This window comes from Hibiscus syriacus, unplaced genomic scaffold, assembly GCF_006381635.1.
Source record: "Hibiscus syriacus cultivar Baekdansim isolate YM2019G1 unplaced genomic scaffold, ASM638163v2 tig00111779_pilon, whole genome shotgun sequence".
NCBI classification, from domain to species: Eukaryota; Viridiplantae; Streptophyta; class Magnoliopsida; order Malvales; family Malvaceae; genus Hibiscus; species Hibiscus syriacus.
Window position 1 is genome coordinate 234,791 of NW_024063176.1, and position 72,089 is coordinate 306,879.

At 34.6% G+C, this 72,089-nt stretch overlaps 2 protein-coding genes across 5 annotated transcripts; both read left to right on the top strand.

Annotated features, from left to right (window-relative positions):
* The first annotated feature begins 4,559 nt into the window (after positions 1 to 4,559).
* On the top strand, positions 4,560 to 11,351 carry LOC120170320 (leucine carboxyl methyltransferase 1 homolog). 2 transcript variants are annotated; one of them, XM_039178283.1, is made up of 13 exons: positions 4,560 to 4,693; positions 5,366 to 5,454; positions 5,538 to 5,680; positions 5,930 to 5,977; positions 6,050 to 6,131; positions 6,596 to 6,698; positions 6,795 to 6,915; positions 7,054 to 7,101; positions 7,750 to 7,833; positions 8,283 to 8,347; positions 9,080 to 9,131; positions 9,659 to 9,697; positions 11,079 to 11,351. In XM_039178283.1, the coding sequence occupies exons 1-13, from the start codon at positions 4,614 to 4,616 to the stop codon at positions 11,157 to 11,159; spliced, it is 1,035 nt and encodes a 344-aa protein (XP_039034214.1). In that variant the 5' UTR covers positions 4,560 to 4,613; the 3' UTR covers positions 11,160 to 11,351. The 2 variants fall into 2 exon arrangements, with proteins under 2 accessions (XP_039034214.1, XP_039034215.1); XM_039178284.1 differs by lacking the exons at positions 8,283 to 8,347; positions 9,080 to 9,131; positions 9,659 to 9,697; positions 11,079 to 11,351 and adding an exon at positions 7,913 to 8,182.
* Positions 11,352 to 32,556: 21,205 nt separating this feature from the next.
* Positions 32,557 to 50,324, top strand: LOC120170451 (glycine--tRNA ligase, chloroplastic/mitochondrial 2-like). Of its 3 annotated transcripts, XM_039178389.1 has the most exons (36): positions 32,557 to 32,885; positions 32,983 to 33,033; positions 33,298 to 33,365; positions 33,743 to 33,824; positions 33,913 to 33,976; positions 34,380 to 34,435; positions 34,603 to 34,680; positions 34,852 to 34,926; positions 35,012 to 35,082; positions 35,306 to 35,422; positions 35,512 to 35,613; positions 35,866 to 35,992; positions 37,466 to 37,549; positions 37,772 to 37,858; positions 38,307 to 38,408; positions 38,606 to 38,669; positions 39,509 to 39,564; positions 39,734 to 39,805; positions 39,987 to 40,069; positions 40,167 to 40,215; positions 40,581 to 40,643; positions 44,766 to 44,855; positions 44,941 to 45,027; positions 45,496 to 45,567; positions 45,647 to 45,705; positions 45,965 to 46,058; positions 46,437 to 46,655; positions 46,783 to 46,877; positions 47,787 to 47,877; positions 47,961 to 48,065; positions 48,236 to 48,274; positions 48,624 to 48,713; positions 49,303 to 49,404; positions 49,590 to 49,671; positions 49,811 to 49,896; positions 50,225 to 50,324. In XM_039178389.1, exons 1-36 carry the CDS (start codon positions 32,628 to 32,630, stop codon positions 50,321 to 50,323), a joined length of 3,219 nt encoding a protein of 1,072 aa, XP_039034320.1. In that variant the 5' UTR covers positions 32,557 to 32,627; the 3' UTR covers position 50,324. The 3 variants fall into 3 exon arrangements, with proteins under 3 accessions (XP_039034320.1, XP_039034322.1, XP_039034321.1); XM_039178391.1 differs by lacking the exons at positions 32,557 to 32,885; positions 32,983 to 33,033; positions 33,298 to 33,365; positions 33,743 to 33,824; positions 34,380 to 34,435 and having other exon boundaries at positions 33,907 to 33,976; XM_039178390.1 differs by lacking the exons at positions 32,557 to 32,885; positions 32,983 to 33,033; positions 33,298 to 33,365; positions 33,743 to 33,824; positions 33,913 to 33,976 and having other exon boundaries at positions 34,407 to 34,473.
* Positions 50,325 to 72,089: the final 21,765 nt, after the last annotated feature.

Sequence of the window (72,089 nt, forward strand, 5' to 3'; positions counted from 1 at the left end):
TAGAAGCTGACTCGAAAATGTCACTGACGTTTCAATTTTGTCAATTTAAGTACTGACATTTATGTTTTACTTCAATTAAGCCACCCCGCCGTTAATCCGTTAACGGGACGCTGACATGGCATGGATGGGCCGTGACGGTGATGACGTGGATGCCTTACCAAAACGACGTCGTTTCAACACAACTATTTTGATGCTCAATAAAAACAAAACGACGCCATTTTGCTTAAAACATTATTAAAATAATATGCAACTAAAGAGATTTGAACTCCAAACCCATGGAACATAATACTTAACCATTGAGCTACCTTATAATTCTTTGTTATATTTTCTATAAAAGTTTTAAAATTTTAAAATTCCAATTAACGATGCTTGAAAAAAACTGATGACATTGCATCATATAACATGTTGTGACTGAGATCTAGAACTTGTAAGAACCTAATCTTATCGATGTTGTCTGGGATATTATTCCTCATCGAGAGCTCGATGAGAGATACTGGCAACGTTGATGGGACTTGTCCAGATACGTTGTTATCGCTAGCGTCGAGAAAGCAAAGCTTTCTGAGTGAACTCAGATCAGGAAACTCACCGGAAATGTAGTTTCGTTGGATTTCAAGTCGTTTCAAGCGTGTTAGATTGTTAAAGCTTGAAGGAATTGGTCCATGGAGATGGTTGTTGTAATATCCCAAATCAGGGTCAGTGACTAAATTACAAATTTTAAAAACTATGTGCTCGATTTTGAAATAAGTTAAAAGTTCATGGATTTAATTGAAGAAAGTTGATGTTGGATTTAATGGTAAAGTTTGGAAATAACAAGGGTATTATGGTCTTTTCTAAGAGAAGATTTTTATTCTCTTTTTAAGGGATATAAAACGTGGGAAAGGAGATAATTTCTCCAGAGTATTCTTCAGTCTTCTTCTTCCTCCTCTCCACCGTGAAGCCTTGTATAAGGTAAGTGGGTCTTCAGTTGGTTAATTCTTTCGTTTTAAAGCTTGTTTTGATTCTTGGGATGTTAAGAAAGATTAAGGAAAGCTTTAGGTGGCTTAAAACTCAAAGATTAGCAAGTTATGAGAAATTAAGAAAAATGAGTTTTTAAGTGAATTTTTGAAATAGAAGGAGTTAATAGATTTTGAAGTTTAATTTGACTTGTCAAGGGTTAAATTAAGAGATATGAAGTGATAGAATGGGTTTTAGAACATGTTGGAAATTTAGTGTGATTCTTGAATGCCATGTAAATGATAGAATTTTGAGTTTAAAGAAGTGATTATGGAGTAGAAATAAGTTTAAGTATGTGTATGAAAGTTAGGAATATTAAAGGGAGTGAAGTATGAAGTGTTGAGTTGAAAATGAAGTGATTTTCGAGCTAAAAATATGATTTCTGGGCTAGGGGAATCGGTACCCATTCAAGGGGAATCGATACCCCTTCAAACGAACAAAAATTTCCAGAATATCATGAGGGAATCGATACCCCTATAGTAGGGAACCGATTTCCCCTAAAGGAAAATTGTGAATATTGGTTTAATAAGTTCGTTTAAGTTGCTAGTATCAAATTAAAAGGTGTAGATATCTAATAATTGTCTTAAAATGTATAATTATGTAGATTCAGAGCCTAATTAAGTTCTGGAATCATTGACAAGTAAGATCGATCAAGGAGAAAGATAAGAGATTGGAATTGACTAGTGAGGCCAGGTGAGTGCATACAAGTTAGTTTATAATGTTTAACAGAAATAAGACTTGCGACAAGTCTATTTCCTATATTAGAAGGCCTGGATGTATGATCATAGGCATATGTTTGATTTGGGTATATGTGATATATATATTATAGTATGTATTAAATGATTTGTGTGAATGCATACAGTGTGATAAGTTATAGGAATTAATATGAATGATCTATATGATTACATGAGAATGTGAAATAGGCTATATGATAGGTGACCATACATGTTACATAGTAAATGTGATCAATTATAAGAATCAATATAATAGATTTATATGACTACAGGAGAAGGGTGATGAGTTAAATAAGATTAGACTATAGAGTAATATGAGAATAATATATTAGTGAAGGGAATTGAGTATAAACGATTATGCCAAACTATAAGATAAGTGTTATAGAAAAGAAGTATACTTAAAGAGAATTATGGTATAGGATTTAAGTAAAATTTAACTAAATAAATAGATTAAACTGGTATAAATGGAAAATGAGATAATTTAGGTAGCATTTACCTATGAGATAACATAAGATTATATGAATAAGTAGCATAAATGACATAAGGAAAACTTATGTGTTATATGATTTAAGCATTGAAATGAACAAAAGATATATTCAGGTGAAGTTATTCGATGATATGAGTATATGCCATTATTATACGGTTTAGATGAAATACTATACATGAATAAATGTGATTGTGTGAGAAATAATAGAAACTATATGAGAACATGTATATGTGAAAGTAATCTATGTGATTATATGTTATATGAATACAATAACCTGAGATATGTAACATGTGAATTATATGGAAATGATCTACGTGTAAGTGAACTATGTGACTATGTGATTATATGAAAATGTGATAATGAGCTATGTTCAAAAACTATGAGACTATGTGCCCAGGTAATATGAATATGTGAACATGTGAAATGACATAAATGATAATTCCCATGTTATGTGTCATGAGAGCTAGGGGTATAGTTGGCATGCCAAGAGTCGAGGGTCTACGCGGTCCTTCGGGACATATATATATTCTTTGGAACATGTGTGAAGTCTTGTGAGACACATATTTGATCCCTAGTATATGTATATGATTCTTAAGGAATGATATGTGGTCCTTATGGACATTATTATATGGCACTTCGGTGTATTTCTACGCGGCACTACGGTGCAATTCTACATGGCACTTCGGTGCATTTATACGAGCTGTGGTGACAGCATTAGTGCACAACCTCTATAGACTCACATATCTATAGTTCTCACATGTGTTCATGGGCTAATAAAAATAATAAGATAAATAAACTTGGTATGATTATATGTTTATTTTGTTGTGAACTGATATATGTGATATGATGTGATAATTAAGGATATTATGGATAAGAGTATAAAATTATAAGGACTAATGTACAAATTGATAATAATAGAAATGATTGTACATAAATATGTATGTTTTGATATAATGATATGTGTTTCTCGTGACATGGTACAAGTGCATATATATGTTGATATATATGTAAATGAGCTATATGATTTGATAGCATAAAACAATCATGCATGATTAGTGGGTATGAATTTCATTATATGTGTGTGTGTTTTTTATGCCTCACTAAGTCATTGACTTAGCGTGTGATTGTTTCACACGTAGGTTACAGAAGCGAGAAGAGAAGAGAAGAAGAGTAAGACAGGTCAGCACCTCCCTTACAAAATTTCAGATCAGAAAAATAGAGGATTTAAATGTTTTTGGTTATTTTGAGTATAGTTGGCATGTACTAATTGGTTGAATTAGTTATGCTCTGATTGATTTTGGGTATTGTGGTAAATTTATGTAACTAAACCGCTTTTACTTTAATGAAAGATTTAAATTTTCTTTGAATTTTGTCAAGAGTCAAAGTTTGAAAAGTCAATGTGACACCTCAGACTCGTATCCGGGTCGGGTACCGGTTGGGGGTGTTATAGTTGTTGTCATGGTAGAGTTCTTGAAGGTGAGGGAGTGAGCCAAGAACGACGGGTATTTCACCGGTGACTGAGTTCCCGGAGAGACCTAGTCAACCCATGCGAGTTAAATTGGAGAACGAGTCAGGAACTCGAAGCAAACCAGAGATGAGTGTATCGCACCTGAGGCCGCAAGTGAAGTGGTAAGTGAAGATGTTATTGCATGGATCAATGGAGAAATCCCAAGAGCTCGAACAAGATCTGGAGCAATGGAAGGAGGGTCCACACCATTTTTCAGATCTTTGAGAACTTGTACATCTGTTGGGTGTGTTCTTGAATTTACTAAAAACAACTTCGAGAATATGATGATGAAAACAAGAGAATATAGATGGAGATAAAGGGTACTAGATATTGATTCCAGGGGTTAAGCAACAATTTTATTTGGGATTCAAGCATCATTAACTGGAGTTTTAAAAATTTAAAACTTTTATAGAAAACATTACAAAAAATATAAGGTAGTTTAATGGTTAAACATTAAGTTTAATTTCAAGGAGTTTGGGATTCAAATCCCTTTAGTTGTATATTATTTAATAATTTTTTCAAGCAAAACGACGTCGTTTTGTCTATATTGAGCATCAAAATAGTTGAGTTGAAACGACGTCGTTTTGGTAAGGCATCCACGTCAACACTATCATGACCCGTCCATGCCATGTCAGTGTTCCGTTAACGGATTAACGACGAGTGGCTTAATTGGAATAAAACATAAACTTCAATGTTGAAATTGACAAAATTAAAACGTAGTGACATTTTCGAGCCAACGCCTAAATGTTAGTGATATTTGGAGTAGTTTACCCTAAAATTTAATGGTTTATGATGTGGTTTACATGTAATTTAACTTCTCTCGTGAGTCGTGAGAAGAAGAAAAAAGTTCGAAACCCCCCCCCCCTCTCTCTCTCTCTCTCTCTCGTTTTCCATGGCGACGCCAGCGGCTGATTCACGTAGCAACAGGGCAGCGGTTCAAGCCACTAACGACGACGCTTCAGCCAGTAAGCTGTGAGTTCTCTTCCTTGTTTCTCCCCCCCCATATTTTTATCCATTGTATTCTTCGTCTTTTCTTTTTTGTCTTTGATAAAATCGAAGGAAAAGAAAAAATAGGTTTGGAGAAATTGAATTTTATTCGAATAGTTATAACGTTTTATCATCGATATTTGATACAGCATCTCGATGCTAAAGAGATTAATCTAATAAATAGTTAAGTTGGAAATATTTTTGTTCTGAACATTGCTTAATTTCGAAAATTATTCTGTCAGGATATATATATTCATACGAGGTGAGATCTGTCATACTTGTGTAAAAAATTAAATTAGTTTTGCATGTATGATTTATATTTGGTTTATTGACCATTTTATTTTATATTCTAAATAAAAAATGTCTAATTACTTGTTCAACACAGAATTTTACAATGAAAAATAGTATCATTGATTGATATGATAGAGATATTGGATTGAAATTTTACTTGCACGACGAGTACAATTGTATTGGTAAATCCAACTATTGGTTTGTTAGATAGAATATTAACTGTAGCTTAAAATAAATTTATATTACTGTAAGTTGTCTGCTTTTTTATACATATCAATCTAAGAAGAAGCATATTTAATTCATTCAAACTGAGGAGCATCATATGGCATTTTATTTCTCACTTTCCTCCAAACTGTGTATTTAAAGGTCATGTGTTAAAAAGGGATACATGAAAGATGACTATATCCATTTGTTTGTTAGAAGACCTGTGAGGAGATCTCCTATAATTAACCGAGGTAAGATTTGATTCATTTGAATTTATTAGCGGGTTTTTGAATGAATTTAATCTAAGGATTTTTTCCTTGGCTGTGTGTTTTAGGTTATTTTGCACGTTGGGCTGCTTTTAGGAAGCTTCTATATCAGTTTCTTGACTGTGAAGGATCTAATAGTGAAAAGTGTAACATAAAGAAGCAGATACTATCACTTGGTGCTGGATTTGATACCACATATTTTCAGTTGCAGGTGCCTGAGTTTTCTTGTTAGTTGGGATAAACTCATAACAGAAAAATAAGATTTAAGAATGTGTAACTTTATTGTTCGATTTGTGTTGAGCACTTGAAACTTAAGTTTTTCCATGTTTTTATTCGCTGCTATTAGTTATTTGCTTTGTTTCTTTTTTCAGTAATTATCTAGAGAAGATGCATGTTCCCTTGTATAATCATCTAGAGAAAATGCAAGTTTAATTGGGCTTTTGTTTTCTTTCATTCACAGGATGAGGGAAAAGCACCGTATCTATATGTGGAACTGGATTTTAAGGAGGTGCAGTTTTGAATTTAAGATTGCAATTGATTTGTACAATACTGTACTTTAAACAGTGTTTTATTTCTTTAGGTTACCAGTAAAAAGGCTTCCATTATCGAATCCAGCAGCCAATTGAGGGACAAAATTGGTGCAACAGCATCAATCTCGCGAGGTAAGTTGCCCTGGCCACCAGGTTATTAGATGTCGAATTGTTGCTGTTATTGCTTTTGTTTATCAAATTGCCATTTCCTTTTCTGGTTTATGTGGATGCATAGTGCTACTATCAAGAGTGTGCTTTTTACATTGAACATAACTTATACTATTAAAGATGACATGCAAAACACGAAGCTGGAAATTATCCCTTTCAAGTGTTCTGTGGATAACTCATATTTGGTGTTCGTATTCTTTTGTCAAATTTTTTTCCTTCTTTCTCTTTGAAGTCATATGTCTATTACATCTAGAAGATGTTTTGAGGCTTTGGTGGCAGATTTTGTTTATTGTAGTCCATCATCCGTCAACAAATATTTGGTTGAAGGAATCACAGAGCTAGCTTCTTGTGCTTTACAGCATCTTGCTTCTAATGCATTTAAGCACATGCTTCTTCTGTGGAGTGATCCAGAACTCATATCTTTGCAGAGAATGGAGAAGTGCTCAGTGATCACTACAAGCTACTTCCAGTTGATTTGCGAGACATTCCAAAGTTGGATGATGTCTTATATTTGTCAAATATGGATCCCAGGTATTTCATGAATCCGTCCTATTCTTTGGCACTTGTTAGCTGTACTCATCCATTTGGAAGCCTAGGACCTTAAGGGTCGTCTGATATTGGTATCAGTCTGCCAACCTTTATAATTGCAGAATGCGTTTTAATATACCTGAATCCAGATTCAAGCTGTTCTATTGTTGGTTGGGCATCAAAGATATTTTCAACATCTATATTTTTCCTATATGAGCAGGTTCTGTACTTCTCTGAAATCTCAACATTTTTAATTCCTTGTTGGTTGTGGTTTCTTGCTTGTGTTCCTTGAAGCTGTGTTTGTCTGCCATGGTTGATGAGAGATTGATGAATTTCCATTTGTTGTCTTTGTCAACAGATTCATCCAGATGATGCTTTTGGGAAGCAAATGATAAGAAATTTGGAGGTGAAAACATCTTAGGTTCTGAATTTCATTTATTTACGAGTTTGCTTGTTTCTGTGAACGAATTAACAGTTTCTCATTCAGCTATTTGTGTGAAGTTTTTTTGAACCCAGAGCCTCTTCATTTTTGTTTGACATTTTGTTGATGTTTGGTGGAAAGATTCAGTTAGATAGGAATGTGGGCGTCAGGTTCCCTTTACAGAATGCTGTTTTGCCCCACTTTCTGGTTGAAATGCAAGAAACTTTTAACTTAAGGAATTAAGACATATAACTGCAGTCAATTATACCTTTTATTTTAAAACATTGTTCATCTTACTGAAGTGTCATTTAAAGAATAAATGTTATTCCTTTTCAAAATTACTGAAGCAACACTCATGATACTAGAATCCATGCCTTATTGAGCATGTTATTCCTTTTCAAAATTGGTTTATTCTACAGTAGCAAATGCTTGTCACAACAGGGGTTTCAATGAAGCGAGTTAGTCATTCTTCAAGCCTCAATAAATGAGGGTATACAAATGGATTGTTTTTTCATTGCTTAAGTTCCGTTAATGCCAGAAGTGCGAGGCTTGGATGCCTTGATATTGAGTTGTGGAAACTTACACTATTTTTTAGTGAAAATCAATTAACTCCTAGTCCAATTTTTGTTTCAGAGTCGAGGCTGTGCACTTCTGGGTCTCTATGCTACACCAACTCTGCAAACAAAGGAAAAATTATTTATTGATCAGGGATGGCAGGTATATGGGTATATTTTGATTTTTTTAATGCAACTATATATATATACATACCCTTTTTTATGTTTCCTTAATTTTACAGTACATTTGCTGGGTGCCTTTAGAGTACCATTTCTGTGATGGTAAATATTGTACTACCTCTATGCCAAGAAGAAGAAAATGTAACGCCTGAGGTAAAGACCTACTTCGGGCTATATGAGAAGGATCTTGTGACTGTCCTTCAACTTCTTGGCTTTCTTTCTAGTAACTGCCATAATGTTGGACTTTTAATTTGTAGAAAAGAAGGGCATCATCTAACTAAAGTAATATTTGTCTGTTCTTTGTTCCTTTTCTTCTTCTTTTTTCTCTTAGCTGAATCTTTCTGCCCCTTTTTTTTATCCTTTTGAATTTTAAAATTTCATTGTTCTTTTATGTTTTGTTTAATAACTCCGCTGTATTTCCTGATATTTCAGAAAGCTGTTGCCTGGGACATGCTGAAAGTTTACAGAAAATTTGTTGATGCAAATGAAAGACGAAGGTAGATACTCTGGTTTAGCATTAGAAATAATTATGTCTCATATATTTCCTCGGAGATTTAGCTGATTTGGCAGCCCAGATGTGGCTCCTTTCCTGAACTTGATGGAATTTACTCATTTTTTATCTTTGAACTAGATTCCATTTCGATGACTCTTTTTATCATCCTGTGTCAGCTAGATTTGACATGTACTAGTATCATGAACTTGAAAATAAAAAATTAAACCGACATGTATGTTTATTTATTGCTTTCTGATTACATAAATCATCCGTGAATTTGTTTATTGTGCATGTTCCCGTGATTTTGTTGACCATTTCTATCCAGTATATATTTAACTGCCAATGCCATGCCCTGGGTAGTTTGATATTTGATTTTTGAATTAGGTTAGTTCAATCTTTAATTTTCTGTTCAGGGTGAATATATTCCTTCTAACATAATTTAACTGCTTTTATAAGTATAAATTTTATATTCGAATCACATAATGAATTCCTCTGTGTTTGTGTGCTTTGCATTACTGCTCTGTAAATGTTGCTTTACTGTAAGGAAGAATGTTTGTTTCCTTTCTTTTAACGGCCTTCTTTAATGTTTTAAAGAAGATATAAAGAGAAATTCCTTCCAACTTTGTCCACATCATTAGCTCTTTTTATTCTACCTTGCATTGGAAAGTCTGACATTTTTTAACATGTCTGAAATATTCTTTGAGAGGATTCTTATATGTGATGTTCTGGTGTTCAGAATCGAACGGCTGGAATTGTTTGATGAATTCGAAGAATGGCATATGATGCAGGTAAGTTAATTTTTGGTTCAAGCAGAATGTAGCAATACCTGGAAAAAAAGATGAATTTGGTGAATTTTTGGTTTTGAAAATATGATCGGTCAAGGAACTCTAAATATATGGAAAAGAAAAAAATAAATATACTCGCATCCTACACTCATCATCGACTATGAGTAGCCTAGTTTTAATGTGTCGGCCTGACATTTGACAATTGAAGCAGGGATGGACGTTGGATTTTGTGCTAGGGGGCGAACCTCTAAAATTTTAAGAGGGGACGAATTTATAAAATTCCGGGGGCGAATACAGACTTTCAATAGAAGATAATAGAGAAAATCTAAAATATATAGTAATTTTAAATTTTCAGGGGCAACTACTCCCATCCGCCCTCTTGATCCATCCCTGAACTGAAGGTCTTTAGTTCTAGCAACAATGGCCAGCGGCGCAAATAGAATATCTGTTGTCTTATTATATATGGCTGATTATTTCTACAGATTTTATTAAGGTGTTCACTGATTTTGTTTTAAACTGCTGATTTTCAGGAGCACTATTGCGTTGCTTATGGAATCAATGATACCATGGTATGTTCACGTAATTTTCATTGGTTTCACTAGAATACTTCTGGAAATTCTAAATTGCAACTTGTTAATATAAGGTTAAAAACCAGCAGAACTCGGTTGCAATAAAAAAAATTATCAAGAGCCTAACTTTTTAGGCTGTTAGAGTAACATTTTCGGTTGCAATTGAAAATGTTACCTTCTTCATAATTTTTATGCCCAAACCCCTCGTAATGTAGCTTTTCAGTTGCAATAAAAAATATTATAAATTTGCATAACATTTTAAGTTGAACAAGATAACATTTTAAGTTAAAACCGTCTTAAATTAATATTAAATTAAGCTGTTGCACAGTAGAACTACCCATTTTACAGCATGAATAGGCCTTAATCTTAGCTTTGCATTCTGCAAAGCTAAAGGTGTAAATAAGACCTTTGTCTTTGTAAGTTATTCGGGTTTAGCTTGGGAAAAAACTTTAAATTCTATTCGATCATTGTTGAGTCGAGTTCAAACAACTCGAGTCATCAAGCTGGTCGAGTTTGAGTGTTTTGATGCTTGATTTGACTATTTATGGGCCTAATTGATTTTTTTTAATTCCAACTAAAATACAAATAATCAAATTAGAAGTTGAATCGAGTATAAAAATCAAGTGGTTTGTTTTTGTTTCAAGTTGTGTTTTGACTCTGAATCTCGATCAAATGTAAGTGCTCGATTTAACATTATTACCCCTCCAATTTTAGCTATTCCAGAAAAAAAAGTAGTAGTTCCTGCGGTGGTTTTTACAAGGGTAAATTACCTATTTGGTCACTCAGTTTATGTTTTGGTCACTCAACTATTATTTTTTTAAATCAAACCTAACGTTACGTTTTAATTCTGTTTTGGTCACCTGCAATTAAAAAATAAATGGCGATGACCGTCAATTTTTTTAACTGACTGATCAAAACAGAACCAATATATAACTGTAGATACGATTTTGGAAAAAAAATAATTGCTGGGTGACCAAAACATAAATTAAGTAATTGGTGGGTGACCAAATAAGTAGTTTACTCTTACAATAATTGTTCGTGGAATCATTTAGAAAGCTTGGGTAATATCATATAACCACAATGGTAGAATAGAATCTTGTTGTTCAATCTGGCTTTCATTTTCTTTATGAGAGTGAAAAAGATGCTGATTAGATTGTAATCGAGCTGGTCAAGTTCAATCCATAAGAATATCTAGCTCGGTTCGAAATTGTATATTTAAAGTTATATTAAAGCTCGATCAACTTTTTCTTTTAGAACTTAACTTGAGATAAAAATCGAATTTTTAGAGCTTGTTTAATTTGATTTGCTTTTCTACTCGACTTTAAACTTGATTATTTTTGCTGGGGTTCGAGTTTGAATTGAGTTTTTTTTATTGGTTCAGGGGTTGTATGGAAAATTCGGGTTCAAAGATGAGGAGGAACATGCGTCCGAAACCTCTTTGTCTGCGTCTCAATCTCCATGAACCGGAGAAGTGGAGAAGCACGCATGACAGATATGTGCCTGTTTAGCAAAGGGGAACAGGAGAAGAAAAAACAACTATTTAAACATTAGAACGAATTCCTAAAATGTTTTTGCTTATTTATTGACTTGCGTTGCAAGCTTTGACGAATGCACCGTGACTCTGTGTTGTGTATTTTGTGTGAGTTAACGAAAATGAGATGTATATTGTTCACTATTCTGATTAAGGACGAGTAAAATTTTATTCGAGTTAAAAATGAGCTTATTGCATCATCTGTCCTCCAAGTATGTTTTTCATTTAAATTGGTCACTAAACTTTTAAATATTTCAATTTCATTCTTAAACTATGGCTATCATTTTAAATTAGTCTTTAAACTTTTGAATATTTCAATTTTATCCCTAAACTATGGCATTCATTCTAAATTGGTCTCCAAATATTTTTTAACATTCCAATTTCATTCTAAACTATACGTATATAATAATCACATCCATTGTTAATAAAATCATTAAGTCAAGTTATATTATTATATATATGAAAAAGAAAAAGAAAATTTAGGTTAAATTATAGTTGAAACTATTTACATATTCGGATGAATTTGGGGATGAAACTAGAATATTCAAATGTTTAAGGATTAATTTAGAATGAGAGTCATAGTTTAAGGATAAAATTAGAATACTTAAAAGTTTAAGGAACAAATTAAAATATAATTTAAGGACATATGATGCTATTAACTCAAAATAGTTGAATTGTATAAGTTAATTCAAATTATTAGTTTATATTTTTAACTTCGAGTTGAGTTTAATTTTTTTTTCATAATTTAATCTCTTAATTTTATATTTTAATTTAGTTCTTTAATCATGATTCTTCGCAAATATTTTTTCATCATTTTTTTATTCTTTTATACTCCTCTCAATATTTCTTATCCAAAGCCTTGTCTTAAAATATTATAAATAAATTATATAATTTTAGACTTTTGATTTATTTAATAGAATTATAATTTTTAACATGTCAAAAAAAATATTAAGAAGCTTGTGTGTATGTATATATATTGTATATGATTAAAATGAATTGTTTGAATTGGAACTATTCAATTTCAAAAAGTTTAAATAATTATAATTAAATTAAACAAAATTTTAAATCAATATATTCGATTTAATTTGATTAAAATATTTACATCAATTTTGAGTAATAAAATAATACTCAGTTGATTCCTTTATCCAATTCAATTTGACTCGGTTGACTATTCAATCTTAATTTTAGTAGTTATTTTACCAAATGAAGATCGAGGATTTCTATGATTCAAAAGCAAATATAATAATGTTATAATAATTATTTAAGTAGTTTGAGACGACTATAAATTAATAACTATTTAAAATCTTTTTTAATCATTGATAATATAAGCACATCCTACAGATGCATCTGCTCAAACTGTAACACCCCTAATTCGTATCCGACCCGGATCTGAATCCGAGATGTTAGATTAACTTTTCATAAACATTTACTTTATAAATCATAGTTGAATTTAGACATAAAATTTAGTGTAATATTTAATCAAAAGTAAATAAACAGAACTTAGCTTATATTAAAATTAAAACTCAATAATTTACATAACTAGAGTGTATGTTTACAAAAACGATCAGAGCATATATAATTCAAACATTTAATTACATGCCAACGATATTTACTATAACAAAATAACCTACTGTTTAAATTGCTTCCGATATGATCTCTGATGAATATATGTTGTCCTGACCGCCTATCCTTGCTTTTCTGTTTTCTTTGATCCTACGTGTGAAACACTCACACGCTAAGTCATTGACTTAGTGAGACATATAATGAATAATACTTTCATGATGTACAATAAGTATTATATCTCACATCAATCAAGACATGAATGATCATACATTTAACCAATACCATATCATATTATGAACTGTTAATTCGTTTTATATCTTTTATTTGCCCATGGTATATTAATAAGAACTAAAGATATGTGAGTGCATTGAGTGTAACACCCCCAACCCGTACCCGACCCGGATACGAATCCGAGCTGTCACATTGACATATCGAATCATTTACTTGTATAAAATAGTGAGTAATTTAAAAACTCTTATAACATATAAATGTCTAATTTACATAAAATACATTTTTATTATTGCAAAAACCGATCAGAGTGTGCATAATTCACTTTTCTTTATTTACATATAAGTTATTCAATATGTTTACAAAATTATTCAGAGCTTATACAATATATATTCTTTTGAATACATGCCAACTAAAACTTATATATATAAAATACATATTATTCACCTCTCTTCTGATCTGACCTTTGGTAAGGAGAACTGACCTGTCTTGCTCCACATTACTCTGTACTCTTCTGGAAACCTACGTGTAAATCACTTACACGCTAAGTCTATGACTTAGTGAGGCAATAAACATATAATGTAAACATTTACTAGTAATCATGCATAAACAATTACTATTATCATTTCATACAACTCATATACTTTATATGTAACAAATACATACATACATATATGTCATTATCATTCATATCTCTTATCTCCTGTTCCTATGATCTTTTATGTCCATATTATATATCTGATAGACTTGTTATTATATCATCATGTCAATCAATTATACTCATTCACATATACTTTAACATGTACTCGCGTATGCAATATAACACATATATATATATCATGTCATGTAAAGCATATATCCTATTATAAAACACATACACACAATCAACTATATCATCATCTTCATTCTTATCACTATCATTGATTCCTTTTATCATATGATCTTATAATTACCATTTGTACAATCATATATCACACATAACATTTCACCAAGAAACAAACATATCATCATATCAAGTTTATTAATATTATTTCTTTATTAGCCCATGGTACACATGTGAGAACTAAAGATACGCGAGTACATAGAGGTTATGCACTATGGTGTCACCACAACTCGTATAATTCCCTCAAGGGGCATTGAATAAATTTAGGGGCTAAATTTAAGAAAATATAAATTGGTGAATTTAATTGGTATTTTTGGAAGAAATCGGGGATTAAATTATAAGATTTCAAAGTTGGCAAACCGTTTTAAGAAGTGTAGGAAATTCAGTGGACGAACCCATGATTTAGCCATTTTTATTTTGGAGAGAATTATAAATCTCTCCCCCGTATGTTTTCTGGAAATTTTTCCAGATTTTCCTCTTCATCAACCCCTCTTTGAACTCCGATCTACACGTCGTCCGACCTCCGATCGACGAGCCAAAACCACCATCCTGTTCGTTGTCAATCGAGGAACAAAACCCCTCAAACCTTTCGTCGTGAATCATCGTCGTTCGTCGTGAATTTCAGTCGGAAGTATCGTCGGTAATAACTCGGTTTTAGTTGATTTTTCATCGATTCACGACGATCGGGTCATCCATTTACGACACCTCCCGCACCATCGTGTTCCTTGTGCCGTTCCGAGTCCACCAGGGTCCTCCCTTTTCTTCGGCGGCAGCGACGTGTGTGGAGGTGAAGCGGTCAAAGTTTCTGATTCGTTGAAATCGAGCTCTCCGCCGTTCAAAAATTTGAACCGAGCTTTGAAAGTATCTTGAAATCGCTCAAAATAATTTTTAAGAATTTTTCCGTGATTTTTAGGCAGCCGGAAGGGGCTCCACGCGCCCCCACACGCCGCCACTGCGCGTGGGGATGATCCAAATGACCGGTTTTTGTGCATAGTTGACCGGTCATAACCTGACCCGACCCGTTTACCCGACCCGACCTGTTGACCCGACCCGTTGACCGTTGACCGGCGTTGATCACTGTTGACCAAAACTTTGACCGGCTTTGACCGGGCATTAAACGACCTTTGACTTCAACCGAGTATACCTATCCTGACATTTTTCGACGTTCCAAATTCGATTCCGCTGTTCGTTTTTCGAAATTCAAACCCAAAGGCCTCGAAATTGCCGGTCAAACCCGTTGACTTTGATTTTGACCGAAAATTCCAAATTTCTGAAAAGTCATATTTTATGCTTTCAACGTCCTGAATCTGAATCCGAAGTCTGTTTTGCCAAATTCGAACCCGATAAGCCGTCTTTCACTGATTTATCACTCGATTCGATCCGTTTATCGCAATTAAGCTCCGTTTCTGATATAATTTATGTTGATATGTATCTGAGGAATTATTGGAAGTTGAATTGAAGATCAAAGGCATTCGAATGGAAATTTTATGGTCGATAAGTATTGCAAAAAAATCGAGGTAATACTTTACTACCTCTTTATGCATTATGGAACATGTTTATATTGATAAATGCATGAACAAGATAATGTTGGTCACTTTGGTGGAGTTGAATAATTTATACACTGGATATGATGTGATAGAAATTCTGTAACTAATTACGGATCGAATGACTAATATAAGAGATTGAGGAATTGTTAGATTAAATTATAAGTTTGTGATTAGTGATAAAGAAATCAGCCCTGTATCTGCAACTTATAATTTATTTCATCAAAGGTTAAATGTTAAAGGTACTTGGATGAGAAATTATGAGAATACTCCGGTAGGGTAAAATTACAAAAATACCCTTATGTTATGAAAAGACAAGATTTGAATATGGAAGTTAGATAAGATGGTTTTACAGACATATTGATCTGATAAAAATATTGATGTGCATAAAAAATGTTAGTTTTATTTGGAAATTATGGATAACCGGTTTTAATCCTAGGAGAGTTTATGAAGGATACTAGAAGTCTGTTAAGAGAACCGTTTCAAGATCAGAGAGTGTTCAAGAAAGCAATTAATCATACGATCTCTAAATTATATTATTTTCGTTAAGAGTTAATATCGAAATTATCTGGTTAAGAAATTACGAAAATACCCTTAAGAGGTAGAATAGTCTGAGTTGACTCTGAATGAGAAAATACTTAGAGGATTTGTACTTAACTCGATTAAGTACGGATTTAATTGTTAAGATCCTGACTTAGTGCAGGAAAATTCCTAATATTCCGTTTGTAAAATCCGAGAAGGTACTTGACCCGGAAATATCCGAGTTTTGAGTAAATACCTGAAGAACAATTTGTCGGGGGTGTTCTGTTGTCAGAATTGTTCGAAAGGACTGAAATAAAAGATAAGATTGAATTTAATAGTAAGATCGGACGGAAGGAAAGGTTTGAAATACGTTGAATCTGTAAAATGACCAAAATACCCCTGTAATGGAAATGACCCAAGAATACCATCAAGCTCAAGAATGATTGGATATCTTCGAGCTCTGAAATAAATAGAATAAAAATGAATACCAAAATTACCAAAATACCCTTATATCCTATTCTAAGTAAATGTCTTGGATTAATTAAGGAATCCAAATAAGCATAGGTGTTGGACTACCTTTAAAAGTTATGGAATACAGCTTAAGTGAGCCGATCAACCTTAATGATATGTCAGTACCTGAACGTCATAAATATTACTTGAATGTGTGTTTGGCTCTATGATAATTTTGGAAGTATTCAGCTCAGCTCAACTCTAGATCGCGTTAAGCACTAAGAATTGGATATTTGTTCGACAAATCAACCACGAAGACCGAGCTAAACAGAAGTACAATATGTATCTGAAATTTAGAGACGTCCAAATTAATCTGGAAAACTCTGAAGTAATTGGAATGGATTTGACTACTAAGTGAAATAAGTAACCTCAATGACTAAGATTTTAATAAGTGATTTGGATGAGTCTGGAAACGTTAATGAACATACACGATGTACTATTCTTCTGGATCATGAACTACAAATCAAACACGTCAGTATTTCATGATATAGTGGAAGCGTAAAAATGAAATAAAGACATTGGAAGATCTATTCAGTGATGATTCTGAAGATGATCTATGGATAAGAATTTTTTGTATTAAAGTGTAAATACCCTAGAAGGACACGAAATGACCAGTCGATAAGTATTAGTTCTGGGAACTATTCATCTAAGAGTTGTTCGATAATGCGATCAATCGGCATAGATTATTAAGGTTCTGAATCTTCGTTGTTAAGTTGTTCGATTATCCACTCAATTAATATGGATGTAAAAGATCCTGAATACCCTTCTGATTACGTACAACTTCTGAAAACTGTCCGAATAAGATATGATCCTGATAATTCACATTCTGAATAACTGATGATTCCGATAGTTATTGAAATATTCCTATATTGATCCTAAATATCGACATTCTATCGGTAAACTGAAGATCCGTGTTTCTCTGCCATATAAGATTATCGAGTCCCTCTAAATAATATCCATAAACTCTGGTGTGTTCCCTACTCACATGAATATTTTATCTGATTTTTGATTTGAATTCTGATATGATACTTAACATGGATTCCGATCTGATATCTGACATGGATTCTGATCTGATACTTGACTTGGATTCTGATATGTTACTTGACCTGATTTCTGATATGATACTTGACCTGATTTAAGTTTTGATTTTTGATATATCCGTTTACGAACGGAAAATGTTTTAATTGGGGGGTATTGTTGAAGGAAGAAGTTTCGCAAGTTCCTCGACTTTGTGCTCAGGGCCTTATATGATGTGTTGGGTTGGGTGTATGGTTTTGGGGAACCTACACATTATGATGTGTTGGGATGGGGGTATATATATATATATATATATATATATATATATATATGTTTTAAAAAGATCTGAAAAGTTACATGGTTTTTGGGAACACACTAGATAACCTATTATGATCTCCTGAACTCAGTCATCCGAAATATTTGTCTGAACTGAAAGCTCATTGTCCGTTACCACCTAAAATATCAATAGGATCTCTGCTCAGCATAAAAATCTATAATTGTTCAGAAACAATAAGGAAATATATATTTATCTGTATCTGCACGTTCATCAGAATCATCTGGTAGTTCTGTATTACTGAGCTTTCCAAAGCTCACTCTATTACTCAACTTTTCAGGTTAAAAGAATTGTACCAGTGCATCTATCGACTTCAGTAAGGGAGTTCATCCGGCGTTGATGCAGAGTATGGTATATGTGATTAGGGGGCATGTAATTGCATTTTGATTTATATACGAGTTTGGAAATCTGTTTTATTTTTAAATAGTAAAAACTGATTTTATAAGTTTACATGTTCTGATAAAATGTTTTAAATTTTCCGCTATAATTACAGTGGGTCGCTCCGGTGGCCCTAATGTGACTTCCCGGATCGGATCGGTTTACCCGCATCGGTCTGGTGGGTTACATTTAGTGGTATCAGAGCTATGGTTTGAGTCAAAAATTTTCAAGATAGATCGGCCGGTCGAATGTCAAAATATGTTTGATCAGTACATGCCCCTAGACTACAATCGTACTTCTCTGAGCCGGAACTCTAGGGATGAGTCCCTATCTATAGCGAGTAAACCAAAATTTCTATCTGTTAAGGTTATACTTGTACAAAAAAGAATACCAGTAACATCTGTCTAAACGCTATGAAGTACCTCACGAGCCATATGAGAGTTATTCATCTGAGAAATTTTGACCCGACTTCGGAAATGAAATTGGGATATGCTACTGCTTTATGAGCCGATTCTCGTGACAAAGACTGAATTGATTATTCAAGAAAATTTTTGTTCGGATTCTTTTATTGAAATAAGGAAAAGTTCTGATAAGAATGTATGCTCAGCAGATTAAGGATTAGTAGAGAACACGTACTTTTGTAAAAGCTACTTGAAGATATGGAAGAGTTGATGGAAGTTTTATTTCTGCAATAATGTGACATGAATAAATTTCGAGGACGAAATTCTTTTAAGGATGGGAGAATTGTAACACCCTAATTTAGGGGCTAAATTTAAGAAAATATAAATTGGTGAATTTAATTGGTATTTTTGGAAGAAATCGGGGATTAAATTATAAGATTTTAAAGTTGGCAGACCGTTTTAAGAAGTGTAGGAAATTCAGTGGCTGAACCCTTGATTTAGCCTTATTTATTTTGGAGAGAATTACAAATCTCTCCCCCGTATATTTTCTGGAATTTTTTTCCAGATTTTCCTCTTCATCAACCCCTCTTTGAACTCCAATCTACTCGCCGTCCGACCTCCGATCGACGACCCGAAACCACCATCCTGTTCGTTGTCAATCGAGGAACAAAACCCCTCAAACCTTTCGTCGTGAATCAACGTCGTTCGTCGTGAATTTCAGTCGGAAGTATCGTCGGTAATAACTCGATTTTAGTTAGTTTTTCATCGATTCACGACGATCGGGTCATCCGTTTACGACACCTCCCGCACTATCGTGTTCCTTGTGCCGTTTCGAGTCCACTGGTGTCCTCCCTTTTCTCCGGCGGCGGCGGCGTGTGTGGAGGTGAAGCGGTCAAAGTTTTCGATTCGTTGAAATCGAGCTCTCCGCAGTTCAAAAATTTGAACCGAGCTTTGTAAGTATCTTGAAATCACTCAAAATAATTTTTAAGAATTTTTCCGTGATTTTTAGGCAGCCGGAAGGGGCCCCACGCGCCCCCACGCACCGCCACTGCGCGTGGGATGGTCCAAATGACCGGTTTGACCGGTTTTGGTGCATAGTTGACCGGTTTGACCGGTCATAACCCGACCCGACCCGATCCGTTTACCCGACCCGTTGACCCGTTGACCGTTGACCGGCGTTGACCACTGTTGACCAAAACTTTGACCGACTTTGACCGTGCATTAAACGACCTTTGACTTCGACCGAGTAAACCTATCCTGACATTTTTCGACGTTCCGAATCCGATTCCGCTGTTCGTTTTTCGAAATTCGAACCTGAAGGCCTCGAAATTACCGGTCAAACCCGTTGACTTTGATTTTGACCGAAAATTCCAAATTTCCGAAAAGTCATATTTTATGCTTTCGACATCCTAAATCCGAATCCGAAGTCCGTTTCGCCAAATTCGAACCCGGTAAGCCGTCTTTCACTGATTTATCACCCGATTCGATCCGTTTATCGCAATTAAGCTCCGTTTCTGATATAATTTATGTTGATATGTATCTGAGGAATTATTGGAAGTTGAATTGAAGATCAAAGGCATTCCAATGGAATTTTTATGGTCGATCAGTATTGCACAGAAATTGAGGTAATACTTTACTACCTCTTTATGCTTTATGGAACATTTTTATATTGATAAATGCATGAACAAGATAATGTTGGTCACTTTGGTGGAGTTGAATAATTTATACACTCGATATGATGTGATAGAAATTCTATAACAAATTACGGATCGAATGACTAATATAAGAGATTGAGGAATTGTTAGATTAAATTACAAGTTTGTGATTAGTGATAAAGAAATCAGCCCTATATCTGTAACTTATAATTTATTTCATCAAAGGTTAAATGTTAAAGGTACTTGGATGAGAAATTATGAGAATACTCCGGTAGGGTAAAATTACGAAAATACCCTTATATTATGAAAATACAAGATTTGAATATGGAAGTTAGATAAGAGGATTTTACAGACATATTGATCTGATAAAAATATTGATGTGCATAAGAAATGTTAGTTTTATTTGGAAATTATGGATAACCGGTTTTAATCCTAGGAGAGTTTATAAAGGATACTAGAAGTCTGTTAAGAGAACCGTTTCAAGATCAGAGAGTGTTCAAGAAAGCAATTAATCATAGGATCTCTAAATTATATTATTTTCGTTAAGAGTTAATATCGAAATTATCTGGTTAAGAAATTATGAAAATACCCTTAAGAGGTAGAATAGTCTGAGTTGACTCTGAATGTGAAAATACTTAGAGGATTCGTACTTAACTCGATTAAGTACGGTTTTAATTGTTAAGATCCTGACTTAGTGCAGGAAAATTCCTGATATTCCGTTTGTAAAATCTGAGAAGGCACTTGACCCGAAAATATCCGAGTTTTGAGTAAATACCTGAAAAACAATTTGTCGGGGGTGTTCTGTTGTCAGAATTGTTCGAAATGATTGAAATAAATGATAAGATTGAATTTAATAGTAAGATCGAATGGAAGGAAAGGTTTGAAATACACTGAATCTATAAAATGACCAAAATACCCCTGTAATGGAAATGACCCAAGAATACCATCAAGCTCAAGAATGATTGGATATCTTCGAGCTCTGAAATAAATGGAATAAAAATGAATACCAAAATACCCTTATGTCCTATTCTAAGTAAATGTCTTGGATTAATTAAGGAATCCAAATAAGCATAGGTGTTGGACTACCTTTAAAAGTTATGGAATACAGCTTAAGTGAGCCGATCAACCTTAATGATATGTCAGTACCTGAACGGCATAAATATTACTTGAATGCGTGTTTGTCTTCTCAAGTTTGGCTCGATGATAATTTTGGAAGTATTCAGCTCAGCTCAACTCTAGATCGCGTTAAGCACTAAGAATTGGATATTTGTTCGACAAATCAACCACGAAGACTGAGCTGAACAGAAGTACAATATGTATCTGAAATTTAGAGACGTCCAAATTAATCTAGAAAACTCTGAAGTAATTGGAATGGATTTGACTACTAAGTGAAATAAGTAACCTGATTGACTAAGATTTTAATAAGTGATTTGGATGAGTCTGGAAACGTTAATGAACATACACGATGTACTATTCTTCTGGATCATGAACTACAAATCAAACACGTCAGTATTTCATGATATAGTGGAAGCGTAAAAATGAAATAAAGACATTGGAAGATCTATTCAGTGATGATTCCGAAGATGATCTATGGATAAGAATTTTTTGTATTAAAGTGTAAATACCCTAGAAGGACACGAAATGACCAGTCAATAAGTATTTGTTCTGGGAACTATTCATCTAAGAGTTGTTTGATAATGCGATCAATCGACATAGATTATTAAGGTTCTGAATCTTCGTTGTTAAGTTGTTCGATTATCCACTCAATTAATATGGATGTAAAAGATCCTGAATACCCTTCTGATTACGTACAACTTCTAAAAATTGTCCGAATAAGATATGATCCTGATAATTCACATTCTGAATAACTGATGATTCTGATAGTTATTGAAATATTCCTATAGTGATCCTAAATACCGACATTCTATCGGTAAACTGAAGATCCGTATTTCTCTGCCTTATAAGATTATCGAGTCCCTCTAAATAATGTCCATAAGCTCTGGTGTGTTCCATACTCACATGAATATTTTATCTGATTTTTGATTTGAATTCTGATATGATTCTTGACATGGATTCTGATATGATATCTGATATGGATTCTGATCTGATACTTGACTTGGATTCTGATCTGTTACTTGACCTGATTTCTGATATGATACTTGACCTGATTTATGTTTTGATTTTTGATATATCCGTTTACGGACGGAAAATGTTTTAATTGGGGGGTATTCTTGAAGGAAGAAGTTTCGCAGGTTCCTCGGCTTTGTGCTCAGGGCCTTATATGATGTGTTGGGTTAGGTGTATGGTTTTGGGGAACCTACACATTATGATGTGTTGGGATAGGGGTATATATATATATGTTTTAAAAATATCTGTAAAGTTACATGGTTTTTGGGAACACACTAGATAACCTATTCTGATCTCCTGAACTCAGTCATCCTAAATATTTGTCTGAACTGAAAGCTCATTGTCCGTTACCACCTGAAATATCAGTAGGATCTCTACTCAGCATAAAAATCTGTAAATGTTCGGAAACAATAAGGAAATATATATTTATCTGTATCTGCACATTCATCAGCATCATCTGGTAGTTCTGTATTACTAAGCTTTCCAAAGCTCATTCTATTACTTACCTTTCAGGTTAAAAGAATTGTACCAATGCATCTATCGACTTCAGTAAGGGAGTTCATCCGGCATTGATGCAGAGTATGGTACATGTGATTAGGGGGCATGCAATTTTATTTTGATTTATATACGAGTTTGGAAATCTGTTTTATTTTTAAATAGTGAAAACTGATTTTATAAGTTTACATGTTCTGATAAAAAGTTAAATTTTTCGCTATAATTACAGTGGGTACCTCCTGTGGCCCTAATGTGACTTCCCGGATCGGATCGAGTTACCCGTATCGGTCTGGGGGGTTACAGAATATTTGTCCCGAAGGACCACTATGTCCCGAAGGACCACTATTTGTTCCGAAGAACCACTATGTCCCGAAGGACCTCTGATAATCCCTCGACTCTTGGCATGCCAACTATACCCCTAGCTCTCATATCACATAACATTGGCATTATTATTTATGTTATCACACTTTCACATATTCACATATACATGTCACTTTCATATGATTCATATTGATATGTCATTTAGCTTGTAACACTTCTCATGTTCATATAACATGAATATCACTGTCATCTCTTGTTCACATATGTTTCTTACAAATTACATATTTACATATTCATATAAGCATGTAAGACATTTCTATATAATTCTTATAGCTCATATCACTTCTCCACACATCCATTGATCAAGTCATGTAAACACATATAACTTATACATGCATTGTAAATCAAATAATCACATAACATGTAATTTAATATGAATAAAGCATATTCACGTCATATCAAACATAATCATGCTTCTACCCATACAATCATATATTTCAAATATCGGAAACAGACTTGTCACAAGTCTAATTTCCATATACATTACATATTTTAATAATATACACTCACCGTAGCCTTGTTTGCTTTAACTCGATTTTAATCCTTTGATTGTTCCGGAACAAGATTACGTTCTATATCTACATAATAATACATTGATATAATCAATATACTAATTAATATATTTTAAACTATCACTTCTTAGGCTAAGAGAAAAGCTAATTTCATCTTTTAATGAAGGCATGCATCGATGCACTCTACAGTGTATCGATGCATTCCTTAACGGGTGCATCGATGCACTACTTGTGCATCGGTACACAAATCCCATTCGATGTTTGTATTTTAAACGGGTGCATCGATGCACTCCTTATGCATCGATGCACTATTGGCATTCGATGTTCAATTATTTGAGAGTGCATCGATGCACATTGAATGTGCATCGATGCACAAAGCCCATAAATGATACTTTGAGCACGAAAATCCCTTCATAATCCTCTCAACTCTTCATATTTCACTCCTTTTTATAATCTTAACTCTTATACACCTATTTAAACTAATTTATACTCATTTATTTCATCTTAAGCCTCCCAATCCTATTATCCAAATATAATTCAAGAATCATACTCAATTTCCAACATGTTCTAAATTCGATTCTAGCAATTCTTATATCTTAACTAGATTGATGGCAAGTCAAATTTGACTTCCATTTCTAATAATGAACTCTAATCCAATATTTCATTCAAGAACTCAAAATCTTTAATCTCTCATATATCTTTCATCTTGTTGTTTAAGAACAAATTAAGCTTTCCTTAAGCTTAATTATCATCTAGTGATTATAACCCAACCTTTAAATCAACAAATAATCAAGAAATTAGAAACTTACCTTTTGAGCTTGGAGATACGGGAGGAAGAAGAAGAAGAGAGTTTCCAGATAACTCTTTCTTTCCCCCACGTGATTCATTCTTATAAAATGGGAAAATATCTTTCTTGTGAAATGACTAATTTGCCCTTTAATTTCTTTAATAATTACTAAAAACTTTCAAGAAATATTCCCAAATAAATCATTGAACTTTTCAACTTTTCCACTTTAATCCACAAATTCTAAAATTTTTACAATTTTGTCACTAACCCTTAGTTTAGGATGTTACAAATCTCCCCTCCTTTTTAAGAAAATTCGTCCTCGAATTTTCACTGTACATCTTGATAAAACATATCTTCTATGTTCTCATGTTGCTTCCCTTACTATCACTTATCATATAAACAATAACATTAATTCTTATTACTCAACATCCGGAATCAATCAAATTCCTTATCAATCTTCAATTGCCTTGCAATAGTAACCAAACTTTTTGTTCCCCCATCATTGACTACCCCATAAACTTCTTTAATACATATAAATCATTCTTTATTTCTCGGACTAAATCTGCTTAACCAAAAAAATGAAATCCTTAATTTCCATTATAATTGATTAAACATACACTTTACTGAATCAACTAATCTTTCCCATCATCTGACATACCATTCTTACTTTTAATTATACTCATAACCCATACCTCAATATAATCTTTATAATAATTGATCCTTTAAACTTTAACTTCATCTCAACTTTTCTATTTAACTATTCTTCCAACAATCAAAATTTTCTTTAAACATGGATCATATCTTTTCTATTTACTCAATACCTCTTGTATATCCCTTGTCGTATCTGATTCTGTAAACTCTATCATTTCCTTTCCTTATTCCATTACTTTCTATAAATCAAACTATCCTTACAACATCGGTCATATCTTTTCTTGTATACTTCCTCACTCTTTTCATATTACCATACTCTTCTCTATCAATCCTTAACTTCCCTTAAACACAAGAATCTTTATCTCATTCTCTACATCACATTCATATTATCAAATATAAAAACGTATCCAGATCCACTTCATCTTGGATTATCTTATCCTGACAATATCTTAAAATCTTATAACTCTAGTACATTTTCATCTCATCTTCGTAACTTTAATAATCCACTTTATTTATACAGAATATAATTCTATACCATCTCTTTTACTTGTATTTTCTTTAATCAAAGCTTCCTTTAAAACATATAAATTGATCATTGATGTATCCATTCATAAACTTCTCTTATTACTCCTTAGTTTTACTCAAACATAAGAATCCTTTAACTTTAATACATTCACTTACACACTACTTTATTATTTGACTTATTCCTTTCAATTAAAACATAAACCTTCATCAAACTATCCGTATATATATATTCTTTACAATCAAAATAATTTATTCACTCTTTCCTTCACTTATCAAACCTTCATTCTCACTCGTCCTTAATACGATTCCTTTGGTTCGAATTCAACCAATCCATTTACCTTTGTCTTATAAATGATCACTGATATATATATATTCTTAAACCCTTCCGTGGTCTTTTAAAATTCTCCAATTAACATCAATCTCTTCCACTTTATCTTGCCCATGCTGTAAAGAAATTATTCTATTTCAGGACGATAAAGTTCCTTTAATACTATAATTTCCAATCCATCTGAACTGATTGACTTAATTCTCTAGCCGAGAATACAACTAATTCCTATCTGGTTTACAATTGAAAACCATAATCTCTATCTTTGTTTGATGGTGCTTAACTTTATTAAGCACTAATTTTCTTAATTCTCTAAGATTTTTGTTCTCCATTCCTTTCATTTTGAGCTCTCTCTAGAGCTTTAACGTAAATAACCATTTCTTGAAATGAGAACAATTTCAAAACCAGTAACACTCTTTTAATTTAAGCATAAGCCTTAAACAACCAATTACCTGCATCCTTCTTATCCTTTTTAATCAGAATCAACTCAACTATAAATCTTCCTAACTTATTAAACTTATACTCATACACATTAAACAAACGATAACCACATCACTTGATATTTTAACATTCTTATGGTGACATTTGTCTACCATACTTCTAGTTTACCCACGAAGTAACAAAACTACTCAATTTAACTTCTTCACTTTGAAGAAATAAACACATTCTAACATTATCTTCATATCATTTAAACAAAGGTCTGTAATAACATAACCTTTCTCAAATTCACCCTTGAACTCGGGTGCTCTTAACTCTTTTCGATACATTCATTCTATTAATTATAGAAGTATAAAATTGAAATCATACTAAAATATCATTCCACATCATATAATATTCTCTAATCTTATATAGACACTCCCTGAGGTTTTCGCTCTTCTCCTTGAGGTTTTCGCTCTTCTCCCTGCCTGGCCAGGGCAAATGAATGTTATTACCTTCAGTCTATTGCCTTGTGTTTCTCTTTGGAAAATTTCATATATTCATGTGCTCATATCATTTCTTCTATCGCATATCACGTGTACATATGATCATCCAATTCATATCATATAACATATGTCAATTGCATATGTTCACATATCATCTATCATATCATATAAATATATATATCTAATAAATCATTCTCAAGTATTCACTTATCTTATATAACATAATTTTTTTTAAATCTATTAACAAGACAACACACTCCTTACCCTATCAGATCAGAAAATTTTCCACTTTATATTGGCATGTATACTTTTTAAAACATTTTAACTTCGTTTTTAGCCTAGAATCGGCTAAACCGTAGCTCTGATACCATTAAATATAACACCACAACCAGTACCCGACCCAGATACGAATCCGAGGTGTAACATTGACATATCGAATCATTTACTTGAATACAATTATGAGTAATTTAAAAACTTTTATAACATATAAATGTCTAATTTACATAAAATACATTTTTCATTATTGCAAAAACCGATCAGAGTGTGCATAATTCACTTTTTTTATTTACATATAAGTTATTCAATATGTTTACAAAATTATTCAGAGCTTATACAATATATTATTTTGAATACATGCCAACTAGAACTTATATATATAAAATACATATTATTCACCTCTCTTCTGATCTGACATTTGGTAAGGAGAACTGACCTGTCTTGCTCCACATTACTCTGTACTCTTCTGGAAACCTACGTGTAAATCATTTACACGCTAAGTCTATTACTTAGTGAGGCAATAAACATATAATGTAAACATTTACTAGTAATCATGCATAAACAATTACTATTATCATTTCATACAACTCATATACTTTTATATGTAACAAATACATACATACATATATATCATTATCATTATCATTCATATCTCTTATCTCCTGTTCCTATTATCTTTTATGTCCATATTATATATCTGATAGACTTGTTATTATATCATCATGACAATCAATTATACTCATTCACATATACTTTAACATGTACTCGCGTATGCAATATAACACACATATATATCCTGTCATGTAAAGCATATATCCTATTATAAAACACATACACACAAGCAACTCTATCATCATCTTCATTCTTATCACTATCATTGATTTCTTTTATCATATGATCTTATAATTACCATTTGTACAATTATATATCACACATAACATTTCACCAAGAAGCAAACATATCATCAAATCAAGTTTATTAATATTATATCTTTATTAGCCCATGATACACATGTGAGAACTAAAGATATGCGAGTACATAGAGGTTGTGCACTATGATGTCACCACAACTCGTATAATTCCCTCGATGGGCACTGAATATTTGTACCGAATGACCACTATGTCTCGAAGGACCACTATTTGTTCCGAAGAACCACTATGTCCCGAAGGACCACTGATAATCCCTCGACTCTTGACATGTCAACTATACCCCTAGCTCTCATATCACATAACATGAGCATTATTATTTATGTTATCACACTTTCACATATTCACATGTACATGTCACTTTCATATGATTCATATTCATATGTCATTTAGCTTGTAACACTTCTCATGTTCATATAACATGAATATCACTGTCATCGCTTATTCACATATGTTTCTCACAAATTACATATTTACATATTCATATAAGCATGTAAGACATTTCCTTATAATTCTTATATCTCATATCACTTTTCCATACATCCATTGATCAAGTCATGTAAACACTATAACTTATACATGCATTGTAAATCAAATAATCACATAACACGTAATTTAATATGAATAAAGCATATTCACGTCATATCAAACATAATCATGCTTCTACCCATACAATCATATATTTCAAATATCGGAAACAGACTTGTCACAAGTCTAATTTCCATATACATTACATATTTTAATAATATGCACTCACCTTAACCTTGTTTGCTTTAACTCGATTTTAATCATTTGATTATTCCGGAACAGGATTACGTTCTATATCTACATAATAATACATTGATATAGATCAATATACTAATTAATATATTTTAAACTATCACTTCTTAGGCTAAGAGAAAAGCTAATTTCATCTTTTAATGAAGGCATGCATCGATGCACTCTACAGTGTATCGATGCATTCCTTAACGGGTGTATCGATGCACTACCTGTGCATCGGTACACAAATCATATTCGATGTTTGTATTTTAAACGGGTGCATCGATGCACTATTGGCATTCGATGTTCAATTATTTGAGAGTGCATCGGTACACATTGAATGTGCATCGATGCACAAAGCCCATAAATGATACTTTGAGCACGAAAATCCCTTCATAATCCTCTCAACTCTTTATATTTCACCCCTTTTTATAATCTTAACTCTTATACACCTATTTAAACTAATTTATACTCATTTATTTCATCTTAAACCTCCCAATCCTATTATCCAAATAGAATTCAAGAATCATACTCAATTTCCAACATGTTCTAAATTCGATTTTAGCACTTCTTATATCTTAACTAGATTGATGACAAGTCAAATTTGACTTCCACTTCTAATAATGAACTCTAATCCAAGATTTCATTCAAGAACTCAAAATCTTTAATCTCTCATATATCTTTCATCTTGTTGTTTAAGAACAAATTAAGTTTTCCTTAAGCTTAATTATCATCTAGTGATTATAACCCAACCTTTAAATAAACAAATAATCAAGAAATCAGAAACTTACCTTTTGAGCTTGGAGATACGGGAGGAAGAAGAAGAAGAGAGTTTCTAGATAACTCTTTCTTTCCCCCACATGATTCATTCTTATAAAAGGAGAAAAATATCTTTCTTGTAAAATGACCAATTTGCCCTTTAATTTCTTTAATAATTACTAAAAACTTTCAGGAAATATTCCCAAATAAATCATTGAACTATTCAACTTTTCCACTTTAATCCATAAATTCTGAAATTTTTACAATTTTGTCACTAACCCTTAGTTTAGGATGTTACATTGAGGTTGTGCACAAATGTTGTCACCATTGCTCATATAAAATGCACCGAAGTGCCACATAGAATGTCTCGAAGGACCACAGAGATGTCCCGAAGGACCGCGTAGAATTGTCCCGAAAGACCGCGTAGAACCCTCGACTCTTGGCATGCCAATTATACCCTCAGCTCTCATATCATATACTATGGGCTTTACCATTTATATCATATATTATAACTTATTTCACATAGTCAAGTAATCACGTAGGTCATAACTCATAGCTTATATTACATGTTCATATAATCACATAGATCATATCACATAACTTGTATCTTGTTCTCTTATATTCACATTGATCATATAATACATATGATAACATATAACACATAGATAAGTTATACTAATGCATATCACATATAATCTATGCATGCAATCATGTACTTATAAAAGTCATGAAATCAAGACATTGGAAATAAACTCATCGCAAGTCTAATTTCCATTAACCTTTTTTACATATGAATATGCATTCACCTTGGCCTTACTAGTAAAAGTAATTCTCTTATCTCTGTCGTGATAAGTTTCAATTCGTCGACTTGTCTGGACTTTGCTTTCACTCGGTATCTACACGAATATATGATCCATATAAATAGCGGAAGTCATATTGTTAAAATAAATACTTAATATCATATGCTAACCAAAACACTAAATCCCAAATTTTAACTGGAATAGTATCGGTACTTAAGTTACAATATCGATACTTCTCTACTTATAGTATTGATACTATTATTCAGTATCGATACATATTCTCGGTTCTGGAATTTCACTCTAAAAATGATACCGATACTTGCACATTAGTATCGATACCCCTTAGTACCGGTACTACTACGTTAGTATCGATACTCCTTGAATAATTTCTCAACTTTAGTTTATGGTATCGATACCGTTTATCAAGTATAGATACCCAAACCTAATTAATATCTATTTTACCTTGAAGTATCGATACTGTTTATCCAGTACCGATTACCCCTTACCTAGAACCTCTTCCTTAACCCGAAAATTTACCAATACTTTACTACTTTATCATTTTACTCTTCTTTAAAGCTTTCAAACTTAACTATATTCTCCCCAAACCAACTTATTCCACTTTAGAACACCTAACATCCAAATTTCTCAATAGCTTACTTGACTTTTCAACTTTGTTATAAATCCCTTTTAACCTCATAAACCTCTTATTTTAACTGATGAAAAATCAAATTTAACTTCAAATTTCACTTATTAACTCTTTCTCGAAATTTCATTCAAAAACCCCTTTTCTTTAATCTTTCATAACTAATCATTCTTTGAGTTTTAAGTAATCTTAAGCTTTCCTTAAGATTTCCTAACCTCTCAAGAATCAAAACCATTACTAAAGTGCAAGAAATAACATATTAAAATAATCCTTACCTTTGCTTTGGAGCTTACGGGAAAGAAGAAAGAAAGGATGAAGGACAAAAGAATTTTATGGATATGCTTCCCATGATATTTCCTTTCCAAGTGTATATAAAATACCCACATGAATTTTTAATTCATTTTCATGCTAAAAGATATTTTTTTCCTTCCATATTTCCATCCTTGCTAATTAACCTACACCAAAATTTCAAATTAACTCCATGAACTTTTTAATTTATCTAATTTGATAATAAAATATTAAATTTTTACAATTTGGTGACTAACCCAGTTTTTGGGATGTTACACAAACTCATAATCTTTAGAAAAATAATACTCTTTTGCCACTACAACCGTTTAATATGTTTATATATGTAATTATTAAATTTTGATAAAATTAATGTGATCGATTAATCAATACTAATTCAATTCAAAACTATAAAAAAAATTTCTATAAATATTTAATATTATATAATAATGTTTTGTCTATTTATATATGTTACAGTCTTCAACCATTTTTTTAATTAGAAAAAAATAAAAGGTAAAGTACATTAAAATCTTTAATTTATGACCACTTCAGTTATTAAAATTTCAAAAATAACAAAATAATAATTATTTTTTTTTTAATTTTACTGACTTAATATTTAATTATAATAATATTTTAAGAGTTAATTGCATCACATGTCATGTACTTCGTTTTAAATTAGTCCCTAAACCTTTAAACATTTCAGTTTCATCCTTAAACGATGACTATCCTTCTAAAATAGTCCTCAAATTTTTGAATATTTCAATTTCATCCCCAAACTATGACTTTCATTCTAAATTGATCCCCAAACTTTTTAAACATTCTAGTTTCATCGCAAACTATAAGTATATACTAGTCACATCCCTTGTTTATAAAATCTTTAGACAAGTTATATTATTATATGTTTGAAAAACAAAATTTTAGGTTAAACTATGGTTGAAACTAATTACATATTTAAAAGAATTTAAGGATGAAATTGGAACATTCAAAAGTTTGAGCATTAATTTAAAATGAGGTTTATATTTTGGGGATGAAATTAAAATATTTAAAATTTAAGGATCAATTTAAAATGATACGATAAATAACTCGTATTTCATTTTTAGGAAAGAAGTGACCCATAAACATAAGTCGTCTTCTTCGTTTGTGATAAGCCAGAGGCTTAATCCAAGCCCCAGACAAAGAGCTCTCCAGCAATGACTATTCTCGCTTTTCCCTTAGTCATTTCCTTTCTCAAGCCCAACGCTCCTCACTTCTCTCTCCTCCGTCTCGCCAAGTCTAATGCTATACTCCACCCGCAGCTGCCGCCTTTGAGCCACCGCTACTTCCGTCAAACAACCACCGCCGCTGCTCACACTTCTTCAATTCAACAACATTCCTCGACAGACGCAGGCGATGGAGAGCCGAAGAAAGCTCCTGTTCTCACATTTCAACAAGCTATTCAAAGACTCCAGGTTTCATAAATTCTACTCGCATGCGTTACACTGTTGAATGACTGCACCCTAAGTATTTAGTGATGGAAATTCTGTATATTTGTTTCTGATTTGGTAGGAATATTGGGCGTCGGTTGGATGTGCTATAATGCAATGCAGCAATACTGAGGTATTGTAACAGTAATGTCCTAGTTTCCTTACCGTGATTGCTTTTTATCGTATTCTTCTTATTTTTCCTTTGTAATTTTGGCTGGAAAGTTTATTTGCAGCGGATTTTTAGGTACATTTTCAATTGCAAGTTCATTTACCATGACTGTGTTTATCATAATTTTCTTCTACGTTTTTTTTTCTTCTTACTTTTACTTGCTCGGGTTTTTAGAGTCATTGTTAGTTGGCAGCCAGTATTCATTAAGGTGTTGTTTCTAATGAGTAGGTTGGAGCGGGAACAATGAATCCATTGACATACTTAAGAGTTCTTGGTCCCGAACCATGGAACGTTGCGTAAGTATGCTTACGATTGCAAGTTTCTTGAACTTAAATAAATTCTTATGCATTTTAACCTTTTGTGTTTTTGAGTCTGTTTTTAATGATTACACCTTTTTTGGGTGTGTTATTCATGTCGTCTTATATAGAATGGGGGAGGTTATGAAGTTTTTGTTGTAGGTTACTTGTCATGTGCTCCATGGACTCATCCATTTTAATTATGATTTCTTCTAGTTTAGGGTATAGGGTTTAGTGTTATGTGCACTTATTTGATATTTTTTTTTTGAAAGAACACATCAATAGTTAATTTCTTGTTAAGATACTGAACGTTTACTATGCATCATTTTACTTTAATATCTAATAACTAATGGAGAATTTGGGGTTTTCTATTGAAGGTATGTGGAACCTAGCATCCGGCCAGATGATAGTCGTTATGGAGAAAACCCTAACAGGCTCCAACGCCACACTCAGTTTCAAGTTTGTGCGGTTTATTAAGTAGATCATTTTATGATATTTTAATGACTTATTCCTTATCTTTTCACACCTTTTCCTTGATTGTTTTCAGGTTATACTAAAGCCTGATCCAGGAAATTCACAAGACCTCTTTATTCGTAGCCTGTCGGCATTAGGTATTTGGTTCAGCTATTTTTCTTCCATTCTTGATATACAGTGGCGAGAGCTTTGGTATTTAAATGTTTGTTTCTCCTTGTAAGCTGCCATAATTATCTATTGTTGCCTTTGTTTTAGTTTTTGTTAATCTCGTCCGTACAATTTATCTTGATGAAAATATGGTTGGAAGCAAATAATTCCTCTAGCAGAAGAGTGTTTGCAAAGTTTAAGATCAGCCAAGGAAGAGATACAAATGAGAAAATATGAACACAATATATAATAATGCTTGTAAACAATGAATGCTTGAAGAAATATAAGAATTTCTTGCTTTTTCTTTGATATCCTTAAAGTATATTTTTGTAATTTTATACCTTAGTGTTAGTGATAAAATTTTCTAGCCTTTTCATGTTCTGCTTGTATCAGGTATCGACGTTAGTGAACATGATATACGGTTTGTCGAGGACAACTGGGAGAGCCCGGTAATATGATCTATTTTCATGATTGCTTTTTTTTATGTGTATGTATGTTTTCCAATCTGTATAGTTTCGTGTATTTAGTTAAAGCCAGTTTTCCTCCCATTTTGAGCACATTAAAACTATGATATTTTAAGCATCACATTGGTGATATTGACCTCACATTCTTACAGGTACTCGGTGCATGGGGTTTGGGCTGGGAAATCTGGATGGATGGGATGGAGATCACTCAATTCACCTACTTCCAGCAGGTTTGGTCTTTGACATCTGAATGTTGAAATGTCTTTTGTTTTTCTTTGTGGAGGTTTTGATTTTCACTCAGACAACATTATGAGGTTTTCTCTTGATTCTCTGAAGTTATCTGAATTTATGAGCTGTTCCCTCTCTCTCTCTCCCCCCCCCCCCACCCTTCTGTCTCTCAGGCTGGAAGTCTTCAGTTGTCACCAATATCTGTTGAAATCACATATGGCCTTGAACGTATACTTATGCTACTTCAGGTGAATTTCATTACATTATTCGTCATTCTTCACTTCTTTTTTATCCGTTTAGTCTGCCTAAAGTTACGTCAGTTATGATTTGCAGGGTGTTGATCATTTTAAGAAAATTCAGTATGCTGATGGGATCCTATATGGGGAACTTTTCATGGAAAATGAGTACTTTTTTTCACCTTTTTCTTTTCATCTTTTAGCTCGAAGAGTTTGTTGCAGGTTCATAGCTTGATGCCCATTGATTCTCCCAAGAGAACCAGACTTAGATTGTCTTCTTTAATTTATTATTCCCGTTAAGTTTACCAACATTTGCAGCCTAATGGCTTGAAATGCATTTTTTTTACATGTAAAATGTGGATAATTGTTCTATTGAATTGTGTACTTTCAGGAAGGAAATGAGTGCTTATTATTTAGAACATGCCAGTGTTGACCATATTCAAAAGCATTTTGATTTTTTTGAGGAAGAAGCTCGTTCCCTACTTGCTTCAGGATTGGCAATTCCTGCGTATGTTTACAATGTTCCTATAATTTGTATTCCTCAACTTTTCCTTAGTTACTTCTCTTTAAGTTAACATTTTATCAACAACATGCTAGGTATGACCAACTTCTGAAGACATCTCATGCTTTTAATATCTTGGACTCTAGAGGCTTTGTTGGGGTAACAGAGCGTGCTCGTTATTTTGGTCGGATGCGCAGGTTTGATACTTTTCTGGCATTATATCAATTTATTAACATTGGAAACTAACGAGATACAGAAGGCATGAACTGCATGATTTTTAGATGATTTGTTTAATTGTTTTCCCTTGTTCTAGTCCCGAGGTATGGACCCCATTATTGATAGATAATTGATCACCCTTTGAACAAAATAAATTGCTCTGTTTATTTAATTGATTTTCCTTCTTGTTCTAGTCCCACATCTCATGGTGCTCGTCATTTTTGATTTATCAGCTTGGCCCGTCAATGTGCACTACTCTGGTTAAAGACACGGGAATCTCTTGAACATCCTTTGGGTGTCATCTCTGGATCTGTTGATCCTGTATGTCCTAAAGAGGTTCTGGAGGCAGCAGTCAAAAAGGTTAGTCTAAATATTTATTTTTTTGTTCTTTCTTTCACTGCCAATTATAAGATTTGGGAAAGTTACCCTCGCACAGATAGCCTACTTGTAGCTCAACTTTTGGTCACACCAACAACCTATATGTACTTTGGCTACACCTTGACTTCAATTTCTGTTGCATGTCCTTTGTGAAATGATGATGTCTTGATAGAAATAAGTTGTAATTAGCAGTTGTTTTTTATGTTGGTTTTTCTGGTTTGTGTCTGCTGTGTTTTCGGCTTCTGCTTTAGTTGTTTTGTTATGTGTTTTTCGGGATTAGTTCAGGTGTTAAGTCTGGTCAGTCATTTTTGTGACTGTTGTTCTTATGGTTTTCGCTGTGTTAGTGGTGTTGTATAGGTTTTATGCCGGCTGTTTTGGGTTTTTGTTTTTGTTGAGGGAGGTGATTATGGTTGTATCCTTTGGTTCTTTTGATTAATGAAATCTTAAGGCACTCTTTTCCTCCTTCTGCTGATTAAGGAGCTTTTCTACAAGCTCCTTTAATCAAGGAGGAGGTTTTTAACGAGGCCTAAAATTCCTATAAAAAAAAAGGTTGTTAATTGGTTAGGCCATAATCTGTTAGGCCATTTCTGATTAGGTTGGGTATAGGTTATAAATAACCATCAATGTAATAGGCTTGGGCACTTGGATAACCCAATTTCATTCTATCAATAATAAAACTTCATTTACATTTCTATTGTTTAACTAATATCATTTAACCCTAGCGCCGCTATCTTCTCTTCTTAGCCTTTGCATTGCATCACTGGCCACTACCGTTCATCTATTCCGGCACCATGTCGGAATTCTCACATGTTTATTCTAGTCTGTCCCTTGCAATAAGCCAGACCACCCCTGTGCGTTGGTGCATAGAGTGCTAGTGGCTGGGTGATTCATACAAGCGGATTTGTGATGCCTCCTTGTTAAATATTCTTCCAAAGTTGGAAGTTTAGAACTTGAGAGGCATCCTATCTTAACTGTAGTTATTGTACATAGCTTACTCGAAGCATTATATGTTAAATCATTCTCAACTTAATGTAAAGATGTCTTCTGTAAAAAACACGCAAGACACACATGCCAGTTCATGCGTTTTGTAAACTGCCCTCTTATTTTTTAAATATATGTTTCAAGCACAAATGCATTACTTTCTTGACATTCTCCTATTCTGCTGCTATTGACATAAGTATTCTAGGTTACTTCCACCATTGTTTTATTTTTAGCACGAGCCTTTTGTCTTTTATTCCTCTCTAGTTGAAACTTGAAACTGTTTCCATTTAGCCAACTATAGCTTTTCGGCCTTTTCCATATTGAAAATTCTGTTAAATGCTACTTCACTAGTTTCTTTTAAGGTTCTACTTTTCTCGAGTGTTTGTAACCATATCTTTAAATTCAAATAACAGTTTTCTACGGTCATTTTCACCTTTGCCAATATCTTTTGTTTATTTTAATCATGTTTGACAGGTGCACCATGATCCAAGATTGTTTGTTCTTGAAATTGGGACTGAAGAGATGCCACCTCATGATGTAGTTAGCGCAGGCCAGCAAGTAGGATTGATTTTTATGGAGCATGTCTTTCTCCTTCTGATATGTTGTGTATTTGATTTAAATTTTATCGGCCATTTTACATCCATCTTTGTTAATGGGGAAGGAATTTGGCGTAGTGCTTTTCTCATTTCTTTCTTTGGCTTTTTTACTTGTAATTTTTTGGATGGATGCTTATTTGATAATATTTGTTGTTGACTGAACGTGTGGTTCTGTTCATTGCAGCTTAACGATTTAGTGTCGCAGCTTCTGGATAAACATAGATTGTATCATGGTGGTGTACAGGCTTTTGGCACTCCTCGGAGAGTAGTGGTACAGCTTTATGCAATTTTGCAGTCTATGGCAGTTCTTATTTTGCATGTGTATTTAAATAATATCCTTCTGTTTTGAGAATGCTGCAGCTTAGATGTTGCATATGTTAAGCCTTGAATTGTGATATGATGAACTGGGGTTATATATATATGGTCTTGAAAGAGTGTACAAAATGCTGATTACATTAGTAAGTTTATCATAACCTGTAACCTATTGTCAATATATTAATCCCTTCTGTGAAGTAATCCCATCATGATATAACAAGGAATTCAATGTGGCAATACCTCAAGTGTGTCACAGGGATGTATTTCTCAGGATTGTAAAATGTTTATTGTAATATGTATTTCTTTTTAATTTAGTGCAAGTTCCTGTATGAGCATGTACAGTAGGTAGATGCTTCAATTCTTTTATATGTGACATAACCCAAAGCCTTGTTTTATCATTTCAGATATCTGTTGAAAATCTTTGTCCTAAGCAAGCAGAGAATGAACTTGAGGTTCGGGGACCTCCTGTTTCGAAAGCCTTTGACCCACAGGGAAATCCTACAAAGGTTTTGGTTGCCTCTTATTATACTTTGCTAAATGTTTTTCAGCTTAACTGAAGGAAGTATGATGTTTTGTCCAGTGATTTTGATTTGTTGGGTTGTGTAATTTCAGTAGTAAAAGGATTCTGGCAGTTCCATTGGAGTTCTGCATCTTTCTTTTTTATTTTGGTTTCAACCCATATGAAATTTGTTATTTACTGCAGGCTGCTGAGGGTTTTTGCCGCAGATATTCTGTTCCACTTGACTCTATGTTCAGAAAGGCAGATGGTGAGTCAGTTTTGATTCTTGCATGATAATACTTGATTCTCAGTATTCTGTGCTTCATCTATTTCTAGGCAAACTTATATAATGTAACCCATTACAATCATGATAAAATCATCAAATAGGGAGGAAAACAACAGACATTACATATTTCTTAACCAATATTCATTATGATCTCCTAAGATCCATGTCATGTTGAAAAAGTAGTGATGTTTTATTGTTTGGTCAAAGTCAAGAGCGCATCTTACAGTGTCACTGGTATAAGTTCCCCAAATTCATAACAATTGATTTGTACCTACTTGGTACAAATTATTGTCTTGTACATTTTGCACTTTACAACTGTCCATGCCCTTACATTAGTGTAAGAAATCATCATAGGATATCTTTAGTATGGCTCCATGCAATATCTTATCATCTTTAGAATTTTTTTTTGATAGGAGGTGGAGGCCTCATTAAAAACCCCCTTCTAGATTAAAGGAACACCGCTCGGTTTTCCTTAATCAGTGGAAGGAAGAAAAGAGTGCCTCAAATTTTATTAATAACTGAAAGATTACATAATGTTTAAGAACAAACAATCCCCTTACAAAAAAATCCTCAACCCACCTTGACACACATCTGACATAAAGGAGAAACAACAAAACCCAACAAACATAAGAAAACTATCCAATACCAGTTGTCTGCAAAAACCTGATCGTCTTCCAATTTAATGGAAGCGGATTTGGTTGCATATAAACCTAATATTTGTTTTAGGATCAGTTTGTTCCCATTGTCAGCAAAAAGATGACCATGGTTCTTGCAGAATTTGTTGCTTTAGTTTTATAATACATGTTTGCTTGTTTTTTCAGGGAAAACAGAGTATGTTTATGCTCGTGTAAAAGAATCTGCTCGAGTTGCTTTGGAGGTGTGAATTCTTATCTCTCTTTTGCTTCCTATATCAGAATTTTTGTCACAATTATTGTCCCTTTGTTTTCAATATAATTTCATTTATATCTTCGAACCACCTTATTCTTGCCAAGTCATTTATGTCATTTTGGTGGTTTACCTTTGTAATCATCTATTTTATATGTTAGGTTTTATCTGAAGAGTTGCCTGGAATGCTTGCAAAAATATCTTTCCCGAAGTCCATGCGCTGGAACTCACAGGTATGTCTGTTATTTCTTTTTTCTCCTACTCCCGTATCTATGTGAGCAGTGGATATTCTATTCAAGGCTTGCCTGTCTTCTTTGTTTGGTATTTGCATATTTATTCTGTGGAAAATATGGTTATTCTTACCCACTTAGAAAAATCCTGAAAACCATGCCTTTCTTTGTTTTCTGTAAATAGGTCTTTTTCAGCAGACCTATTCGTTGGATTACGTCCCTCCACGGAGATGCAGTGGTTCCATTTGCTTTTGCTGGGATTTTGAGGTAATTACATTGTAATTAGATATTGCTAATGCATCCTCTCTTCTTTACTAACAACCAGTTCTTATTTTCTGCTTACTATTTCATTTTTGGCATGAAGTGGAAACTTATCTTATGGTCTTCGTAATACTCCAAAAGCTACTGTCATGGTATGTATGCCAACTTGTTTATTGTTTCCACTAGCTTGATCTGGTTTTTATGCGAGTACTGAAAGATTTTTTTTTTCTATTGTGGTATCTGTAAGCACTTAGCATTATGAAGTTATGAACAGTCAATACCCAATCCCCTTCCCTTATGATTATTTGATGCAACTGATTTTCTGACACTATAGTTTTACAATTTCCATTAAGTGCACAGAGTTAAGCAAGGGGAACCTAACAATCTGTTTTGAAATGCTTATGGAAAATTTATTGGAGTTGCCCAACTTTTTTGGACATTATAAAACATTACATTGTGCTTGTGTCACTTCTTTTTTAAGCTTGTAGTCATTTCAGCTGTGAAATACTTTCTACAGGTAGAAAGTGCAGAATCTTATGCTAGTATAATGAAGAATGCTGGAATTGATATTGATATTGAGGTACAATGAAGTAATTTTGGGCACTTTGTTTTCTGGAGTTCCTTTTTCCTATTTTGTGTTTGTCAGGATAATCTTTGATTCTGTAAACTTCTATTTTCTTTCTTCATAGACTTTAAAGGTGAACTATGTAGGAATTATAGAGATGATTTGTTACCATTCCAATAGAGATATGATTTGTTACCATTCCTATAGAGATATGATTTTGTAAATAGATTTCTACAATCCCTTATTTTAAGGGATCATATCTTAGGATTATTATTTTTCCTTTCTTAGAGTTTCCTACTTTAGAGAGAGCTTTTGTATATAAATATGTAATCTGTCATATTGAGAAGAATAAGAAATTACAGAGAATTACTCTGATTTCTACATGGTATCAGCTTAGGTTACGGTTTCTTTCCAACCTAGATGATGTCCACAACTTCTCCTACTTCGGAGATCACTTCAAATCCAGAAAATTTTTCTGGTTCTGCTGCTCAATCAGAAGGTAATCTGGTCATGAAAGAACCAAAAGGTAAACCTCATGCTACAGTTTTTTTCTCCTCCCAGTCGTCTCCTAATTGGATCCTCGATTCTGGTGCTACGGATCATATGACTGGTAATAAAGATTTGTTTTGCAATTTTTTTTCCAAACTTTGGTAAAGCTGTCAAAACGGCTGATGGTTCTTTGTGCAAAATAGAAGGACATGTCACTGTTATTCTCAATGACCAGATTGTACTTAAAAATGTCTTCTTCGTACCAAATCTGGCTTGCAATCTCGTTTCCGTTAGTAAACTTTCCACCGACTTGCACTGCTCTGCAATTTTTAATGATATTGATTGTACTTTGCAGGCACTGAACTCGAAGAAGATGATTGGTAAAGCCAGCTTGCAGAATGGTCTCTACATTCTTCCTGTCTCTACTAAAACCGAAATCTCGAAATCTTTCACCGCTTTAGAAAAAGTTGATAATGTTATGTTATGGCACTATCGTTTAGGTCATCCAGTTTTCACTATCTTGCAAAAGTTTTTCCTGCTCTATTCATTCATAAAAGGCCAAATTTTTTTTCTTGCAAAGTTTGCTCTCTTGCCAAACACACTAAATCAACTTATTCTCCTTCTACATATAAGCCTTCTCACCCTTTTGCTTTGATACACAGTGATATTTGGGGTCCTTCTCGGGTGCAGAATGTTGATAATTGTAAGCGGATTATCATTTTCATTGATGATCACAGTAGGATAACTTAGACTTATTTGCTAAAAGATAAATCTGAAACTGCAGGTGTTTTTACCCAATTTTATAACATGGTTCTCACTCAATTTGGGTCTAAAATTCATCTCTTTAAATATGATAATGGCAGTGAATTTTTTGCTAAGTCTTTGGGTGCGTTTTTCAGGGAAAAGGGCATAGTTCAGATTAGTTCTTGTGTTGACACCCCACAACAAAACGGTATTGCCGAAAGAAAAAATAGACACCTCCTTGAAGTTACTCGTTCTCTTCTATTTACCACTAATGTTCCAAAATATTTGTGGGGGGAAGCCTTATTAACTGCCACATATTTAATCAATCGAATGCCTAGTAAGGTTTTACAATTTCAAACACCTCAATCTATATTTTTGCAATACTTTCCCCATTTTAAACCTATCTCCTCCATTCTTCCACTTAAAATATTTGGTTGTACTGTTTTTATCCAAAACATTGCTCCTAATAAGTCCAAGTTAGATCCTAAATCATTAAAGTGTGTACTGGTTGGGTATTCTTCACTTAAGAAGGGTTATAAATGCTATCATCCTCCTTCAAAACGATTTTTTACCACTATGGATATAACATTTTATGAGCAAGATCCCTATTTCACTCAGGCTGAAATTCAGAGGGAGACATGGAAGGATTTTCAGCCACATCAGGTATCTCCTCTTACTCTTCATTCTCAATCTTCAGAATTGCCACAAATTTTGTCCTTACCTACAGATTTGTCACCTGTAACTACTCCCATTGATCCACCGGTAGTACCTATCACTACTTCACCCATACCCACTTTAAATACCCTTCCTGAAAATACACCTACTCTCATTCAAAATATTCCACAAACAACACCAATCAAACAACTCCGTTTTTATACAAGGAAAAGAAAACATATTCCTGAGGCTGTTTTGCAATCTGATGCTTGCCGAGAATTGGATTTGGGTCCAGCTGCCGAATTAGAAGAAGAAATCAGTAAGTCCACTTCCCCTACTCTAGATGACTTCCCTATTGCTATTAGAAAAGGGGTTAGACAGTGCACCAAGCATCATATTGAAAAATTTGTTGGTTATAATTCATTGATGCCGTCTTTTCAAGCATTTACAGCAAACTTGGATAAAGAACAGGTTCCCACAAGCATAGCTGAAGCTCTAAAGGATTCAAAATGGAGAAGGGTTGTTGAAGAGGAAATTTGTGCACTGGAGAAAAATGCTACTTGAACTGTTACGGACATTCCTCAAGGAAAAAAAGTTGTTGGCTGTAAATGGATCTTTACTGTAAAGTATAACTCAAATGGTAGCATCCAACGATACAAAGCGAGACTAGTGGCCAGAGGCTTTACACAAACATATGGGATAGATTTCACAGAAACTTTTGCACCTGTGGCGAAGCTGAATACTGTTCGAGTACTCCTAAGTTTGGCTGTAAATTGCGATTGGAAATTACACCAACTTAATGTAAAAAAACACTTTTCTTAATGACAAGCTAGAAGAAGAAGTCTATATGAAGTTACCACCTGGCTTAAAGTCTGTTGAAGGAAGTAACAAGGTGTGAAAGCTCAACAAGTCTCTATACGGGTTAAAACAATCACCCAGAGCTTGGTTCGAGAGGTTCACTAAAGTCATCCTAAAAAACGGCTACAAGCAATCCCTCGCTGATCACACTCTTTTCATCAAGGTAACTTCTACAAATAAGAAAGCTATCCTTATTGTGTACGTGGACGACATAATTCTTACCGGAGATGATGAAGAAGAGATTTGCAATTTGAAGAAGTTGTTAAATAAGGAATTCGAAACCAAGGACTTGTGAAAGCTAAGGCATTTCCTAGGAATGGAGGTGGCAAGGTCAAAAGGACTTGTGATCAACCAAAGAAAATATGTTCTTGATTTACTCAAAGAAACTGGTTTTCTTGGTTGTAAGCCGATTGATACACCAATGGAGGCAAGCTTGAAATTTAACAAAGAAGATGGGTCATTGGTAGACAAAGAGAAATTTCAAAGATTAGTTGGGAAACTAATTTATTTATCCTTGACAAGGCCAGATATAACATTTCCTGTAAATGTAATAAGTCAACACATGACTAATCCTACTGAAGAGCATATGATAACAGCAAATAGAATTCTCAAGTACTTGAAGAAAACTCCAGGACACAGTTTAATGTTTAAGAAGACACAAGACAGAACTGTTAAGATCTTTACAGATTCTAGTTGGGCCGAAGACCTTACTGAAAGGAGATCCACTAGTGGCTACTGCACCTTTGTTTGGGGAAACCTTACAACTTGGAGAAGTAAGAAACAATCTGTCGTTTCAAAAAGTAGTGCTGAAGCTGAATTTAGAGCACTAGCATTGGGAATATGCGAAGGAATTTGGCTACTTAAACTACTGAAAGAACTTGTCACTAATCAAGAGGATCACTTTGAAGTTTTGTGTGATAATCAATCTGCTATTCAAATTGCCAAGAACCCAGTTCAATATGATCGGACAAAGCATGTTGAGATTGATAGGCATTTTATTGCTGATCAAGTTAACAAAAAGACAACCACACTTTCATACATTCCTTCAGAAGAACAAGTTGCAGACATTCTTACTAAGGCTTTGCCAAAGCCTGTTTTCAATAAATTCCTATTCAAGCTGAGATTATACAATGTATATTCTCCAGCTTGTGGGGGAGTGTAGGAATTATAGAGATGATTTGTTACCATTCCTATAGAGATATGATTTTGTAAATAGATTTTTATAATCCCTTATTTTAAGGGATCATATCCTAGGATTATTATTTTTCCTTTCTTAGAGTTTCCTACTTTAGAGAGAGCTTTTGTATATAAATATGTAATCTGTCATATTGAAAAGAATAAGAAATTACAGAGAATTACTCTGATTTCTACAAACTAAATGTCTATTGACAGGATAGAAAGAAAACAATTTTGGAGCACTCACATTTATTAGCAAAAAGTGTCAACGGAAACATTGCCTTTCAGGAAAGCTTGTTCAATGAGGTAACTCTTGGAGTTACCAGTTATTGCTTTCTTTGGCGAGTTTTCTTGCAAAGAGACTTGTTCTTACAGTATTTTAATGCTCCAGGTTGTAAATCTTGTTGAGGCACCTGTTCCAGTGCTTGGAAAGTTTAAAGAGTCTTTCTTAGAGCTTCCAGGCGATCTCTTAACTATGGTAAGTTGTTGAGAAATCCCTTGTCTGACTGGTCTGGCTAAATTTGTATGTGATACCATGTGAGAAGTTGAGAGAATAAAAAAGGAAGAAATTGAGAGAAGAAAAAAATTCTAATCAAAATTCTCATTGAAAAAACAGAGAACACAGCCTGTTTTTATAGGCGATGGATTACAAGTTATAGTCCTACTAGGTTTCTTTTCTTCCTAATTTTTATCCCCTCTAAACTTTATCTTATCTCCTAAGAAACTTAATCCTAATCATACAATATAGATTACTTATAAATAAATTAAACGTATAAGTGAAATAAAATTCCTAACTGTCGGCAACTTTCTACAGTTGCGTGTCTTCCCAGGCTCTTTGAGATAACCGGCGGATCTTATTGCATGCTTAGATATTCTATTCCATGTATTTTCTTGGCATTTGTATGATACTGTTATATATATTAATGTCATGCACCAATAAATGCAGGTTATGCAGAAGCACCAAAAGTATTTTCCTATCACTGATGATAACGGAAAGCTGTTGCCCTACTTCATTGCAGTAAGAGTTGCTTTTTGAGAAAATTTTTCTGTTGTTTGCTTTCGATGGCATTGTCAGGTGACACTGTGGGTTCTTTTAGGTTGCAAATGGAACAATCAACGAGGTGGTGGTGAGAAAAGGAAATGAAGCTGTTCTCAGGTTTAACTAAATCGTTACTTCTTGTTCATAGAGAAGGGAATAAATTTAATCACGATCTTTATTTAAGTTCTTCCATTAAGAGTTCATATTTGGAAGAAAGGATGTTTTAACCTAAGATGCCTGATCAATCACCATCTTCTTGGTTGCTGCCTTATTACCTAGAGCTTGCCTTTTTGTTGGCAAAGTTTTCCTTTACATCTTCATCGATCTTTAATAGAATCTGAACAGTGTGCAAAATTTTCACCTAATTCTTTTCTAGAGCTCGATATGAAGATGCCAAATTTTTCTATGAGCTGGATACAAATAAAAGATTTAAGGATTTCCGTAGTCAACTGAAGGGTATACTTTTCCATGTAAGTTATTATTATTATTATTTTTAATGTTTCTTTTGAAAGACGATCTTGTTGCTAGAATTTTCCGGTGATGTGTACAGTTTTTTTCCATCAAATTTGAACTCAGGAATCTCAATTTCACCTTATTTTACATTGAAAGGTAAAGGTTGGATGGTATTAGTACTCTATAAAATTTTATGGTGAACAAACATCTGGACATTGGTATCAATAAATAAAATGATTTGGAAGCAACAAACGATGTTATCCCTAATGAATTGATACATCCTGCATCTTAGATGTCAATGTATCTTTCACTCTCTAAGGATAAGACTAGGGTTACGCTGTTCAGAAAGGTTAAAAGTATAACGGCCTTTATTCTTTGACAATACGAAATGATAGGAGAAGTTAGGAACACTGCTGGACAAGATGATGCGAGTTGAAAGCATGGTTTGCAAACTAAGTGCCGACTTCAGAGTTGAGGAAGATATGCTTCTGATTATTAAGGAGGCTGCATCACTTGCAATGTCAGATCTTGCTACTGCTGTTGTCACAGAATTTACTTCACTCTCTGGTATAATGGCCCGTCATTATGCACTTAGAGATGGCTATTCAGAGCAGGTTGTTTCTTCCCATCTTGTTTTATGCTTGTATGAAATATCTTATAGACGGATCAACTTCTGTATGCTCTGTTCCTGTAGTGGATTTTCCAAGCATCTAACTTTTTTCCATACCTTTGTTGTAATAGATTGCTGAAGCCTTGTTAGAAATCACACTTCCTAGGTTTTCTGGAGATATGCTTCCAAAAACTGAAGTGGGAATAATTCTCGCAATAGTTGATCGGTAAAGTTTATTAATGAGTTTTTTACCCCTTTTTTGGCTCATTGTGTCTTGTGCATGCATATACGAAACATAGCTAATTGACTTAGTGAAGGCATATACCTTGATGGTGCACTTTCTCTATTATAAATATTAATAGACAGAGGTGGGATTAATTAATAGCTTTAAGCTTAAACTTCTTCCATTTACTAGCCGCGTTATGGAGGAAAGTTACTGACTTCTGGAAAAAGGAAAATATGTAAAGCAAAACCTCTCTCAATGTTTATGGTATTTGCTTATTCATTGAGTAAAACTAAAACCTAATTGACGTCCTTACTCCTTCCCACAGTCCTTTCTTTAGCCATGGAAGTTGGAATATTCAAGGGAAGTTGTCTTAAATATTGTTAAAGCTTTTCAAGATCTAAAGAAAAGCTAAAACAAATTAATGAAATAGTGAAGTGGCTGCTCTTATGACTGGAGTCAATCCGATTGCACTTATTTACGAAAGTATAGTCTTTGACCTTAGTAAAATATACAAGTTCCTTGATTTTTAACTTTCCTCTTTCTAAATTTCATGAAAATGAAAAGGAGCTTAAAATCACTTCGTCTTACCCTACTGCCTAGAACGTCTATATATTTTTAACACATAAAACAATCTCCAAATAGAATAGGGATAAAATAACTCGATACAATATGCCTAAATCTTACAAAAAAAAGGCGTCCTTGTTATTAAAGACCAATAGGGCCTCTCATCCCTTTCCAACATTCCTTTGTCTCTCTTATCTTCCATTGATACCGATAAGTGACGAAGTCCAAATTCTTATATCATATATATGATTTCGTATCAAACTATTTCTGTTCTTTCTGCTTTACTCTTTAATACGGAGCAAAATTCTGCTTCTAAGTTGAATAGATATTTTTGGTTTTCTCCAGATTAGATAGCCTTGTTGGCTTATTTGCTGCTGGTTGTCAGCCTAGCTCAACTAGTGACCCATTTGGCCTAAGAAGAATCTCTTATGGCCTAGTAAGTATATGATCACTTAACACTTAAACTCTTTTAAGGCATAATATACTTGATTATTATAATGTTAAACTTGTTAACTGCAGGTCCAGATATTGGTGGAAAAAGATAAAAATATGGATTTAAAACATGCTTTGGAACTTGCTGCTGATATTCAGCCAATTAAAGTGGATGAAACCACAATAGAGGATGTAAGAAGCAAGTTGTTTTTGTGTCACTACATAATGTCATGTTTACTTCCTCTGTAGTGATGCCAATTCCATTGATGTGATTCTACATAACTCTAAATGTACCGTGTGATAGTTATAAACTTCAATTTATGATGTTGTGGGGTTTAGTCCCTTTTCCTTTCCTGTTTCAGGTATATCAATTTGTTACACGAAGATTAGAGCAATATCTGGTATGCATGATCTTCTTGCATTGAAGATTTCTTCATTTTTTAAAATGCTTTTAACAATACCGTGAATGGAAATGTAGGGATGGTGTTTAGTTAGCCAAATTATTTCATCATTAGGCTGTGTTGTATTTGGTCCTTAAATGTTTGCAAATTATTAGTTTTTAATCGCAAAAATTAAAATGATTTCTTTATTTATTACTTCCAATCATATAAATATGAATGTTAATTACAACCGATTTGGACAACCTCCAATCTAAGAATGGAACAAGATAATAATATGCTAGTGGAGGTTATGCCAACTCTTAGTGCAATTGGAAAATTTATGGAGATAAGATGTATTATATTGCTACAGGTTGACAAGGGAATAAGTCCAGAAGTGGTTCGTTCTGCCCTTGCAGAGCGTGCAAATTTGCCTTGTCTGGCTGCCACAACTGCACATAAAGTAAGCGAACCTGGTTGCTAGTTTTTCTGAAATGATGTCCCTCAATAATCAATTCACATCTGATACCAACACTGAGCCATGGTAGAAATCTTGGTGTATTAACTGAGTGTACCCGAGAAATGTTTATTTTAATACTGAAGTTGGATTGTCTCAATAATGAAAGACATTTTAATGGTTGGAAAACATGTGTTTGTTTAGGGGATAATATTAGTGATATCCTTGCTAGCGTATTCTCATTTCATATCTTTGTGCATGACTTGAATTTACATTGTTTTCAACCCCAAAAGCTGTTTCTTCGCTGTAAAGAAAATAGAGTACTGTGTTCCTGCACTTAAATGCTTGTCTGCCGTGACTGATTTTGTGTGTTTGGAATGCATTATGCCGGATTCTCAAGTACTAAGCTTCTGTCTCTCTGCGTAATTTTATATTTTTCTTTCTTTTACTTAACTGCTGAATGTTTTGTTCCGAGGAGGTTGTTATGTTTGATAAAAGATAAAACAACCATTTTCCCTTTTTGTTGTTTTATGGTTTCTTATCCATTTTCAGTATCCTCAAATATTTGATGATAGCATATAAAAAATGACTGCAGTTGGAAGCCTTGTCGAAAGGGGATCTTTTCCCAAAGGTTGTAGAAGCATATTCTCGTCCAACTAGAATCGTTCGTGGGAAGGAGGTGGATGCTGATATTGAGGTACTATTACTCCCTTGGATAGTAATGAAATGCCCAATAGCTGACATTCGAACTTTGATCAAATTAATGTGGGATTAGTTCTTGTCCTTCTATTTGATCATGAACTATGTATTAAACCTTGAATGCTGTTAAGATGCATCAGTTTCAAACTCCGGAATCTGAGGGCATTTAATCATATTTATTAGGTGGATGATGCTGTATTTGAAACAAATGAAGAGAGAGCTCTATGGGGTGCTTTCTTGTCGGTTAAGAACAACATTCACCCAGGTATGTCCAGTTTATTACCAGCCTGCAAGTGCTGTTGTTATCGTCTTTTGTAGCAAGAAACGACACTCTGATTTAATTTGATCGAATAACATTTTTCCCAACTAATCCGGTTATCTTAACTTTTTCTGTATATGCACAGGTATTGAGGTTGACAATTTCATTGAAATGTCTTCAGAGCTAGTACAACCCTTGGAAGAATTTTTTAATGAAGTATTTGTGATGGTGGTACGTTGTCTTCACATCTTACTCGCATCGTTTATAATTTATGGCTCGCTAATTAATTTTTTAATTTGCTTGTTTATAATACCATTCCATGTACCTGACATAACTTATAAGCTCGAGTTAAGTCAGTCGATATAAGCTTTTAAGATAAACAGGTGTATGAGCCTGTGATCTCTTGATTAAGATCGGATTATTTACAGTTGAAAATGCAAACAAAGCAGAGAGTAGAGCTTGTTGCAAATTGTTTTCCCCATATTCAATTGTTACAAGTTCATGCGTGAGCCCCGTCTGAGCTTAAAGTGATTTTCATTGGTATGGCTTTCGTGTGCAGGAGGATGAAAGAATTAGAAAGAACAGGCTATGCTTACTTAAGAAAATCGCAGACCTTCCAAAAGGTGTGGCAGATCTCTCGGTTTTACCCGGATTTTGATCCATACAATGCATGCATATACCTCCACATTCTTTGATCCGAGTAAAACACTGACCGGTAAAAGTAGTCCAGCACTTTACCAAGGTACCATACGGCTGCCGGCGGATTTACCGTTGTTTTCGGAATAGTTTTGACATTACAAAGCTCGTAAAATTTCGTTTCGACATACATTAGTTTTTCTGTCAATTAATTCATCTTGTAATTTATTTTTTCACTACAGCTATAGTTGTCTTATTACATTCCAGGCTTCATATAATGTATCTTTGCATAATTCTGAATTTAAAATTATTAAAATGCATTGCAATTATAATAAATGGTATGTTCTTTTGTCACTTGGGGGCAGGCTTGAATTCGATTTTACAAAAGATAATATTTAGGTTAATATATATAATTAATATATTTTATAAATTGAATAAACTTAATTTAAATCATAATTTAATCTAAATATTGTTTTATTTATCAAATGTCATAACATGCTTGTTTGTTTAATCTAGTGGTTGGTGTTCTTTCTTCCCAAAGGTTCTAGGTAAATATTTAGTAATTAGTATAATTTATACTTTTAAAAGTAATCTACCAATGCTAGTTAAGTAGTGTGGTTTAATGGTTTAGATTTTTTAAAATTTAAATATTAGTCGTATTATATTTTTATTTTTTCTGATTTTTAGATTTAAATATGTAATAAATTATATTTTTAATTATAAAATAGTCTTTTAATATTTGATCTCAATTTCGTTTCTAATCATATCTTTATATATATATAATCTTATTATACAAGATAAAACTCTTTTAGTTTTACACAGATTTAGTACCGTTGGATGAGTGAATAAATTACTGAGATTAACAGTAGGAAATGAGAAGATATTCATTGGGGGGGGGGGGGAAACAAGGAGTCAATCTCACTAATCTATTTTCACTCGTCCAATGATCTTAAATTTGTGTAAAACTAAAGAGTTTTACATTGTGTGTGTATATATATATATATATATATATATATATATATATATTCATTTTATAGTTATATATCTTAACATCTTTATGATAAATGTGATATGCCATATTAATAGCGTTGTAAATAAGCCGAGTCGAGTTCAAGTATTGATGAGTTCAACTTGACTTTAAAAGTTAAAAGCTGAGCTTGACTCAATTCAAAAAATAAAAAATTGAAGCTCGACTCGACTCAAAAGCACACTAGTTTAAAATTTTCAAGCTTGACTCGACTCAATTCGAGAGCTCGTGAGTTTAAAATTGTCAAACTCAACTTAAAATCAAAAAATAGAAGCTTAACTCAACTTTAAAGCTCGCGAGCTCAAAATTTTCAAGCTCGACTTGAAATAAAAAATTGAAGTTTAAATCCAAATTTGATTCAAATTTAAATTTAAATTCGAATATAAACTTTACGTATAAATATTAATATCATTAGTTCGAACCAGAAACATACCTCAGCGAACAGAGATAATATAGAAATTTGCTTATGGATATCATGTTTGTGTGCTTCTCATTGTCATTGTAATGTTGAGTGGATTTTTATATTTATATAATTTTCGATACGTTAATAATTTGTATATAGAGATTTTGAGACATTCATTTATTTGTAATTTGTTGATAGTGATAAACCTCTGATGATCAAGTTTAAGACTTAGGATTGTGATCGCGTGTAAATTTGTGTGTTGTGGCACGCAAATCTGTGCAAGTATACACAGTCGGTGTAAGTAATATAGTAGTGAGTAAGTATCGTCTCTACAGGGATTAGAGAGCTTTTAAAAGATTGCTACGATTAGGAATAGGTGTCACTAACTAATCCTAAGTATCTAAGTCTAATGATATTGACACGGGGCTAGACAGTCGGCTAGCTGGTCCGTGCGGCCCTTAGATGCCTTGTTCGGTTGCTTGGCGTCTAAGTCAACCTAAACTCCCCGGTTAATGTTGCTATAGTGATAAGCACAATGAAAAAGCATAAAAAACGTAAGTAAGCGTGTGTGGGGAAATTTTTTGCATTCCCACAAAACTCTCTATATCGAATGGAGGTGGGGAAGCCTCCTTTTATAATGAAGCCCCCTTACATCTCATGACTACTCCTAGTCTAACTACAAGTAACACTCTTTACTTTAGTTGAAACTCTAATATTTGAGTCATATTCAAACAAGGACTATGTTACTTGGCTTTATTTTCCAAGTAATGGCAGGCCTTGCTAGGTGGACAGGCCCTAAGTCAGTGCTGGTCTCGGCGCTCAGTGCATCCTCAGTGTGGTGTGAGCAGGCCTCGACATTGTGTACCCCCGATGTGTGCTGCCCTTGCCCCCAAGTGTCCCATTTTTTGTGTTTATCTCGATTCTAAGCGCACACCTGGTGTGCGTTGGCCCCGACCCCGAGTGCATCCCGTTACTTGTTGGCTAAAGCCCTTGGCTGACCTTGTCGTGTGTTAGCCTCGGTTCTAGGTGCACCTTGGTGTGCAGTGGTCACGACCCTAGGCGACCCTTGTTGTTTGATGACCGTGCTTGAGGGTAGTTTGGGGCGGGCGTGTCTTGACCCTGTTCGACGCTGTGTGTACCTTGGTCTCGGTGTGGCCCTTGTGGGCTGCCTGGGCAGCATCTGTCGTACCTTGGTGGGTGTTGGTCTCGATACCACAGTGGGAGCAGCCTGCCTTGCACTGGTTGCGGCCCCACAGGTAGTATGTTGTGGACTGACCTCACCCATAAGTTCGCGGCCTGTGACATTCTCCCCCACTTGTTCTAATAACGCCCTCGTCGTTAGGTTTGCTTTGGTTTGCTTTGTGGCTTTAAAAGTAGTTCCCAAGGTGGTGTTCACCTTTTTTGGAGCATTCTTTATATGTTGGATAATTGTTAAGGTCTTGGTCTCTTTTTGATCACTTTGTATCAACGGGACACTACCTTGCCATCGGGAATCCATGATGCTCATGACATTTGCATAGAGAAGGATAGAGGCTTTGATAGGGATGAGGAAGTTCAACCCGATAACAAAATCAAAGTCATCCATGGGGATTATCATGAAGTCTACATTGTCCTTCCATCATCCAATCTTCAATTCTACCTTCTGCGCCATTCTAACGATTGTAACTTCTTCAGTGTTGATGGTCGTGATTGTTCCCTTTGATGATTCAATTTTGAGCCTAAGATCGTCGGTGACCCTTTTTGATATGAATAAATCGGTCGGTATCCATGAGGGAAACTTCGGATTGTCTGACAAGATTGATGTTCACGTACATTAACCCTTGCTTTTGGCTTTGATGTTGTGTGACTTGGAGTGGGTAATTTTGTACCTTTTGTGGTCCCCTCCCTCGGTGAACCTTTCGCCGCTTGGAACTTACTCTTGGGTTAACACTTGTAATTGAGCTAAGTTTACATACTTCTTCCTCTGAATTATCGTATTCTTCGATAAATGCTATGAGTTTTTTAATATGGGGGCAATCTCTTGCAATGTGTCCTTGCTCATGGCAATTAAAGCAACGGATCGATTGGATGTCCCCCTTCTCTTTTGACTTGTTGCGTCGATAGGTTCTGTCTTTTGTAGGCTCCTCATCATCACTTGATAGGCTTTGTTCTTGACCTTTATCTTGGTTTCTCTTACTAGGACCCTCAACTTTTGATTTGGGAGGCTTAGGTTTCTTAACACCAAGTTCGATGAGGGATTACGCGATTGTCAAGGCTTTAGACAATTCTTTTACACCCCTTCTTTCCAACTCATTTTTTGCACATAGCTTTAATCAGTCCATGAAGATGAAGAATCCGTCCTCTTTGGTTAGACTCGAGACTTGTAGGCTTAACTCGACAAATTTTCAAACGTGTTCCCTTAGAGAGCCTTTTTGCCTAAGACGCCTTAGTTTTGATCGAACATCGTTCTCAGCATGATATGGGTAAAATTTCTCTTTGCATTGGTGCATTTACGACACCACCATAAGAATTTTAAATCAGTTAAGTAAACAGAAGCAATGTTTACTTTCTCAATATCATTCTCGATGCCCATGGCTCGAAAGTATTGATCCATGTTCCACATAAAAATTTTAACGTCTTTGACCGACCTAGTCCTTTTGAACTATTTTGGTTTAGGGACTTTGGCCCGACCTTTGGGGGCGCTGGTTAGCATGCTGCCAGCCATGGCAACCTTGCATAAGGCTACCTCGGTCTTGAGTTTCTCGATCTCCTTCTTTAGGTTTTCAACCTCAGTTCTGGAACCCTGGTTTTTAAGTTCTTCGACCTCTTGTGTTAAGGCCAAGATTTGGTCTTTCAAAACATCATCTTGATGGGAATTCTTCGCATCCAATATGTAGAGTGCAGCCTGCACATCTTCTTGGATATTCTCCAAGGCTTCAAGCTTCTCAAGACCTAGTTATCCTAGTTTCTCAAGATCGATGGATTGTAACATATCTAAAACCTCCTTGGTCTCTCTCGTAGAGTTTTCAAGACTGGTGATCTTACTTTGGAGCGATGCGAGCATGTCATTTGACGTTCCTCGCTTCTTCTTTGCGTTGCGAGTCTCAACTCCCTCGGATGTTGTTGCCTCGCCACGTTGTGAATCCATCTCGTCTAGTCACGAACCTGGCTCTGATACCACTTGACACAGGGTTAGATTGTCGACTAGCAGGTATGTGCGGCCCTTAGATGCCTCGCTTTTGCTTGACGTCTAAGTCATCCTAAACTCCTCGGTTAATGTTGCTATAGCGATAAACACGATAAGAGAAGCATAAAAAACGTAAGTAAGTATGTGTAGGGAAATTTTTGGCATGAATGTCTGAGTTTATTTACACAAAACTCTCTATATCCAATGGAGGTAGGGATACCTCCTTTTATAATGAATTCCCCCTTACATCTCATGACTACTCCTAGTCTAACTACAAGTAAAAGTCTTTACTTTAGTTTAAACTCTAATATTTGAGTCATATTCAAACAATGACTATGAAACATGACTTTATTTTCCATGTAATGACAGGTCTTGCTAGGTGGACATACCCTAAATCGGTGCTAACCTCAACCCTCAGTGCACCATCGGTGTAAGCAGGCCTCGACTTTGTGTGCCCCCAATATGTACCGGCCTCGCCCCCAAGTGACCCCTTTGTACGTTCATCTCGGTTCTAGGTGCACACCCAATGTATGTTGGCCCCGACCCCGAGAGTGTCCCGTTACTTGTTGGCTAAAGCCCTCGGCTAACCTTATCATGCGTTGGACTCGATTCTAGGTGCACGTTAGTGTGCACTGGTCACGACCCTAGGTGACCCTTGCTGTTTAATGGTCGTGCTTGAGGGTAGTTTGGGACGGACGTGTCTTGACCTTGTTTGGCACTGTGTGTGCCTCGGTCTCGACGTGGCCCTTGTGGCCCGCTTGGGCAGTGTTTGTCGCACCTTGGTGGGTGTTGGTCTCGGTACCACAATGGGAGCAACCTTCCTTGTGGTGGTTGTGGCCCCACGAGTAGTCTGTTTGTAGGCCGACCTCAGCTACAAGTTCGCGGCCCATGACAATATATAAATAAGAAAAATATGCAGTGGCAAATGGTATGAGCATATGGAAAAAGTTTGATCGAGGCAAGAAAATTGTGAAGTAATGTAAGCAGATAAATTTTGTCGTGGCAAGAAAAATATGCGATAGTAAATAAAAAAATTGCTAATGCTAAAATTATCAAAACTCTGGAAATAAATTGGCAACCTCACACAATCAGACTTCTAACGGAGCACTTGAGTTGGGTTTGCTATGACGAGAAATTATTCGATGGCTAGGATAATCTAGTATATTATGCCTATGTTGCCCCAACAGGATGTACTAAAGTGTTCCTAAGAGTATCTCTAACACGAAACTTGATAAACTATTACTACAACAATACTACTCAGCATAAACTACATCCTTTGCTTTGTCAAACTGTTGTTGCGACAATACTCCTCAGCATAAACTGTAGCGCTAGCCTATCTATTCAAGCATTTATCTTTCTCAGTCGAATGAACTCCTCTCATTATCTCTAAGGTAGATTAGAATCTCACCATCCTGGATTATTTCCATTGTTAACGTAGATCTGACCTAACTCCATCGATATTAGGTATCAACTCCTAGAAAAATGATAATCTCTCAAAAGCTCTTACAAAGATTAGGAATGTTTTGTCGTGGCACCAGACAATCTCTCAAAATCTCTTACAATGTCAAGGCAAAAGATTAAAACAGTGAACAAAACAACATTCAACAAAAATAAACTTAATCATCATTTAACATCGAATAAGATATCATCAAAACGTTCCCAACACCAAATAAAACTAGTTATGGTGTGGTTAACATCATCCCAAAAATATTCAATAACTACAAGCCCTTAGCAAAATAAGAAATGAAGAACAAGGGAAGAAAAACTCCCATAACAGAGCTCTGCAGTGACATCAAACCACCACCATGACTGCTCTAGCACATCAACCTCTCTCAAGGGTCTGGCCGCTGCCCCGGCGAAGCCTGACTATGGAGGGCACCAAGGACAGACGAGTGGGGAATAGGGGAATAAGGGAAAAGAGTACACCACGACCACCTTTTTTCAAGCCTGGGATATTTTCTCTATATGATTCTGAACACTTTATGATGAGTTATAATAAGGTATTTATAGTGGGAATTTCTAGGGTTTAATGCCCTTAGAAATTCCCTAAATACCCTTGAAGTTAAACCCTTTTTGTGAATAACATAGCAGTTGGTAATGGTCAAATTCCTTGATGAGGGAATGATTGCACGTAAGGTGAATAGGCCAGCTGGCCAAATGACGTTAGAAGTTCTGTCAGACTTGCAAGAAAAAACTCGTATTGGCAAGAAAATTTGTTCCTCATTGTCATCGTCTTTTGTTCCACTGGCCCTAGTAAATTAATTTATCTCGGCAAATGAATTCGTCCTTAGTCATTTCATGTATCATCACAACCAACAAACAACCTTTCTCCTTAGCAGTATTAGTTTAGCCAAATAAAATTTGGCTTGACAAAACTTATCCACCACATGCAAATATGTCCTAAATGCAACTAAATGCAGCTAAAATGCTAATTCAATGGCTTTTAGACACACAATAACTTAAGTAAAAAGAACTAAAATATAGTCTTTTTACGGAGATATCATACACCTAAACTTAAGCTATTGTTTATCCTCAATCAATGGATAATGAGCAATAGAAAAATGAAATCCTATGGCAAAGTCTAAATCAGGACATTCAAGTGGTTTAAAATTTCATCCCTTAGCAAATAAGTTTGACCTCAACATAAAATACTAACTAAGAAGTCAAGTACCTTTCCCCAGATCAGGATCCTTTGTAGTGTGTGTGCGTGAATGTATCTAGTCCATGCTTAATGAATTTAGAAAACTCCTAAGAAAGTTCTTTTGTTTTTCCAAGGCATAAAATTATTCATTAAGCACAACTTTACTCCTATTTATTCAACATCTAATTTCAGATTTTTTTCTTCTTTTTTTAACACTACTTTGAGGGGAGTCAGCCCATCACACCTACTATCCCACACTCTAGGTGAAAGGAAGCAAACATTCCACCCCTGAGCTAGTTAGGTAGAGTCATCCCGTGACTGTTTTCATTTACTCTTGTGCCAATGCTACCATTCATTTAAGAGTTCCAAGTAATGTCGATGAACAGAGTGCCCCTTTACAGTTATGCCGAGGCATTTATTTACAATTAATAACAGTAAGGAGTTCAACTTAATCTTTTCAATCATTTGATGTCAAGGATAGCAAAAGTTTTATTCTAAAAATTTTCTAATTACCTTAAGCATAGATAACATACAGTTGTGTTAAAAGAATCACAAAGAATCAAGTCCTAAGGTTGGTTCTATCCTCCTCAGTAGTCATGTACAATAATTCTGGCCTAGGCAATATATTTGTTTTCCATCATCGGGCATCATCAACTTATTCCAAGTAACTAACCTGATCTTAACTAATGCTATAACAAAAAATAATAATTCTAATAAACATTATCAATGTAAATGACTAAGTGTGAATAATACCTACAAAAACATGATAGATGCATTGTTCTTAATGCATGAAGACTAAACTAAAGATGAAATGTAATGCGTACCTTGACTAACATCTACTTTGATGGTGGTGGGGTGGTTGGTTTGCGCAGATTCCTCAGTTGGAGAAGTCCAAACATGATTGTTTGTCCTATTCAGGTGATGTTTGATCAGAGGTGTTACAATTCGCCGTGGCATTTGTGCAGATGGGTGGATATCATTAGTAATGTCATCGTTTGTGCCAACACCAATTGAGTCTTCTTTCTAAATGGGTGCAACATCCATAGGGGCTTTACCCTTATCCACATGCTTGAGAGTCTGTTCTTATAAAAAAATTAATATTAAAAGTAAATAAAGAAATAAAGTAAAGAAAAACAAACACACAAACACACACACACAAATAATTTTACCATGATAAAAAAAGGGTTGAAGGGATACAAACTCCATATATTCTTATATGGCAGTTTTATCGCGTTTGATCGAAGCACTAGTATAGACCAAAATGCCCCACACATATACACCTTAAAAATATTTTTACCTGACATTTCGTGTCTTTCACATCTGAATTGTAGGACCTTTGTAGTAATCCTCTCTCCTTTAAAGTTTTCTCCGCATGAAGTTGAATCATAGTGGAATAGGATCTCTTCGTTATGCTTTTTCAACCTTTTAGGGACATGTGGTGGGGGTCTGACTTCATCTGCTTCAGGTGGGGGTGAAAATTTTACCGTGGCAATAAATTTTCCTCCATCAGTAGGATAACTTGTAGAACCCTCGTCCTTTTCCTTCTTCTTAGGAAATTTGTATTGTTCAACAGTTTCATATTGACTTTCATATTCTTTATGTGTAATGTCGTGGCGAGAAATTTTTTTTACTTCTTTTCCCCAAAACTTATCTTCTAGATTAATTTGGGTGTCACTCTTCAATGTAAGCTCATTGCATTACTCTTTTACATGAGGCTTAGTGACCTCCATATCACTAGGATGTAATGTTGTGGAGATTTGGCCCACTTGGTTCTCCAATGTTCTCAAAGATGAGCAATAACTTTGTAATAAAGTTGTCTTACTTTGCAACAATGTGCCTTGGCTTTTTATTATTGAAGATTGTTTGTTCAGCAAGGCCTTAGTTGAAGTCGTGAAATCTTTTTCGAAGACATAAATTCTTGCAGATAAGCTTCAAGGGAGGTAGCATTTGAAGAAAATGTTGAACCCTTGTTAATATTTTTCCAGGGCATCAGTTGATGCTGAAAATTTGTTGGTTCAAAAATATTTTGTTGTGGCCTGTTAAGGTTGCCTGCATGGTTGTTGTTGGTCCCTTGATTACCCCAAGAAAAATTTGGATGCTGAAGTCATTCAGGGTTATAGGTATTAGAGTAGGGGTTGTTGTTGATTCTATTGAAATTGCCCACGAAATTGATAGACTAATGATTTTTTGGGCATTCACTTTAATGATGGTTGCCGTGGCAAAAATTGCATGTTGATCTAGTTACATTGACTTCCTTCACCTCGCAGGAACACTGCAAATTTTGAACATATTTGTTATGACAGAAAGTTGGGTAGACACTGAACCCTTGGCATCAAGTTCAAATGCCCCATACACTTTCCTTTTGGTTCCTAGCCTTGTAGACGGGAATTGATAATCGTTTGTTGGCTATCCTATCAAGGACATCAAAGGCTTCCTCGGGTGATTTGTCAAGCATAGTACCATTCACCGAGGCATCCAACATCATGTGAATGGGTGCATTGACTCCATTGTAGAGCATCACAACTTGAGTCCAGTCGTGAAATCCATGATTAGTGCAATTACGAAGCAAACTTTTGAATCGGTACCAGCAATCATACATAGTCTCTTCATTGCCTTGGCAAAAAGATGCTATGACATTCCTAAGATGACTGTTCATATTAGGTGAATTATGCCAAAGCAAAAAAATTTTGCACAAGTCCACCCAGGACCTTATCGAGCCAGAATGTAGTCCATTAAACCATGCCCTGGCGTGATCTTTCAAAGAATATGGAAATAGTTTCAATTTCAACACATCTTCATACACACATTGTTGTCAAAAGGAATCACAGACCTCCAAAAATGTTCAAACATATTTCCTTGCATCCTCATGAGGAGCACTACCAAACTGTCCAATCAAGTTTAACATGTCGAACATAACCGGTTTGAGCTCGAAGTGATCTGTCTGAATCTTGGGAGCTACAATAGCAGGCTTAAGGTCATCCAAGGTGGGAGCTAAGTGATCTCTAATAGTTCGTGGTCTTGTAGTATTCTTCGCATTTTTATTTGCAGTGGCATTTAATTCTTCAGGTTCCTCCACTTCCTTTTGAACTTCATATATAGCTTTTTGAGCTCCTTGAACATATCTTCGTTGACATAATTTTTTTTTCAATCTCAAGTTCAAAATGAGATAATGGTTCCTTGGGACTTCTACAAGTCATGCAACTGCACAATACCTCAAAAGGGTAAGCAAAAATAGTGAATAAATCCATAAAGAAAAGATAATAAAGAAATAACATAATGCTATAACAAAACTTTTAAAAACACAAATTGTGAATCCCCAACAACGACGCCAAAAACTTGATCACTTGTAAATATGTGTGTTGTAGTGTAACATCCCAAAATCAAGACTAGTGACTAAAATAGAAGTTTTGAAACTTTGAGGTTTGATTTTAAAAAGATTGAAAAGTTCAGGGACTTATTTGGGAATATTTTATGAATGATTGTTTAGTAAATATTTGATGAAGGGTACATTGGTCTTTTTAAAGGAAATATTTTTATTTTCCCTTTATAAGGAATTAACCACGTGGAATTAGAAGGAAAAGGAAAGGAAAAGTCTGGAGAGTTAGTTTGAGTCTTCTTCCTTCAGTCGTGAACCCAGTTGTAAAAGGTAAGTTTCATGTCGGTTGATAATTTCTTAAGTTTAAGTTTTGTTTATGTTCTTTAGATGATACTTAAGCTTAAGGAAAGCTTAAGTTGTCTTAAAACTAAAAGATGAAGAAGTTAGGAAGGATTAAAGATAAGAGGTTTATAAGTGAAATCTTGAGAAAGAGTTGGAAAATAAGTTTTGAAGTGAAATTTGACTTGTCAATGGTCTAATTAAGAAGTTATAGGTAATATAAATGAAATCAGAACATGTTGAAAATGTAGTGAGATTCTTGATTTCAAGAATTTGAATGAAATATTGAAGATAATGATGTTTAATATGGATATAAGATGGTTTTAGGAAGTATATTTGAGTTTAGTAGTATGAAAGGAGTTTAATATGGAAGATATATGTAAGTATGGATGAAATTTCGAGCTAAAAAGATCAATTCTAGGCATGGGGTATCGGTACTGTTCATCAAGTACTGATACTTCAAAGACAAAAAGGGTCAAAATTTGAGTGAGGGTATCGATATTCTATGAATCAGTATCGATACCATAAGCAAAAGTTTGATAACATATTCAAGGGGTATCGATACCCAGAGGGGTAGTATCGATACTATGGGTACCGATACCATAAGGACAATATCGGTACCATTTTTGAAACGAGGATTACAGAATGCAAAATGGGTATCGATACCGTGGAAGGGTATCGATACTATTAGCATATGAGTATTGGTACTGTAACAGTAGTACCGATACTACTTAGGTGGAGATTAAGAAAGTATTGCTTTGTTTAGATTATATTTGTAATAATCCTTTCGAATAATTTGAATCCCGATATTTATTGGATTTTATATTAGTGTAGATAGTGATTGAGAGCAAAGTCCGGACAAATCGATCAAGTAATAGTCATCGAGAGAAGATAAAAGATCGATATTGACTAGTGAGGCCATGTGAGTGCATGTTATTATGTATAGGGTGTTTTATGGAAATAAGACTTGCGATGAGTCTATTTTCACTATTAGATTGTATGAATCCATGAATGCAAGTGTAGTATTGATATGATTTCTTTGTGGACATGAATACATGTGTATATTTATATGTTAAGTATGTGATTATTAGCCATGAGAAAATATATTTATATGATATATTCTATGTGACCATGATATATGTGTTAGATGATATATGTGACCACATGATAATATGATATAAGTTATGGGATACTAAACTAATGAAATATGTGAAAAGGTGGTATGAGCTATGTGATGAGTATCTATGTTTTTATATGTTCATGAGAAGATATGAGAACAAGATATAACCCATGTGACATGTGATATGAGATATATGATAAGAAGATATGAGAATCCATGTGAGTATTACATGATATATGTGATAAGAAGCCACGAGTTTATATGTTTATGTGATATGAATATGTGAATGTGTGATAACATAAATAATAATGCCCATGTTATATGTTATGAGAGCTAGGGGTATAGTTGGCATGCTAAGAGTCGAGGGTTCTACGTGGTCCTTCGGAACATATATGTAATCCTTTGGAACATATACGTGGTACTTTGGTACACTTATTTGGTCCATTGGAATATGTATATGGTTCTTGAGGAGTGGTCCCGAAGTGGTCCTTCGGGACATCTATGTGGTCATTTGGGACAACTCCTATGTGCCCCTAGTGGGAATTATACGAGCTGTGGTGACAACATATGTGCACAACCTCTATGTACTCATATATCTTTAGTTCTCACATGTGTACATGGGCTAATAAAGAGATAACAATAAACATATTACATGTGATGTATATGTTTTTGTTATATGAAATGTGTTATAGAAATTATATGATGATGTGTACATTGTTTGGTTAATATTGTTAGGTACAAGAGCTTATAACTAAGAGATATGAATGATACTAATGCTAATAAGGATAATGAAATGATATGTATATGTATGTATTTATGCTTTAATGCATAATGTGTTTTATATTTTAATATGATTACATGAAGTGTGCATAGTAGGAATTAGTAATGAGATGTTATAGTTAAGTTTTAATTATGCCTCACTAAGTCATCAACTTAGCGTGTGAGTGTTTCACATGTAGGTTCCGAGAAGCAAGAAGAGAAGCTAAGAAGAGTAAGACAGGTCATCCACCCCTTTACTATGATCAGATCAAACAAGAGTTTTGAATCATATGTATTTTGTTTATTGAAAGTAGTTGGCATGTAATTAATGTTTTGAATTATATACACTCTGATCAGTTTTGAAGACATTTTATTTGTAATAATATGAATTATGAAATTTTATTTAATATAAGTGGAATTTTTTTATATTTGTATACAAGTAGAAGTTTTGAAAAGTCAATGTGACACCTCGGACTCGGATCCGGGTCAGATACGAGTTGGGGGTGTTACATGTGGCATGTAAATCTGTGCAAGTATACACAATCGATGTAAGTAATATAGTAGTGAGTGAGTATTTGTCTCCATAGGGATTGGAGGGCTTTTAAAAGATTACTACAACTAGGAATAGGCGTCACTAACTAATACCAAGTATCTAAGTCTAATGATATAAATAACGAAAATATGCAGTGGCAAATGGTATGAACAGATGGAAAAAGTTTGGCTGAGGCAAGAAAAGTGTGAAGTAATGTAAACAGATAAATTTTATCGTGGCAAGAAAAATATGAGATATTAAATAAAAAAAATTGTTAAGGCTAAAATTATCAAAACTCTGGAAATAAACTGACAACCTCACACAATCAGACTTCTAACGGAGCACTTGGGTTGGATTTGCTACAGTGAGAAATTATTCGATGGATAGGATGATCTAGTATGCTATGCCTATGTTGCCCGACAGGATATACTAAAGTGTTCCAAAGAGTATCTCTAATACGGAACCTAACAAACTATTGCTAGGGTAATACTACTCAGTGTAAACTATAACCCTTGGTTTGTTAAACTGTTGCTGTGATAATACTCCTCAACGTAAACTGTAGCGCTAGTCTATCTACTCAATCATTTATCCTTCTTAGTCGAATGAAACTCTCTCTTTATCTCTAAGGCAGATTAGAACCTCACTGTCCCAGATCAGTTCCATTGTTCACGTAGATCTGACCTAACTCTCTCAATATTAGGTATCAACTCCTAGAAAAATTGCAATCTCTCAAAAGCTCTTACAAAGACTAGGAAGGTTTTGCCGTGGCACCAGACAATCTCTTAAAATTTCTTACAGTGTCAAGAAAAAAGATTAAAACAGTGAACAAAACGGCATTCGACAAAAACAAACTTAATCATGATTTAAAATCGAATAACGTATCATCCAAACATTCCCAACACCAAATAAAACAATTTATGGTGTGGTTAACATAATCCCAAAAATATTCATCAAGTACAAGCCCTTAGAAAAATAAGAAATGTAGAACAAGGGGAAAAAACTCCCATAACAGAGCTCTGTCATGACATCAGACCACTATCATGACTGCTCTAGCGCACCAGCCTCTCTTGAGTGCCTAGTCGTTGCCCCGGTGAAGCCTGGCTATGGAGGGCACCAAGGACGGACGAGTGGGGAACGGTGGAAAAGAGTACGCCGCGACCACCTTTTTCCAAGCCTAGAGAATTTTCTCTATATGATTCTGTACACTTTATAAAGAGTTATAATGGGGTATTTGTAGTGGGAATTTCTAGGGTTTAATGCCCTTATAAATTCCCTAAATATCCTTGAAGTTAAACCCTTATTGTGACTAATATAGTAGCTGGTAGTGGTCAAATTCCTTGATGAGGACATGATTGCACGTGAGGTGAATAGGCCAGCTGGCCAAATGACGTCAACAGTTCCATCAGCCTTGCAAGATAAAACTCGTCATGGCAAGAAAATTAGTTCCTCACTGTCATCGTCTTCTGTTGCACTGGCCCTAGCAAATTAAGTTGTCTCGGCAAATGAATTCGACCTTATTCATTTCTTGCATCATCACAACCAACACGCAACCTTTCTTCTTAGCAACATCAATTTAGCCAAATAAACTTTGCCTCGACAAAACTTCTCCACCACATGCAAATAAGTCCTAAATGCAACTAAATGCAGTTAAAATGCTAATTCAATGACTTTTAGACACTCAATAACTCAAGTATAAAGACCTGAAATATTGTCTTTTTACGAAATTATCATATTGTTGAACAAATAAAGAAGAGTGTGTGTTGAGTTAATTGATTGACGAATATGGCCAAGAGGGGGGTGAATTGGCAATTATAATTTTGGTGGAAGCTTTTGCAGAAAATTGAAAGAAATTTGCACAGCGATTTAGAGTGGTTCGACTTTCTCAACCAAAGTCTACGTATACTACCTTAGCTATCCACACTAAGGATTTTTCACAAATTCACTATTTTGTCTTTCTTTTGAGGACAAAGAGTAACCTTACAAACCCTCAAGAATTATACCCCAAATTCTTGAGAACACTCTCTCCCAAAGAGAACAATACAAATTTGCAAACTTACAAGGAAATCCTCACAAGGTAGATTGTTTGCACAATTCTAGAATAAAGAAAAGAACACTCAAGAATGAATACAATTGAGCACAATAAGTGTTCTTGAAAGCAAAATGAATATTGAATGAAAGATAGGCTTGAAATGCTCAAACTTGAGGTTTGATGCTTTCTCTTTGATTCTCTCTTGATTCTAGTTGCTTGATGTTTCTTGTTATTGATCAATGGCTTCTAAGCTTGCTTAAATACACCTTGAATCACTTCTGAACGTTGGGGATCATTAATGAAGTTTTTGGAGTCGTTTAAGTGTGAAAACAATTAATGTTTCTGCTTGGAGCGTGGGGGGAATCGGTACCCCTAATGGGGAATCGGTTCCCTAGGTGTAAAATTCAAATATTTCGACCGTTGAACAGTGGGGGGAATTGGTACCCCCTGGGGGGAATCGGTTCCCTCCGAGCAATCTGGAATTTTTGGCTTTGAAATGGTTTGAAATATTTTGTAAAATCGTTTTGAAATTATTTTAAGATTAAAACTTAATTTTACACTAGAGTAAGGATTTAAAATGAACTTTGAAATACTTTGAGTAATATTTTGATATTCGATTTAATATATCGAATATGCTTAGAAAAAATCTTTTTCAAAATTAAAATTCTTTTAATTTAATTGGTTTTATCGAAACATCAAAATGTTTTCAACAATTTCCCCCTTTTTTGATATAACAAAACATTTTAAGATTTTCTAATTTCAAAATGAATTTTGATTTTGAAAATACTACTCCCCCTTACTTTAACACTACTCCTCTTCAAAAACTCCCTTTTTAATTTAATAGCATTTCTCCCCCTTTTTGTTAAATCAAAAAGATTTGTAAAAGAATTTAAACAATGTTTTGAAATTATATAGCAAATTGATTATATATATATAGTTTAAGCTGCTAAGATCACAATCAAGAGAAACATTAGCCATTAGTTTCATAATCAATATTCATAAACAATGTGACATGGCAAAATTGGTCATATATCTAACATGATGTAAATGATGCAATAATGAAGAAATTTAACCACACCAAATATATAAGTTCAAACATATATAATCCATCAAATAAGTTCAAATATCCAACAACAAAAAGAAAACAATCCAAAAACATTCAAAATGTTTAAACAATAAGCTTTAAGTTCAAAGTACTAAAGCAAAACACAGAATCAAGCATCCGTAGGAGGATCGGGAGGAGGAAAACGAGCTCGCATAGCGGCCATTTCATGAGTGAGTTCATTAATACGAGTGTTGGTTGCTTCATTGTTTGCACGCATCTCCCAAAGAATTTCTAATTGTTGAGCTCCCATTGTGGATAAATGGGACTCTATAGAAGAAAAGCGCGAATCTATGGTAGCATATCGGAAATCGAATGTCTCCATAAAAGATTGAAAATATGGAGGCATTTGATTAGTTTGTTGTGCTTGATCCTCGAGCTGCTCAGACTCATCTTCAGCTTCATCGATGTCTCGCATTAATTGTTCAAGCTCGGGATCGTCGTCATCTTCTGGTGGAGCTCGTGAAGAACTAGCTCCCAGAGTATTTTCAGAAGATCGAACCCATTCACCGGTTTCCTTATCCTTTATCCATCCCGCTCTCGTTAAGGAAAGAAGATTAATTTGTTTCTTTAAAGGAAAGACGGCATCTAGACCTACTCTAAGCCCGGCTTTAGAAAAAATATTACTCAGAATGCAACCGTAAACTAGAGATGAACAGAGTTTCTTGTTAGGAACAATATTTACGGTTTCAACGATTTCAGTAAAAATAATTTGAGGTAGGTTTATTTTAATATTGTTTTGGAAACAATGTAACCACCAAAGATCTAAAGCACGAAGAGTGGAGTAACAACCTCCGGATGGTCAAAACCACCAAGAAATCATTAGATGAAGAAAATGATCATGAAGGTCTAAGACACTCGCACTATCCCTTCTTTTATAACGAGAACCTAAAACCTATTTTTCATTTGATATACCATCATTATCTAATCCTAATGCTTTGGCTATGTAAGTCGAGTCAATATGTAAGAATTGTACAAGGAGGTAGGAACGAACTCCTATGGTTTCAGTTTGAGCTCGGTTTTTGACACAAACGGCATTAGAATAAAATATGCGAACAAGTTGATGGTAAACTATAGGTTCAAGGTCACAAAGTTTATCAAATTTCCACTCTTGTAAAAGAGGAAGATATTTAAAATCGATATCTATCATAGCTTGACGAGAAGGGATACGTTCTTCTCTAATTTTGTAAGAGTCAAAATATTGATAATACCAAAAATGATGATTTCTAGGACCATGATGATTGAAGAACGAGTTTTGAATAGTCATATTGGGATCAATGGGATTAGGAATTGGAATTGGAATTTCAGGAATAGGAGGAGGATTTGGAGGTGGGTTGGATTGACGGTTTGAGCGACTAGATGATGACCTAGCACGTTTAGGATTAGACATGGTTTAGGAAATCGAAATAGAATGGATAACCTGCAATTTAGAAAACACATGTATGCAATTCAATCAATCCCAAAACTCAATTGAGTCCTCAATATTTCAAGGTTCTCTAAACCAATCCTAATGGGCAAAGTTTTTTTTTAAAAAACTATTGAAAAATAAGGTTTTGAAAAACAATATATGTATAGTTTTCATAACAACAACATAATTCAATTAAAACACAATAATTTGAAAAACAATTTTTTTTATTTTGAAAATTTCAAAATTTTTGAAAAATTCTTGTTTTTTTGATGAAATTTGTAACAACCCGAATATTTACAAAAAAAAGTATTAATTGAAATCGGAGGTAAATTGTGAAAATGGGTGAAATTAAGTGACTAAATTAAAATTTATGAAAACTTGTATGCCATTTTCGAAGTAAAGGAAATTTAGGGACCAAGCCCTGAATTTCCCCTAAAACTGTCGGCAGAATTGGTGTTATAAGCGAGTTTTCTGGTTTTAAACCAGAAAACTCAAATGATAATTTCTTAAGATTTCCTCCTCTCGTACCCTTACTTCCAAGCTCGATTCCGACGCCGTTCGACCTCCAATCGAAAAATTGAAACCATCGTCGTGTTCATCTTCGACCCGTGAACAAAACCCAGTAAATCAATTATAGCGAAACGCTGCCAAATGACGTGAATTTTGAGTCAAAGTCTCGACGTTTATTTAGCTCTATCACCGGGAAAATCTTAAATTCACCGCCGATCGTTGCTCCGTTTACGACACCTCCTGCACCATCGTGTTCCTTGTGTTGTTACGAGTCCGCCGGTGTCAACCTTGTTCGTCGTCGACGGCGGTGCGTGAGGAGGTGGAGCAGTCAAAGATTCGGCCGAGTTGAAATTCGAGCTCTCCGCCGTTCAAAATTTTGAACTGATCGTTATAAGTATCTCGAAATCGCTCAAAATAATTTTTAGAAATTTTTCCAGAATTTTTAGGCCCCCGGAGGAGGCCTCACACGCCACACGCGCCGCCGCAAGGAGAGTAAGCTGCTGGAAAACCAAATTGACCGATTTTCAACTGGTTTTGACCGGATTGACCGGTTCCGACTGGTTTGAACCGGTCAGACCCGACCCGATTGACCCGACCCGACCGTTGACCGTTGACCGTTGACTTCCTTTGACCAAAACTTAAAATGGCTTTGACCGACCCTTAAACGACCGTAAATCTTTTCCAAGCATACCTATTCTGATAGTTTTCGACGTCCCGAATCCGTTTCCAAAGTCCGTTTCGTCAAATTCGAACCCGAAGGCCTCCAAATCGATAGTCAAAGTGGTTGACTTTGAATTTGACCAAGAATTTGAATTTTCGAAAAGTCATACTTTATATTTTTCGACTTCCTGATTTCGATTCCGCAATCCGTTTGGCCAAATTCAGACTCGAAATACCCCAAATTGATAATCAAACTTGAAAAATGCTTATATACTTAAGAAGTCTAGATTTGAACAATTAAATAGGATTTGGGACTGATAGATTATTATTGTTTGAAGGTACAAGAGACTCTCCAGATCGTTCGACAGCTCGACCCAGCTCTTCTAGATCAGTTAAACAACGTGTGCCAGTATTCACCCGTTTGAAAACTGTAGCAGAGCGTGGTGAAACCAGCAATCAGTAGATCTACTATTGAACCTATTATCGATGTGTGTTCATGTTTTCTACATAATGGTTTTATATGTTTTGAAATATGGTACATTGAAATCTATGGATTATTATTGTTGGTACACCGATTTATTGTTGATGATTTATGGACTTTGATGACTGGTATATGGATATTGATTTTGGGATGGATTGAACTACAATTGTATAGCTCTGATCAAGCTAATAAACGAGCCTAATGTGACTCTTGAGGGCCCCAAGATGTTTCATTAGGTCGGCTTTCCTTTGCTGTGTGCTTAGGGTAAGCTATATGGACTTATTGACTTGGGCTTAAGGATACAAGCATCATAGCCTATCCTTAAGTCGGCTTTCTTTTTTCTACGTGCATAAAGTAAGCTATATGGAAAATAATTTTGGGAACTACTGATGGTGTACCAGAAAAGGGTTTAAACTATGATTTTCAAAAGTTAAACTCTTTTACGAATTTGTGAGATTTACTGGACTATGATTTGTTTAATGTACCTATTGTGATTTTATGGTAATGTTGGGACACACTGAGCCTAGCTCACCTTTCGAAAATGTTTTTCCCCTTTCAGATACTGTTGGCTAGATACCTCGGTTCGAGCACTTGGAGGATCAACATATCTCTTGATGTATATCTGATTGTAATATTTTAAACTTGCAAGTTGACTTTATTCTGGTGACATGGATCTATTTTAAAGTATTGGATTTTATAATGATGATACTTTGTCTATTACTATTCAGTTTATCGTGGTTTTGATTTTTAAGATATATTTTAAATTAATTTATTACTGATTGGTTTTATATTTAAGAGTTGAGTTTTAATAGTATAATTTATTATAATTTTATATCATGAATAATGTGGTTTTACATTGATTGGATAACGGTTTCAGAAAATGTCTTTAAGAATCATGTATGTGATCTACTAGACTTAGTCGAAACGCATAGGTCGGGTCTAGGGGGTTACATTTATTGGTATCAGAGCTTTTGGTTTTTAACCCTCGGACCGTGTATGAGTCCATATTGAAAATATGGTTTTGAAATATTTTACAAAACAAGTTACAAAGGCCATGTCACAAAATTATTAAGATTTTTAAATTGTGTTCGAGACTCCAAGTGCTTATCTAACCCTAAGTTTTATCTTCTGTAGTAAACTTGAGATCCATCAAAATGAGTGCTAGAAGTGGTCGTCGAACTAGCCGTGGACGAGGTCGAGATTTGCAGATCCGATTGATGAGATACGGGTAGATCCCCCACCTCCGATAGGTGATCTTGCTCCTACGACCCCAACGAATCTGCCTCCTGCCGCTGGTATTGGCATGACTACACCGATCATAGGAGCGACCGATATTGAGTCAGAGTCTACCGGAGTTGCTTTGGATGAGAATTTTGGTAGACAATTTCTGCAGTTGATACATGGAGCAGTCAGAGCTACTGGTGTTGTATCAGAGGTTCCTATTTCGCAGACTTTGATTGCCAATGGAGTTAGAACTTTTGGGGGACAGATTGGTGGAGCTCCTACTGAAGCTGAGGATTGGCTCCAGGATACAGAGAGACGCATGGATCGGTTGGGTTTAGACTCAACTAAGAAATATCAGGGTGCTGTGGCGATGTTAGATGGCAATGCCTACACTTGGTGGGAGTCAGTGACCAGTACTGTTCCTACCGATCGTTTGACCTGGAATTTCTTTAAGGATCGCTTTCGGAGTCGTTTTCTGGGAGAGCGCTACTTAGCTCAGAGACGTCAGCAGTTTCAAGACCTGGTTCAGGGTGACATGTCTGTTTCTGAGTATGAGATCGAGTTCTTGAAGTTGCTGAAGTATAGATTCAGTATGGTACCTACTGAGACAGATCGATGTCGTAAATTTGCCCTTGGACTCAGATACGAGCTGCGTAGACAAGTTGTAACCCATCAGGATGTGATATTTGATGTGCTGGTGGGTAGAGCCAAAGATGTTGAAGAGGTAGAGGTTTTAGCTTCTGGTAGAGAGCGTGTTGAACAGGAACGATCTAAGAAATTTTCAGGCCCGATGGAGTCATCAGCACAGTCCGGGAAAAGGACTCGTACTTCAGTCCCTCAGAGAAGCAATACACGTTTCAGGCATGCAGCATCTTCACCGTTAATTGGCAGTCGAGGCGGTTCCTCGTCGTATTATTATGGGTTCCTCTGTGAGTTTTGTGGTAAACAACACACAGGAGAGTGTCGTAAGAAGATGGGTCTTTGCTATCAGTGTGGATCTAGTGGTCATTTTCGGAGGGATTGTCCTCAACTAGCTTCGTTTGAGCAGACCGCTACTCAGACTCCTGTGCG

What these genes read in the sequence shown, in the direction of transcription:
- LOC120170320 (XM_039178283.1), top strand. Translation starts at nt 4,614, where the DNA reads ATGGCGACGCCAGCGGCTGATTCACGTAGCAACAGGGCAGCGGTTCAA. An exon ending in GACGCTTCAGCCAGTAAGCT is followed by an intron (nt 4,694 to 5,365) that starts GTGAGTTCTCTT and finishes GTGTATTTAAAG; the next exon opens with GTCATGTGTTAAAAAGGGAT. An exon ending in AACAGCATCAATCTCGCGAG is followed by an intron (nt 6,132 to 6,595) that starts GTAAGTTGCCCT and finishes ATATCTTTGCAG; the next exon opens with AGAATGGAGAAGTGCTCAGT.
- LOC120170451 (XM_039178389.1), top strand. Translation starts at nt 32,628, where the DNA reads ATGACTATTCTCGCTTTTCCCTTAGTCATTTCCTTTCTCAAGCCCAAC. An exon ending in CTCCAAAAGCTACTGTCATG is followed by an intron (nt 40,216 to 40,580) that starts GTATGTATGCCA and finishes TACTTTCTACAG; the next exon opens with GTAGAAAGTGCAGAATCTTA. An exon ending in ATGAAACCACAATAGAGGAT is followed by an intron (nt 48,066 to 48,235) that starts GTAAGAAGCAAG and finishes TTCCTGTTTCAG; the next exon opens with GTATATCAATTTGTTACACG.